We start from the raw sequence: 70,865 nt of genomic DNA, 5'->3' as shown, positions 1-70,865 counted from the left end.
CATACCATATCGCTCGTTGTATCAAACGTTATATCCAATCTTTCTTCCATCACAAAAAAAAAAGGATCATCTGCACCTTTCTGGTTCAATACTTCGCCGCATCTTACAGCTTCCATCTATGTTAACATGAGTTCTCCTCTCTTTTGCACTCTGTGGTGCTAAGCAAAACAGTCATCAATATCTTGTGCCTTTGCCACCTTAATCTTTCCCTAACGATTCGTTGTGAGGTGATTCATGGACCCATTCCTCATATGCACCTATTTTTCTTCCATCTTCAATCCTTTCTTCATGATGGCCATTTTATGCACTTGGATCCTTTTTCATCTCCTAAAATTCTAATCCATACATCCCACCACGTAGATCTAGGAATTTAATCTGAAGATCATGCATCTGAATTTTCAGGAATTTGGCCGGAGTCTGATAGTTTCAGTGATAAGGACATGGGTCCCCCACCTGCCAAATGGAAAGGGATCTGTCAAGGCTCAAACTTCACTTGCAACAAGTAATCCCTCTTTCTTCTCTGTCCATTGTTAAGAGGCAGAAAATATGACCCTAGGTGCAAGCATCTAACCACTTCATTACTTCTGAACGATTCCCTGCAACAGCAAGATCATTGGAGGAAGGTACTACAATAGTGAAGGTATCTACGCCAGCACGGACTTCAAATCCCCGAGAGACTCTGAGGGACATGGCACACACACTTCCTCCACTGCTGCAGGAGCACTGGTGCCCGACACTAGCTACTTTGGCCTGGCATTTGGCACTGCAAGAGGTGGAGTACCAAAAGCAAGGATTGCAATGTACAAAGTGTGCTGGAGCTTTGGATGTGCATCAGCTGACATCTTGGCTGCATTTGATGATGCCATTGCTGATGGAGTTGACATACTGTCCGTCTCCCTCGGAGGACCCCCTCGTCCTTTCTTCGATGATCCCATAGCCATCGGGTCGTTCCATGCGATGAAGAATGGCATCTTAACAGCCAATTCTGCAGGCAATTCTGGTCCTGACCCACGAACAGTGTCTAATGTCGCTCCTTGGACAATCACTGTTGCCGCGAGCTCCATCGACAGGAAATTTATAGCCAAAGTTGCCCTCGGCAATGGGCAGATCTTCATTGTGAGTACTGGATCCTATTTTATAGATTTAAAATCTAAAAGTTACTAGCTTATCTTGCTTAATATGATCCCAACATGTAGGGAAACTCCATTAATCGATTCGCGCTCGTGGGCACATATTCATTGATATATGGGGGAGGTGCTCCAAACATCTCAGCAGGTGCATCAGGTGATATCTCCAAGTATTGCTTTCCTGGTAGTCTGAATTCCTACAAAACAGAGCACAAGATAGTGCTTTGCGACAGCATTTCGGATGGTTCTGGTGTCTTGATGGCCCATGGTCTTGGAGTCATCATGAGCGACTCGGAGTACTCCGACTTGGCCTTCTCTTACCCATTACCTGCAACTGTGATCAGCGTAGAAGATGGTGCGCAAATATTGGCATACATCCAGTCCACTAGGTACGTAAGAGGATTGCAGCAAATCAATGATCTCATTTTCTCTGATGCTAATTAGCTGCTCCTGTTTTACTGAACACACGAGCTCAATCCCATGTCAGCAATCCTTTTGCAACAATCTTGAGGGGCGAGACAATTGAAGATGTCATGGCTCCAACTGTGGTCTCGTTCTCATCTAGAGGACCCAATACAGTCGTCCCCGACATGCTCAAGGTACCACCCGTTCCTTGCTTCATTTGAATTCATTCCTCCATCCCCATTAGTACTGTCATGAGATTCTGAATAAGTGGCAATATCGACAGCCCGATCTGACTGCACCTGGCGTAGATATTCTCGCTGCCTGGTCTCCGGTGGCGCCACCTTCGGTCTCCGAAGACGACCCACTGAGAGTGAAGTATAATGTGATCTCCGGCACGTCCATGTCTTGTCCTCACGTTAGCGGCGCTGCTGCCTACATCAAATCGGCACACCCCGGGTGGTCGCCTGCTGCCATCAAGTCTGCTCTCATGACAACTGGTAAAACAAACGGAATCAAGAAAATGGAGCTTTTCTTTGCGTTTCATAAGTTCAATTTCACCTGAAGATGACTAATATCATGGTTTGCAGCGACTGTCATGGATCCAAGGAAGAACGCAGATGCCGAGTTTGCCTACGGCGCAGGCCAGATCGACCCGAGACAGGCTCTGACTCCAGGATTGATCTTTGATGCATCCGAGAAAGATTACGTCGACTTCCTCTGCAAGCAGGGCTACAACACGAGCACTCTTAGGCTGGTCACCGGTGACTCGAGCACTTGCCCGAACACCACCACCATCGGGAATGCATGGGGCCTCAACTACCCATCCTTTGCGCTATCTGTGATTGATGGGCAGAGAATTCTAGGGGTCTTTCCTCGGACGGTGACCAACGTGGGAGCGCCGAACTCGACGTACTACGCCTCTTGGGCTGCGCCATATCCTTTGACGGTCAGCGTCACCCCTTCGGTCCTTTCCTTCTCTTCTGTTGGGGAGACGAAGTCCTTTACCGTTACGGTCCGTGGTGGAGCTATATCGCAGCAATTCATTTCTGGGTACATCGTATGGAGGGATGCGACGCATACCGTGAGGATGCCGCTCGTGGTGTACACAACGCTTCCTCCTGATGATGATGAACCGATGGCTGCTCGCGTGCGACGATCGTTTGACGGCTCCTCCAGGCACCACAATAATGGGATCCTTGGTGCCAATTAATTAATTGACAACATCCCTACTGTTACTTCTCTGCTTAATATCATCTGTGGTCAGTAATAAGATTGCCTGTGATAGTGCCACTGGCAACAGAGAGTGAATCTATTCTGCAATTGTTCAGTTGCATGGGAAAGAAGAATTACATGCATGTTCGATGCAATAAAACTTATATAATCTCTTTTCATTACGTCTTTTTTTTGGAAAAACAGCAGGGTTTTGCTGCTAAAGCATTTCATTGCATGATCAAATAATACGGATTAAAGGAGGGTTCAAGACCCTCGAATCCAAAATAATTTTGAGCAAGGCGCCTACACAACAAGTCATCATAAATGAAATTGATAGGGGAGAGAGAGGGAGAGAGAGAGAGAGAGAGATAAGACAAGATAGAGGAGAAGGATATCTAATGTACTTTTGAACTGAACTGCAATGCATCATCGAGAGTCATCGTCTCTCTTTAAGCACTCGTGCTGGGCTTGTAAAGAAAAAAAAAGGGAGGATACGTGCGTTCTCTTCTGATTAAAGACTTTTTACTATAAATGAGTAGATAACAGCACATTCACTCATTTTGGTGCAGTTGCTTAATTTAAATATTTTCTTATTCTTTGATAAAGGAAAGCAGCACGTAACCAAAAGCCTATAATTATAGAGAAAATATAATATCTATCTGCGGGGCCGCTAAACAAAGACGGAGTCACGGTACGGAGTTCGTGCAGAGATGCTATTATTGGCGATGGGTCTACATTCATCCCTGAATGCCGTCGGGTACTCTTCACTTCCCCGCCATTCTTGTAACCGTCACCTGTAATCCGCGCAGGTGTGTCCGCACCCCCTGGAGTGGACGAGAAAAAAAGGATTTCTCGGAGCAACCCGAAGGTCCCTCGAATGGCATGGAATAATAGCTTTGACGGAGGAAGTCACTTATTATAATAGTTGATGTCAGAGAATAAGTTCCTGGTTTGGTTGAATTCAATCAAAAGTATCACTTTCCAAATTGGGTTAGTGTTACATCCATCTATCAGCAGCAATCAGTGAAACGATTTCTGTATGAACAAAGTATCATTTCCCTTGTTAGCAGCGAATCTCTCTTTTGGAATCTCTCTTCTGTTTAGCGAATCGGGAATCGGAACTATTTAAAGGAATTCAAGTTGGAAACTTCGTGTTCGTGATCAGGACCCAGCACCAACACCAGCGATGGGGGCGGGCGACAATACCACCATAGCAGTTCTAGTAGCAGCAAAAAATAGTGGCATAACAAACATAAGTAGTAGAACATGAGTAGCAGAAGTTTACCCGGCGCAATAACCGGTGGCACTAGTAGCAGAAGCATAGGCTTTTTGGGTACCGGGCAGAGGCAAGGCATCGAATCCCTCATCAAGCCCATCCACATCCATAGCTCACTACCCACCAACATCGAAATAAAGGGATGAGTCGACTGGCGAATCAGCTGCAATAATTGGACTCGACCAGTGCAGGTGTAGGCTTACAAATTTGATCATGATCAAGTGCTTTTTGGATTGTCTCATGTCTTTTGATAAACTCCTCGCTCTTCCGGTAGTAGGAACTCGGACAAGTAGGCGATCCGAGGCGGATCAGAATGGACTCCTTGCTTTTCTGAAAGCGATGCAGAAAACAGAGGTTAGAGCCGAGATAGAGAGTTTAACCCTTTAGCTATGTAGTAAGCATTTCCGATCAAGGGCTATATCCCGCTTTAATTTCATGTCGGACCAAATGTCACAGCTCGGGACGGGACACGGACTAAGACCCGAAAATTAGAGCAAGCGATAGCCCGAACAGTCAGCCGAAAATCTCGTTTTGGATTGACCAGCCACAGGTCAGTAATAGCAAGGCCCCATATGTCAGGCATTTTGCACTCAAAAAAAGTTGTCAATTCGTCAGAGGGTGGTAAGAACATAAGGAGGAAGTAAGGTGAAAAGATTATACTTCTAAGAAGAGAGAATTTGTTGGGATTGTGGACTTTAGATCAAGGAGTAAATCGGAGTTTCAAATTCGAAAGGAAGATTGAGTTCGTAACCATTTTTTCCTTTAAACTTGTAAATACTTTCGAATAGCCGAACGAAACGAGGACTTTTCTTTGAAAACTGAAACGAACCATAAATGGAGGGTAAGTTTCTCCGACACAACTCCGATCGGAGAAACTTTTACTTGTAAGGACTCCCCCCGAGGGGGTTAAAAAGGTCTCTCCACCCCGTTCTCCGGAGCCCCCACTAACACCATCACTTCCCGTATCGCCGAGTCAGTATATGTCCCCCCCGAGCCCTACATTTCAGCACTCATGTTCCTCCTTGAGAGGGTGTTAAGGGATTGAGGACATCCCACTGCCGCCCGCATTTTGGGATTGCTGAAAGTCTGGTTCTAACGTAGGATTTTTCAACAGGAAATCTCTTCTTTGTTGGCTCTCTTTTGTTTTGGTAGCGGCGATCATTGTTAATTTTGATTGTTTAGCTATGTAGTAAGCATTTCCGATCAAGGGCCGAAAACCTCTAAATGGGGTATACACGTCTTTAGGAGAAAGGGGTGGTCCATTCGGGTACGTCGAAAGGAAAAGCCAATCTTTTGCAGGGGGAGCTCCTATAGAAAGTATAATCAACGGATGATTCGAGATTCCAACAACATGAAAAAAGACTAAGATGCGGAATAGAGATTGTAACAACTAAACAAGCACTGGTAGGACTGACCTTTGGCACTAGTTCTATTTAGAAGTACTTGGGATATATGTCAAAGGGAAAAAGGAAGGAAAGCCTTTTTTTTTTCTAGTCGCCCTTTGTTTGCTAAGCTAATGTTAAAGTATAACCTGTTGAAGCTCAAAGCTTGTCCCCCCGAGGGGGATGAGGCCACAGGCCGAAGGGGGGAAACGGACTATAAACTATAGGGATAGGGAAGGAAGTTTCTCCGACACAACTCCGATCGGAGAAACTTCGGAACAAACAACTCCCCTCGAGAGGGACGAGGCCGGAGGCCGAAGGGGGGTATAATACCATAACATTGAATCTATAGATTGAGGATATTTTGAAAAAAGGGGGGTACCCCCACCAAAAAACCCTCAATATTCTAATTAAAAACGAGCTTTAAGATAGGTTAAAGCTCGTTGACAGTTGTTCGAGCAAATCTTACTTGGCTCTAGTTTCATGCAATATTTCGTGGAGTTGTCTCAATTCATAATTTGTAGAGACAATGATCCATGGGAATACTTGATAAAACTACAGCTGGCAGAATATGCCTTAAATAAATGGAAAAACCAAAAAGCAAGAAATTCGATTTGCAAAATTTTTAGTAAAATTATTGATAGACCTCTCTAGGTTTGGATCATTTACAGTTAGATCCCAAAAGTTTAAAAGTGCCAACTAGCGACCAAAACTTCAAATTCATTATAATGTGGCCCAGCCGTCTGTCTCTGTTATAAAAGTCACAATGTGAGGATCATTTGATAACTAAACTTTTGTAAAGCTTCAGAACTGCCCTTCCCACTAATCTAGCAGAGGGCTCTTATTTTGGCATGAATTGAAAGATAGCGCTTTGAGCTCTGTATAGGTAGATGAATGATTAAGGATGGAGTACTTTGAGATCTATATCAACGAATAGATGGTAGAGGATGGAATGCTTTGAGATATGTATATGTATATGGATGATAGAGGATAGACTTTTTTGAGATCTGTGCAGGCGAACGAATGATAGAGGATGGAGCGCTTTGAAATCTGTGCATATGGATAGATGATGGAGTGCTTTGAGATATGTGCATTTGGATGGATGTAGAGGATGAAGCTCTTTAAAATCTGTGCAAATAGAGGATAGAGGGCTTTAAAATGTGCAATCAGATGGATGATAGAGGATGAAGTACTTTAAGATTTGTGTAGGAAAATGAATAACAAATGAAATGCTTCAAGATCTATCTAAGTGGATGAATGAGAGAGGATAAGATGCTTTGAGATCTATGCAAGCGGATGGATGATAGTGGTGCAGTGCTTTGAGATCTATGCAGTGGATGGATGACAAATGTTGTAGTGCTTTGAGATCTATACAGTTGGATGCATGAGAAAACGGAGCGCTTTAAAATCTGTGCAAGTGGATGAAATATAGAGGATGAAGTACTTTAAAATCGCGTGAAAGTCATAATCCGACCTCTCTGAATCAATAATATTTTGCTCTTTTTCTTAGTCTGTTAATGATATCAGGATCCAAATAGATGACTGGGCTACCTTGCAAAGAAAATATTGCTCTTTTTCTATAATTTTTTTTAATTTTTATCTATAGATTTTAATATTATTATCATTGTTATTTAGTGATGCATTCCTTGTCTTTCACATTCAAAAAAGAAGGATATATAATAGCTCAAGAAGAAAATTTGTTGCAATGGGTCTTTAACTATTTATATGGCTCGACTCATGGTTTCATAGTCAACTTCAAATCCAGCATCAATTGTTAAAAAAATTGAAAAATAGCAGACACTTTAAAGTTCTTTTTTTTTAAATAAATTCTAACTTATTGGTAGGATTAATAGTATTATTAACCTAAATATGCCCCGTAACTCATAGAGCCAATCCAGAATGCCACTGACAACCCAGTCCAGCCGCCGGTCAGAAACTTTAGGCTGGACGCCTTTCTGGTCGAGCTGTTCGTCGTGAGCCCCATGACGGAATGCTAGCGGAGAACGAAATCTAGGAGGAGGAGTTGAGCGTGCACGGAGGAAGCATAGGCTCATAATTTACTTATTTATTTATTTATTTATATAACGGTGATTCATATCCCTTGAATGGGGATGCAGCCAATATAATTAGAAAATAAAATACTATATAAATTCTCTGGGAATCACAGTGAATTCATGGCAGTCACGTGATATTCTCGCTCCCGGTTGCTATTTTGTTTTGGCCGTACGGTGAATTTAGAATGAGAGTGGACGTGGCGACTGGCAAGGGAGACATGTCATTAAAGTTGGACAAACGGGGTTGACCGTATATTACTCGGATAAAGCTAGCATATAATAACTTATAATCTGTACCAATATATATATATATATATATATATATATATATATATATATATATATATATATATATATATATAAAATAACTTATAATGAAAAGTAAGTAATAAGCTATAATAAATTGATTGTTTTGATATTATTATTTAAGCTTTTTCTGAAATGTAATATAATAATGTAAAAAATATAGTGAATAGAAAATTTTTTTGAGAGAACTAGTAAATAAAAAATTTCAATAGTCAAATTTCTATTACATTACATATTAAATAATAAATTTAAATAATTTTTAATTGTAATATAGACTAATTGATTGATAATATACTTGTGCCCACAATAAAAGAGATGTGATTACAATTTGAATAAAAGGAGTTGATGGTTAGAAAATTAGTTATAAAATTGATTAGCCTGATTTGTTACTTGGATAAGACTAGCATATAATAAATTATAATAGACATTATATAATATTTATTGTTTTGATATTATTATTATTTAAATTATTCTAGAAAAGTAATATAGCAATATAATATATTATTATAAATAAAAAAAATTTCATAGCCAAATTTTTGTTGTATATTAAGCATTGAATTTTAATGATTATGATATATAATATGCATGAATTGATCGATGATATATCTTTATTTGTGTCTTTTACATGATCCCATAAATAGATAAATATATATAAGGAGACATATGACTAGAGTTTGGACAAAGGGAGTCGCTAGTCAGCTGTCCTAATAGTATTACTTAGATAAAACTAGTATGTAATAAATTATAATAGAAAGCATGTAACAAAATATAATAAACATTTGTTTTGATATTATTATTATTATTGTTATTTCAACTACATTTGAAATGCAAAATATCAATATAATATATTATAATAAATAAAAAGTTTTAATGGAGAAATTTCTATTGCACGTTAAGTAACAAACTTTCACAATTGCCAAATTATGATATGCATGAATTAATCGATGATATACTTTTTATTTGTCTTTTTTTTATATGATATAACAAATAGATTAACACACAAAAGGAAGATTTATGAAATTTCTTATTCCACTGCCCTGTCCCCTTCTCTTTTTTTTTTTCTTTCGTATATGAAAAGTGGGTAATCCCTTATTGTAGTGTCCTATTAAGCAAAGCTAAAATGATCATAGGGAAATCAGTTGTCCATCTTTGATGATCATCATCAATACTTTTCCTATTCATCAAATAGCTAGTTATCTGATTGCCTTCATAAATAAAAAAAAGCTGATTACGAAATATTGCTCCATTTTATTCTATGCATGCCCTTCTTATTTATTGGCCTTGTCTTTATAAGTCCCAATCAAGTTATCATCCCATAATATCCAATGTACTTAACTTGTCTACTTCTCATTGTCAAGCAACGAACCTTCTGTTCCCCTCCTTTCCTTCTCCTTCCCCTGTAGGCATGTTCAATTTGGCAATTAGCTAGAGTGGACCTGTAGATACCTATTAAAGCTAATAAAAGAAATACAAATTAAATTATGTATAATCTAATTGATTATTTGTAATCATCCAAGTCAATAAAATGGGTCCAAATTTAATTTGGATATAGAGAGCCAAACAATTGGTTTTGCAATTAATATGAGAAAAAACCCAAAATGGATAGTTCAAAAATCCAAAAAAAAGGAGAGTTCATAAAAATAAGGGGGCACAAGAAAGACTTATAAAGAACTAGAGAGGGATGGGTTCGTGGATAGAGATCCTTGGTTATGGAGGCACGGTAGAGGAGGGTATTGGCAATATATATATATATATATATATATATATATATATATATATATATATATATATATATATATATATATATATATATATATATATATATATATATATATATATATATATATATATATATATATATATATATAAAGGGTATTCCAGCCAATGTTATTAATGATAATTTAATCTTTAGTCCCTGACCCCTCTTTTTGTACAGTAGTAACTTCGTATAGAATCAATGCCACATATACATACGAGGGACTATTTGTTAAATGGAACTTATTACAGGGGTTCTCACTATATCTTACTAGTAGCAACACTCTCCCGTCTGCACACAGGCTGCCAAGGTTCATCAAACAAGCAGATTTATAGTCTAATGACAAAATTCAATTGATCCGTTGAGAAAACTTCTATTTTCAGATTTTTTAAATGCACAGGGAAAAGCATGTTGCAAAAGCTTGGGGGAGGGAGGGGATGGTGTTCCTAACTTTAATTTCACAGAGCTGAAATACTAGCAATGACCAAATCAGGCTGCCAGTATTTTGGTATATAATTATCTATTTATTTTTTTATCCTATCAAACGATTGTTTAGATTTCATTGCTCTGACTGGAAATTGTTCATCCCGGAGCACCATTTCAAAGTTCATTTGAGTATGGATCATATGTTGCTTGCCCAAGCTCCTTGAATGTCGAATGATGTGGTCATTACTGATGAACTTTAGCCTGCACGCCTCAAAATCTTCTTTTCTTGTTTGATTGATGGATCAAAATGTCATCTATTAGAAATTTTGGAATAGTTTAGACTTGGTCTCCTATTTGAAATTGATTGTTACACTGCTGCTGAATTCGATGGAAAGCAACTTCGGATAGAAAAGAGCCCACTATGACCTGTGAAGAAAACAATTTCTGCCGAGATTTCCACTGGACTTGAGAAAAAGAATCATAGTTCTGAACTCAGAAAACCATACTCAAAATCCAGAAGCAACATTAACCTTTTAATTTTATTCTTTAAAATCATTAAGACAATGCTGTTTTTCCTATCCACATATCACATCATGTGAAATACAAACACAACTGTCGGGAGTAAGCTTCGTAACATTACTACAGAGGTTCTTTTATTCAGTGATGTGGTTGCAGCTGAACAATGATTCATCCAGATAGCTATGTGCTGTATTATGCAGCCACAACTAATGATTTTTCCTTAAAATTTAGGTTGAGATGGTCAGGCATATATTTATCAGCATAACTAGCAAATTTGAGAGACTTCCTTGAACTTGTATGCATTACCATTCTTGTTTGTGTTGCCTGCTGAATCTGTCAACTGTATGGCAAAGGATTACGACAAAGGATTACAACTGTATAACATCAACATCATTAGAGGCAGCAAGATAAATTTATCCCCCAAAACATTAAGGATTTGTCTGGATAATCCTATGCAATCCAGCAAGATTCACAGGACCACAGTCTGGGCCGAGCCTAATTCATAGAATTTACAATAATACCTTCGGAGTGGGCTATCCCAAATTCCATAGGGAGAAAAAAAGACCTCGGCAGGTGTTTGTTATCCCCCTGCAGGAATTGGCTGGGGGTGGTCTGGTTGACATAGGCTGGACCAGGCCACATATTCTGAAATACTGGAAATCCCGTTTCCACTCCTGCGGATCCAACAGAATTATCCAAACAATCCCTAAGTGGCTTTCAGAAAGTATCAATGTATTCACTTCTGATCCAGGATGTCAAGTCCAGGATCTCCTGCATTCAAGTTACTGGAGGCTACATTCTCGTCTGAATTAAATATGAAAAAATGCTTCAGGCTAAAGTAAACAAACCAGCTCCTTACCTGAGAAACTAATTGATGCACTGTTAAGCAAAAAGAACATCTGAACGTAAGACATACTTCACATTTCTGGCAACAGCCCGAGCTTCATGCAGCATGCACTTCGCCCCATGAATGTGAAGGAGAGCCATTCCCTCTACTGGAGCAACCTGCAATGCAGAACTACCACCATAAATTCCCTTGATGAATAAAAGCTATCAGAGAGCCTTGCTCATTTGACTTTTCTCATACAACGGACACTTTTGTAGTAAAAGAGCAAACAATAGGAAAAAAAGGAAAGAAACATATCCAGTTGCCTTCAAAAAAAATAAGGAATATCACAAGTTTCTAACGCAGTTCAAAAGCAAACAATACCTCTGCCACAACCCCTTGCCTCTGATCATAAAAGACAGTTTCCCCTCCAACTAGAGATTGCATGAATGATTCTTGGTTACCACCCACACTTTTTTTCACTTTGGAACCTTCACTGCCACTAAGGTATATTAACAAAGTATATTGTGTTTTACATCCGTCTCCAAGATCCACACTCTCATCAATATGTCGACCAAACCGCTGGCCCACCTTATATCTGCAAAATGTACAATTAGCCAGACAGATTATATCCGATAACTGGTAGGCAATTCCCAATTGAACACTAAACAGTGAATGTTCAAGGTTTGCCAGGGCCCCTTGGTTCATTGGCTCAATTTCCATTCTTGGTTTTACTTGATAGACAAGTTAATAAAGGCTTGGTTTCATCCGGATATTTATCTTACAAACCAAGGTAGACATGAATCCTGCTCCAGTCACTGTACAACTACAAGCACAACTTTTAATATCCTTTTCAGTATTCAAAAAAAAAATATATGAAAGAATGGAAATTTGAAACTGCTGAACCAATTTATTTGTAATTTGGATGTACATAAATTTGAAACTTTTACATAAACTAGTAAAAGTAGAAAAGAAAAAAATAAGATAAGATCTTCACCTGTAGAATCTAATATTTGGATTCAGACCTACAGCCACTTTTTCCTGAACTTTGATATCATCAAATACTTTTTTCAGGCCTGACTCCCATATGCATTCAGCAAGAACAGGGTCATTGACAGAAATGCGGTCATTGTCTCGGTAGGCTTCACCTTTGGCTGGACCCAAGCTCCCTTGGTGCATGAAGCCCACAGACTCTGCTGCTTCAATGAAGGACTTTGCTTCAGCAGCAGTGAAAAAATTTGGTATCTGAAAAATTATGCTCAAATAAAGAGAGAAAGAGAGAGAGAATGATGAATGGTTATTAATGCTATTTCCTTGGCATACAATACTTTCTTAAGGTAAATGTCTCACTAGCAAACAAAGTGATGATATATGATCCTTAAGACATTTCCATGATACCAAAAAGAACTGCAGATAATAGAATTAAGGTAAATTTTCCTTATGGGGCTTCTATAAAAATAAAACTGTAATGATTCATAATTGTCATCTTTTCCTTTACAGGTATCATAAGGAATGATTGTATTTTCAGTCAAGGCTAAGTTTTACCACAAGTGATTCATAATTGAATTTATGAATCATTATCCATGTATGGGATAGGTAACAAACTAACAGTGAGTCAAACAAACATGCACTGCACTGCATTTCTAGCAATTCACAAACAGTACTGCTGATCCTCAATATCAAACAAACTCATAATGATGCTTCCTTTCGCGCCACAGTAACAATCACTGTATGAGATAATCTATTTCCTTAGAGGTTTGACTGCTTTTGTCCAAACATAAGTAGCTAGCATTCTGATTGTATAGCACGAGTTTTGTGACTTGCAATTGGCCTCTTAAGTTTGTGATAATTGTTTGTCTGCAGCTAGACTTCAATTAGAAGTCAGGCCTGAACAGATTTAAATGATATGAACCAACTGTTTTCTTGCTAACACAAGAATTAAGCAGTCTTTTGAACTGATATTTTAGTCCTTTGATGACCTGTGAAACAGGTCAAGTAAAATCAGAACTGAGTCTTGAAATACTGAGATGGTCCACCCTAATGTAATCTATATAGACTGTTTGTCATTCAGGATTGGCCAGCATTGAACCTTTCAAAACCAGAATCCTCTTAACCTGCCAAGGTCTCATATCTTCTATGAAACATGAGCCTGGTTTGTGAACGTACCAACTCAGGAAAAGTCTGTGCTGGTAACATACAGTTAATTATCAGGTTTTAAAATATATGATTGGACACAATATATTGCTGGTCATGCAAAGACCATGTTACTCTCTTGACCATTGACAATTTGACAAGTGCTACAAGAACTACACTTAAACCCTACACAAATCTGGCACGAGAAAAGAGAATTAGTCACATGAACATCAAACAACCCTCTTGACCTCCCATGGTCTAATGTTGTCACATTGGCAAAAGCTATTGCAAGTGCTTGTCCCCAAAAGGAATATTGGTAGGTGAAGTACATATCATATGAGGACCCAATCAGCCTTAAACTTGCAGATGACCTCAGCTCTAAACTTAGTGGCTGGAAAAAGGATGGTTATTACAAGGTGGGTTACTTGTGCTTATGGTTGTGTCATATGTGAGTAGCACTTATTTTGCTTCATATATGCCTTGATAAGGGCTTGTTCAGTCAGTGAATAAGCCGAACTTGAGGTTCAGTTACTGATAAAGACCTACAAAAGTTTATTTGTTCAATATCAATACCAATCTAATGGGTGAAGTGTTTCCTCAACAATAAATGCTATATTCATATATTGAAATCTAAACATTAAGATTAGATCAGACTATACATACAAAAGACCTAGAGGACCATGTGCTCAAGGCAATCTTTAAACAAGTCAGTAGCACTTGTTTTGCTTCATATATGCCTTGATAAGGGCTTGTTCAGTCAGTGAATAAGCCGAGCTTGAGGTTCAGTTACTGATAAAGACCTACTAAAGTTTATTTGTTCAATATCAATACCAATCTAATGGATGAAGTGTTTCCTCAACAATAAATGCTATATTCATATATTGAAATCTAAACATTAAGATTAGATCAGAAGATACATACAAAAGACCTAGAGGACCATGTGCTCAAGGCAATCTTTAAACAAGTCATTCATGGACAGTTCAACCTCAGCTAAGAATTAATCAAGCCAAGAATGAGTCTAGCCAAGCTTATGCACGGGCTGGATTACTCAAGTTCATCTTTTTTACATCTCATGGCTTTGTTTGTTTTGGCAGAGGATCTCCCTATCGCAGCCCTCTTTGAGATTGGAAGAATCCGACGGGGAGCCATCATATGTTGGATTGGGAATTGAAGCTAAACCTACTGCCCTAACCTTACCAACCTTCACCGACCCAAATGGACTGAACTTTAGATCACGTGGAAGTGGTAATTTCTGGTGATTGCTTTACTGAAGTCCAAAAGTTGAGTCCATGAGGACCTTAAAATCACTTTTCTAATTCAGATCCTGGGGAGCCAAAGGGGCCATTTGGATGCAGTGTATCCTCGAAGTTGGCAAGTAAACTGAAGTTTAACAAACTATAGCCCTACATTTGGTATTTGTCTACAAGTTATTCATATGGAACTATAACTTTAGTCAGTAGTCACTTGTCTCACGTTTGCTGAATATTTGGGTTTCTATTAGTATTCAAGTTTAGTCACTCAAAATTATTTTATGGTTTACCTCCACATCTCAATACGAAGAGCACCAATGCATATCATTTTGTCTTTCATCTTATAAATTGACTTGATTTTGGCAAAGCATGTAGACTGTGATAGACACCAGTTTTAGGCTATCATATTTTTCCCCCATTAATTAACATTTGTGGGTATAACAACTATCAAAATCACCGAAAAGAAATAATAAGAATTGGAGGGCATGCTCTAGCAAATAGATAGGAGACAATAACAACTAAATTATCAACTCACTAATCATAACAGACTGCAGATAGACCAGAGTTGGGACAAGAAATGAAGGGGGGTCATGGAGCAGGTGATAAAAGTGGAATGAGAGGATAGGACAAGTAGATGACTGAATGAAAGGAGGAGGTTATGGGGAAAGTACAAGGAAGATGAAGATAGAGGGGAGGATGGTGTTGTTCGAGGAGAGAACCGAACTGTGAAAGGAAGGAGGGAGGAAAGAGACAGACTGATGGAGCGAGCAGTTTGAGGGAGAAGACAGCGAACGCCACAAGAAATGAAGGTGGGTTTCCAAAAAGTTCCATACTAGTTATGGAAGAATGAAAATAAGAAATCCATAGGGAGCTAGTGTGGCGAGAAAGCCAAATTAGTAATTCTAGGGCTGGTTCCACAATGCAAACAGAATAGGCATCGATATGCTAAGATTTCAAAGGTTGCAGATGACATGATTGATTGCAAGAAAGTTGACCTACAAAAAGCCAGACAAAATGTTGCATCAGGTAATTCCAGCATTCGTTTGGGGAATCGGATAAATTAAGGTGTCAGCAATTCAATGGTTTTAAATAATAGCACAAATATAGAGAGGTCAAGGGACTTATATAAGGAATGATTATTGAGTTCATGATCCTGGATATAGGACAAAGAGTCAGTAATATGAGGCCTTTTCTCACCTATAACGGGTATATTTTTGATATAGGATGAGCCAGAAATTGTTTGTGCTTCATTGAGGTTGTGATTGGAATGGATATTCCTTTGAGATCTAGTTAGCCAATTTGATCAATCATACATACTTTAGCTTAACTTGACTTCAGTGTTGCAATATTCAACTTACAAGAGATTTTCTTACAGTGACTTTTAACTTGAACAGGCTATTAGTGATTACACTAAAGTTTAACGATGCACGAGTCCAGTGGATCTTGTTCTTCTTCTAACATGACTAAACCATGTAATTTAAACGATTTGGATCATAAGTCATGCCTACAATCACATGATGCTAGAGCACATAGAGTTACCTAATTCATTAAATCAGAAGTGAATTATGAATTGATAAAATTCAAAGCGGTTTCTACAAGATTTACTGTATTAAGCAACTCATGAATCCCATATCACGATTTATTTAATTAACTCCTTTTAACACTCATAAAATATTTCTGTATTATTCACCTTGTATATATTGATAAATTCAAACCATTTTATCAAAAATGTTTAATAACGCATAATAAAGAATGACTCCAATCGTACTATAAATGAATCCAATTCATTCAGGAAGAGAAAACACCAAATTATGAATCCAATCCCAGAGTGGATGAACCAACAGACCAAGTAACTATGGGAGCACACAACATCGTAGAAGCATGCCTCAGCACTAGGAGGAAATATGAACACCCAGAAAAAGAACTCGAAGAAAATTTAATCATCTTCAGAAGAAATTATTCTCTCTACATTTCAAGTCTTTCTTTCGTTTTATGTCAAATACGTGTTTTGTTACCTAATGCTATCCGTAGGGGTTAAAAAGAATAACGCTTCAATGCTTCATTCTCCTTCATAAGATAATCTATTTAGCGCGCCGCCACCCCACCCCCAACACACACACACACAAACAAAAATATGAACAAAGAATTCATGCTCGAACAAGTATTTACATGGTCAAAAATCAGTCTTTACGAAAGGATCTGTAACCTGAGGCCTAAAAAAACCCTAAAAGAAAAGAAAAGACGAATTCTTTAATTAGAAGCACTAGACTACAGAGAGATCAAAAGAGATGGAAAAGAAAAGAAGGAATTCGGGGTCCTTAGGCATATACCGTAAAGAGGCTGTTGCCTTTGAGGCGATTGATTTGGAGATCCCTCTTGCTTTTGATCTGCGGCCACCTCCCTCCCGACTCCTTTCCTCCGGCCTTCTTCGTCTTCTTCTTCTTCTTCTTCCATTGCTGTTCGTCTCTCGCAGCTGCGGTTGGAGTCGCCATTCTCCGCCTCCCCTCCATCGAAATAGAGGGAAAGGGAGCCGATCGGACACGAAGGCCAGAGAAAACGAGGTGCCTCGTATGTACCGGTCTCTAATTTGGGCTAGGTAAATGGAGAAATTATTAGATGGACGAGGTCCAGTGGTCTGTTCCACTGAACCTGATCCATCTAATAATTTCTAAATTAAATGGGAACTTCTGGAATTCCACTTTTTCTTGCCAACGTCTCGAAATCATCTCAGGGAAGAGGACGTGAAATTAGGTTATTTGGTCCAACCGGATTATAAATATATGAGGATCTGATTTGATCTAGGTTTTGGGCTGTATCTTTCAAGTGAAAGGATTATCGTTCTTCTTTTGTGATATCAATTATTGGATTGCATCCTGTATAGCTCCGAAAGCACTTCGAACTTTTTTATCCATCCATTTGTGTAGGTCTCATCTATGGGCTTGCACGTCATCGTAGAGGTGGTGAGCTTTACAACCCAGTAAAAATCTCCACACACCCACATCAACACAATAATAATACTAGTTTGAAAACCATAAAACGTTACTGCACACATCATGAAATCACAAATCGTCTATCAATAGTGATTGAATAATCAATATAAATATGCACATCAAATACCAATATAAATCCAGCCATCAAGAGTGTTATACCATACGATATCTCAAAATCTTTATTAGTGTTTTTAATATTTTCTATCCCGTTTCTTATTAACTTGATTCGGATTAATTATTTTTCGAACTTTGGGCAAAATTCCAGTCACATTTCTAGCCCATGATGGGCAAACTAATAGTATCACACTTAGAGCCTATGATGGGCAAATCAATAGAATCACACTTAGAGCCTGTGATGGGCAAACCAATAGTATTACACTTAGAGCCTCTGACGAGGCAAGCCAATAGTATCACACTTAGAGCCTGTGACGAAACAAACTAATGATAACGAGACGACCCAAGTCCTTGTTCATTTAATCAAGTTCACATCCACATATCAATCTCTTTAATTTTCGCCTTTAGACTAACCACGGTAACACTTCCAGCCCGTGATAGGGCAATGAATAATAACAAAGTTAATCTAGAGCATTACATCCATAAATCCGATTATGCAGGTGTAGGTCATGCGCATACATGCATCCATCATGATACCAATCAAAAGCAAATACGATCAAAATACATTTTAATATAAAACTATTATTGCTTCTTACTTATTTGGATCATAGCACATCATACATATATAGGTGCAAAAATAGTTATATTATGCAAGTCGATGTACAAGAATTGTTACTTCTTTGCTGACAACTCAGACAGACTAATCATCTGTCCACACCGCGATCTACGATAGAGATGTGAAAAATCTTGCTTAACGTCCTCTCATCCAACAGATTGTTTTTCTACAGAACCAAATTAACATTAAAATTTACATGGGTATCTGACAACCTAGAACCCTCTATTGACCTAGGACTATCCAGCAGTCCTCAAAACAATGATCTCTCCGGATCCAACTAGAGAGAGGAAACCAATAGGAAGAGAGAAACTAGAGAGAGAAACAATTCAGGTAGAGAGAGAAAGTTCCGTAAAGAAAGAAACAAACAAAAAGAGAAACCAAGAGAGAGAGAGAGGAGAGAGGAGAGAGGATAGAGAAGAAGAGAGAGAAATCTTTTTTCTCCTCTCTTCGCGATCGGCTGCCTCCTTCTTCCGTACCCCTCATAGGTCCAAGGGGCGGTGGCCTAGCTCCCACTTGATGGAGACCACAACCTAAGCCAAATCGGCGGCCAGCAGCAGCAAAACAAGAGGGACGAGGACTAGGGGTACCCTATTTCGGCTGCAACACCGACGATTACCGGTTCCTATCACGGTTAGTAAGGCCGAAAAAGAAGTAGAGAAGAAAGAGGAGCAGGAGGAGCCTTACCTCGGTTCGGCGAAGTTTCCAGTGAGGAATCAAGGGAAGAACTCGAAAAAGCAACTGGGAGTTGGCGGCAATTTCTGGCGATTCATGGGGTAGAAATCCGAGGAGAAGGGAAGATTTATAGGCAAGATCTCCGAGTCCTCTTCTCCTCCAAAATTGGGGAGGAAGAAGACTCCCAGTCAGGGTCTTCTTCCCTGATTCCCCCACGAGCCGAGCATGGGTTGCTTTGGGCCTGGCCTGCTCAAGCTGGCCCACAAGCCCAAGGGTTGGTGCGTGAGGTCGGGCTGGGCGGTCCCAGAATTCTTTTTTTGGGTATTACAAAAGACGACGTTAGTCCATCATCACGCAGCTCCAGTGAAACCATTGTTCACTTATCACCGTTGGTATTTGTCTCAGCATATACGACATATAATAATAATTTATGATTAAAGAATGTTTATTTTAATACTATAATAACAGTGTTATAACATAGTATAGTAGATGCTAGTGCAAAAATTAAGTGTATTACTGTCAGGATCCAAAATCATGGCCAAAATCTTGAGATATTTCTATTTTGCTGTTTTTTACCATACTTTTCATATCATGCATCGAGTGTTGGGAATTGTATCCTAAAAGTCAATCGTCAGCATATTGATGATTGAATTTTGTAAATAAATTGACAAATTAATAAAGTGTTATTTGGAATTATTCATCATTTTATTGAACATCTTCAAATGAATTCTTATATGATGAAATCCTTAGGACTTATTTTATGATAAAGGAGGATTTATCTTCAAGTCCTTAAACCTGTTCGCGACCAAATGATATACTGTTAGTAGGACGACAGCATTATCGAGATTAGATCGTTGTGAGACATATACGTTGGTTGTCCTCTTAACCAAGGAGCGTGGAGACACTGATATGTCACACAGGTGAAGTGTAGGAGTACATTTCACTGAACGTGACCAATTCCGGAACACTCTACTATCGAAATATGTTTCGAGTGGATATGGGTATAAGTATTCCTCGGACCTGAGATCACCATAGTGATTAGCAAGCAACTCTCTGTACTTTGGTACCGGATTAGCAGAATTTCTAATTCTGGGATGGAAGGTTACTGATTGCAGTCAAGTACTTGCGAAATCAGTGAGTGAGTCAAGATGGAATTGACCCCTCCTAGAAACAGAAGATAATGCTTTGTGTTCAATTTAGCAAAACCTTGGCCAGGATAATCCTTGTGAGGAGTCACAGAATTTCTAAAGTTGAATCACATCATGGATGCACTGATTATAGAGTTGACAGAACTCTGAGGTAATCTTGGCATTAGGAGTCAAAGGGATGAATTATACAGTAACTATAGTACAGGGTTCCAGAATATTTGCTTCGTATATATTCGGCCTATCCGGTGTCGGGTACCATTGCTAGATGGTCACATCGATTAGTGCAGAAAGTTGTTCCTGTACTACCGGCCTAGGTTCAAACCTATGAGGTCACACGCATAGAAGTTTCCTGATTTATCAAGATAGTTGATGGATGGTTGAGAATCATTCAGGGATAATTTGGTCAATTCGATTGGCAAATTATCTTATAAAATAATTAAAGTAATTATTGAAGAATTAATTAGTAATTAGATTACTAATAAACTCAATTTGATTGAGTAATTGGACTGAAGATGAGCCAAATTGAATTGGATTCAACTCTGGGCTCAATCAGGATTTTTGACCTGATTGGATTAGGTCTGAATCAAGAGGACATAGGTTGACCAAATTAAATTAGATTAAATTTATGCTCAATTAGGGATTGACCTAATTGGATTAGGTTCAACCCAAGATAATTGGACAATTCTAATTGTTAGGATTTAATTAAATTAAATGGGTATGATCTGAAACTATTCGGATCTTGAAATCCACATGTCACATATCCATGCATGGCGCCATGAATTGATTTTTAATATGATTGAAAAATTAATTTAATTTATTTAATGGTGCCATGGGACATGTGGCACACATCAGGGACCTCCTTCATCATCAGGTCGGGCGAAATGGAGAGATAAATTCATGAAAAGAATTGGATAAGATCAAATTCTCTCTTTTCACGGTATATGTAATCCGTATCTTTATCTCACTTCTAATTAAGTTTGAATTTCGAATTTAAACACCACAAAATCACCTCATGACCCTCTAATCTGATGGTGGGCATGGAAATTTCGAAATTGAAAGAAGGAAGTGGCAACATGATGAATGGTTTAGATTAGATCAAGCTTCATCATGTGTTGGCGCATGAAACAAGCATTTGAATTTTGAATTCGAAACCCCATAAAATCCTCCCAAAATATTGGAAGGTTGGTGTGTGAAGAGGGGTGGAGGGCGACATTAAAAGGACCTCCATCAGCTTGTGGCCGAAATTAAGAGAAAAAGAAAAAAAAAGGAAGGAAGGAAGGAAAAAGAAAAGAGAGGAACCCTAGTTCATGCATGGAAAAATTCTGCATGCAATCTAGCTAACTTCTTCCTCCTCTAAGTCCATCACGCCATTAGTGTTAAGGGTCCCTGATAAGAGCCTTTAGATCAGATCTAAGTCCTCTTCAATCCCTATAAACCATTCCTCCAAATTCTTCCAAGAAGGCAGATCAAAGGTTGATAGTGTCAGGAAGATCAAATTTCAGCTTCAAGAAATTCTGCGCAAGCTAGCACTTCTATGGGATTGGATCTCTCCAGGAACTTCGCGTGGATTACTCATGGAGGCCAGATGATTGTGTGGCTGCGAAGCTCGAGCATTTGATCCATTATATTCTGATTTTGCAAAGGTATAAATCTGATACTAGTAATTTAGATAAGATCTAATCCCTGAGGGTTAAACCTCTTCAGGGGCTCTTCACAGAGTAATCTTCCGAACGTATTCAATGGGTATTCAAAGATTAGTTGGATCATAGATTAGTCAAGTTTAGAATTTAATAATCTCATTTCAGATCTGATATTAATCATGCAAATGATTTAGCATAATTGTTTAAACGATTCCAGCATATCGATCATGTGTTTTGTAGTGATGTTTTGAAATCTGATTTCTTATGCTAGAATTAAAATGTTTAATTCAATATTTTTCACTAGGATTTTAAATTAAAAAGAACTACGTGTGGCTTGATCCCCCTTGTGAAGGGGTACGTAGGTAACCCGAACAGGTGCAGTCACAGAAAAAATTTAAAATTTCAGCATGCTATCACTGCTAGAACCGATTGATCTCTTTCATCGAGATGGATGATATCTCTGGTTTTAAAAGACTTGCCTACAATTACAATTATGGTTGCAAGTGCTTGGTTCGAGAGCCTATATTAGCTGCTTGTTTAAATGCAAATGAGTCAGAGAGGCGGAGTTGCCTAGTGCTCTCCATGATGTTTTATTTTTTGATTTTTTTTTGATTGTATTCGTACACGTTATGTATGATACCACCGTTTTAGGCAAGAAAAAAAAGTGCGAATGAGTCTCTCTGACTTTTTTTTGCATGCTGACCGTACCGAAAATGCCAGGAAACATTTTGTGTTAATGCTTATTCCCCCTTCACGAGAATTTAATGATTCCTTGCTTTACCATATCTAGATCAATGGCTGAATTTATCAAATAGTTTGTTTGGTATGCCGACATGACTTATCCTTCATCCCATGATAGATTTCTTGCATTCTAGCTTTCTATTGAAATATTTTCTTGTACTTCATAACGACAATCAATACTTTAGCTACAGTGAAAAAGACTTTTGTGGCCTCACTTTGTTAAAATTGGAAGAGTCAAAACTCCAAGCAACAAGTATTTTTGACGCTCAAGCAGATTGGGGTCGAGCTGTATCTTTTGCATGAAAGAATGATTAAACCTTTTTTGCAACATCAACCGTTGGATCATGAATTTGTAGATTTTAAAGCTTTCCAAACTCTTTCTTTCGTCTACCTATGCAGATCTTGTCGCGGCTATTGCACGATCTAACAATGCATGTAGCGAAAAAAAGGTGAATCATTCATACAACCAGACCCCAAGTAGATTTGGGCTAATTTTATTTAGTATGCGGTGTACAAGTCTACACCAATGTCATTTTTATTAAACATTTTTACTTTTTGATTACAGTGAAAACTGATGGATTATGTCACCTATATCAATGGCAGTGGATTGTAAAAATAAATAATTATCCTATCTAAGATGAAAAATTTCGCTCATTTGAAATTGATGATGTAATAACCCAAGACCTTACTCAAAATGGCTAGTTGGAAGGTATTATTTGGATTCCTTGATTATGTATAAGTACCTAAGATCTATCCAATAAATAACTGATGTAGGACTAAACACACACTCACACGGATCCTTACATACTTCCTCCGTTCCAACCTTGACGTCCTCGTCAGGCTAAGGGTTCCAACCCATTCAAATTCATTCACAAATACTATGAATCGGCTTATGGTCAATTACAATGGATCTGTACTGCAGTATCCCTTAGTTATATAGGTTATGGACCGGATCCGCTTTGATACTATTTGTAATAATGCAGGATTTCACCCAAAATAGCTAACCAGAAGGTATTGTTTGGGTTTCTTGATCTTGTATAAGTACCCAAGATCTACCCAACAAATAACTGATGTGAGACTAAACACACGCCCGCACGGATCCTCACAGATGATCCATTGCTTAAATTATTTTTCTATTTGCATATTTCATCACTACAGGAAATATGGGTTTTAACGACGCTTTTTTGCCGACGCTTGTTCCAAGCGTCGGTAATTTCCCAACGTCGTAGAGTTGGGATAAGATTGCCACCAAGGTGGTAGCCTAGTGGTACTGGGCAGCAATTCTAACCACAAGGTTCCAAGTTCGAATCGCTGCGGCGACGATTAAATTGTGGACCGGAGCTTACTATTTTGGCCACTGCTTGGACTTGTGGTGTAGGACCGCTCTTGAACCGCTAGTAGCCGGGATGGTGCCGGGTGTGACGTACTCACACGTGGGACTCGAGCCAGAGCTCAGAGGAGTAGCTGAGCCGGGCCCACGGGTGGGGAGGGTATGAGTAAAACCGGTCGGGGTGCCCAACACACGGCCATTTTTGCCCGCATCGAACATTCTCCTGGCGGGGCGGGGGCCCAGTGGGGGCTGCTACGCGGGGATGGGCTTGTCCCTTCCTCCCCCTACCCCTTTTCATTAGCAAAAAAAAAAAAAACCAAATCTCTTTGAGGAGTTGACTAAAATGGCTGCAGGAAGAGCCATCCACCAGCTACGCAGGGAGGAGAAGAAAAAGGGTAGAGAGACAGGGAGGGAGAGGGGTGGAGAGGCATTCAGGCAGTTCCGTGTCTCTCTCGCGCGTGCTCTCTTCCCAGTCCCCATACTCTCTTTTCTTTCGAAGCCCACAAAGTAGAGTAACCCTCGTCTCCTCGGTTTCGACGCCCGACTCCGTTCGATTCCGGCAGCTCCTCCGCTGTCTCGGGGATCCGATCCTCCGTCGTAGCTCGGTACTTAGCTCTCTACACCTCGTTTCCGATCTTGTTCCTTTTTTGTTGTTTCTGATTTTCCCCTTCTATACGAATGCTTATGGAAAGTGATCCGCTGGATTACATGATTGTTGATGGATTTGATCGGACTTTAGGGCTTTGTTCCGAATGCTTTGTCTTCGCCGATCGGAATTGGTTTCTGGTTAAATGCCATCGATTTCTATGATCTTGATCGATATGGTTTTTGATGAATGCGGCATGCGCGGTCTAGATTTGTTTCTTGTCTGGTTGAGTTTGCTCTCAACTCACATTCTTCGTTTATTCTCCTTTATGGAATGCTAGGTTTTGGATTTCTTGTGTTCGTGCCCCAGTAGAGTTTGGTTGGGATCTAATGGACCAGGTTAGAAGTAATGTGCTTTCCCTTCTTCTGGTAGTAGAATGTGATGTTTTGAGTGATAATGTGAGGATTTTGGTCGCAGTACGAGAAGGTGGAGAAGATTGGGGAAGGGACCTACGGAGTGGTGTACAAGGCTCGGGACCGTCTGACCAATGAGATGATAGCTCTGAAAAAGATTCGCCTGGAGCAAGAAGATGAGGGAGTTCCCAGCACAGCCATAAGAGAGATCTTCCTCCACCCAAGTACTTAATCTTCATTACGCAAATAGATGAAACTTGTTCTCTGAGCAGTAGGCGAAGAACAAAAATTACTGATGGCCTTTTCAGTTATTATATTCCTCTGGTTGAAGGGAGTTCCATTTTCTAGTTTTGGTGGTGGTTTCTAGTCAAGTTGCATTAATTTTATTGTTTCCATTCTTTGTGCATTTAACTATCTATCATTTACATGCAGGCCCTGTTTTTGCTTCCATCTTATGTGTGTAAGCAAGATCAAGAAAGTGTTGGATCTGCTGGTGTGAAATCACTAAGAGCATTGGCATTCCTTGGAGCAGGTGTTTCTGGTATATTGAGCCTGGCTACTTTGGCATCTGCTGATGAAGCTGAGCATGGCCTACCATGTCCAATCTATCCTTGGCCTCACAAAGGCATTCTTAGTTCCTATGACCACGCATCGTAAGTGGAGTACCATCTCTATATTTACTAATTTTTTTTCTCATTTCTGTAAGATTCTTATATTCGCTATACTGATTTAATTATATATTACATGAATTTGAATGAATTTATGCTTTGAGATCTGCTGCATCAACTTTGAAGAGATCTCTTGTTATCATTTAATGGCTAACCTGAGTAGCTTAGTAGCTTGGCTGCAAAAAAAGGTTGTCTGTTTTAGATAACTAACATTTTGTTCATCTACACAACGAAATAAGCAAAGCTGTATACTAGTTTTAATGTGGATGTACAATGATTGAAATACTAATTATAATGAACTTGAGCAGAATTCGGTGCGGTCACCAAGTTTACCAACAAGTTTGTGCTTCTTGCCATTCAATGTCTCTGATTTCATATCGAGATCTTGTTGGTGTAGCATACACTGAAGAGGAGACAAAGGCTATGGCAGCTGAGGTTGAGGTGGTTGATGGGCCAAATGATGAAGGTGAAATGTTCACACGTCCTGGTAAATTAAGCGATCGTTTCCCTCAGCCATATCCAAATGAACAAGCAGCAAGATTTGCCAATGGAGGAGCATATCCTCCAGACTTGAGCATTATCACCAAGGTAGTATCACTGAAAATTTGGACTCAGATTTGCATCAATGTCTGTCTGGTTCTTTTACTAATGTTGTCCTGCATATTCCTCCAGGCACGACACAATGGCCAAAACTATGTTTTTGCCCTACTCACAGGATATCGTGATCCTCCTGCAGGTGTTTTGGTAATGTTTTTTCTCTGCTCTTTAAGAATTTATTGCGACATTTTTTCCATGTCCATCACAGTTCTTGTCTCACTTAATTTGTTTGGATGATAATTTTTGGCATATCTGATAAATTAAATGGAGCTATGGCTGAACAAAAATTTACATATTATCAATTATGATGTATAAGTTAATGTATCCCATTTTTACAAATATCTAAGGTTTCTCTTCTTCTTTTTTTTTATAGATTCCTGATACTTCAAATGCTCGCAGAGATGATGATGATGGAGCTGAATCCCGTCCCTGATATTTTGTAGATTGTTTTTTATGAAGTTTGATATGTAAAAGTACATTGTAATTCATAACTTTTTATGTAAATTTATATTTCGAATGATCTAAATGTTTGTGTCAATATCAATGTAATTTGAATGTTTGGTTCATATTGTATAATGTGTGTTTTATGATTCATGTAAATTTATGGAGTTTGAAATCTAGTGGAATTTACTAGAATTGATTGGGATATGTCACTTAAGATTGATTTTGGTGCAGGAGATTGAGCAAAGGTGTGGAATATTTGGTTGAAGCCTCAGCAGCAGAGGCTGAGGCAATTAGTGCTACTCTGTTTTTTTTTAAAAAAAACAGGTGGCTAACGCCGACGCTTATGAGCGTCGGCTTTGAGTCTTTTAGCGACACTTTTAAGCATCGCTAAAAAGCGTCGTTCAAAACTGACCTTTTAGCGACGCTTATAAGCATCGGCTTTGAGTCTTTTAGCGACGCTTTTATTAGCATTGGGAAAGCCCTGTTTTTGCCGACGATAAGAAAAAGCGTCGGCAAAAACCGGACCCACGCCTACCTGCCCGACGTCTGACCCACGTTTTGTGGTGCGTGGGCTGGAAATTCGCCGATGCTTAAAAGCGTCGGTAGAGACCAAAAAAAACCGCCGGGAGATATCCTTTCTTTTGTAGTGGATGCTGTGCTTCTACTCAAAAAAAATATATATATTGATGCTGTACCGGTCAATTTTTGACAATAAACTATTGTAATTTTCTCATCAACTCTTAGGTTGTGATAATTCATCGAACACACATATCCAGACATCAATATTCAGTCCCCAATCTATTTTGATTTAGAACTTTGCCCGCATGATGAAAAGTAAACTGTCAATGTTGCCACACCATTACTTGCTAAAAGCATAACCATTCCGCTGTTCCATATCTCCTACTAAAGTCTAGCATATGCAATGATTTTGTTAGGTAGAGCCAGTGGTGATCATATCGCAGAAATTTGCAGAGATGCAGGGGCCTGGAAGGCTTCGTGAGCAAACTCCTCCGAAATTTCGGTGAATAGATCCGTCTATTGCCATGTCACTGCAACCGGACTCCTAACTGAGAACTCACCACACACCCAAACCAACTCTCCGAAAGAAGAGTTACTCCCACTCAGCCCAAGAAAACTCACCTTGTAACTTAGCTTCTGTCCCGTCTCCACAAAGGCCAACTCCTTCGGATCCACATTTATGGTGACTCCTTTCGGCTCACGCACTTTCACCGTGTATCTGCATCTTGCCTGCCCCACATTGGTCACGGTCCTTGGCTGCGTCACGGTAGAGTATGGGCTTCCACTTTCAAATAGTACCGAGAAAGAAGGGTAATTCAGGTCCCTGATATTGCGAAGTATTCTGTTCTTCGGGCACCTATAATTTTTCCGGGTCAATGTTGCCAGCTGCGGGGAAGTGTAGTTCAAGCTACAGAGGTAATCCAAGTAGTCCTTCGGACTAATATCATAGACCAAGCCCGGGTTCGAGGCTCTCTCGGGGTTGACGTGCCCTGACCCAAACACAAATGGAGTTGCCGGCAGTCCCGAGCTAACGTCCACAATGTAGCCATTCTTGCTGTTGAGAGTGTAAGCAGTGGTCATCAATGCCGATTTTATCGCAGCTGGAGACCAATCCTGATGGACCGCCTTAAGGAGTGCTGCGAGTCCGGAGACATGTGGACAAGACATGGAGGTGCCGGAGATTATATTGAAATTAGCCCTACGTGTATCACTCTCAACAAGGGAAGGACTCACAATAGGTGGCCATGCTGCTAGTATATTAATGCCCGGTGCAGTTACGTCAGGCTTCATGATGTCTGGGCCCACCAAGCTTGGTCCTCTTGACGAGAATGCAGTCATCATTGGTGCCGGCTGCCCGTATGACGTTCCGAGAAATGTGATCATGGCCATGGGCCTCTTCGAAGAAGTAATGTAGGCTTTAATTACTTTTGCGGCATGTGCCCCTAGTGACGAAGCAGGCAAAACGTGGAGATCAGCAAGTAGCTCTTCCCCTTGGTCTTGAGAGTTCACCAGCAGCATTCCGGCACCTCCGGCAAGCTTAACTTGCTCCCCCATCTGGGTCCGCCCAAGAAGACCCTGTTCACAGACGACAATCTTTCCTTTAACAAGCTTTGGTGAGAGGGAGCCCGGTCCACAATATCGTGCACTTCGTCCTCCGGCGGTCTTGTCATAGACGATGGGCAGCAGTTTTGTGGGCGACCCTGAGTAAAGAGACGCACCTTTGAACGTGCGGCCATCACCAAGCTTTACTGCAGTTGGAAAGCTTCGATCCAAGTAGCTTGCAGCGACTGTTATGACCCATGGTGCAGTATTGGTCACGGTGGCTTCCTGAGGGCCCCAGTTTCCGGCGGAGCATGACACGAATACGCCCTTCTGGATAGCTCCAAAGGCGGCAATGGCTATGCTGTCATTATAGAAAGGCCGATATCCACCTCCAAGTGAGAGGGACAGGATATCCACACCATCCGCCACCGCCCGATCCACCGCAGCCAGTATATCGGAATTCGCACAGAGTGAGTTCCAGCACGCCTTGTAGGCAGCAATTCTTGCGGTGTACCTCATTCCCTAAGCTGAGCCTTTAGCATTGCTGAAGAGACTAGCACCGGCAACAATGTCGCCGCCTGCAGTTGATGCAGTGTGAGTGCCATGCCCTTCGGAGTCTCTCGCCGACCGGAACTCTCTAGTCTCATTTATCGTTCCACCTGAAGCCTCGTAGCCTTTCCAGAAGGCGCGAGCGCCAATCAGCTTGTTGTTGCAGTTGTTGGAGGAAAACTTGGTGCCCGCTTCGCAAGCGCCTCTCCAGCGGGTGGGCCTGCCGGAGATGTGGGCATCGCCGAAGCTAACATGCTCGGGCCAGACTCCGGTGTCGACCACACCGATAATGATATCGGAAGCTAAGTTGGGCGATGTCCACAGGCCTTTGCCGGGCATAAGGCCTAAGAATTGTGAGGAGTATGTGGTGTGGAGTTGGATCGACGTGTCGTCGGGATAGGCAGAGAGAAAACCATCGAGCTGCTGCAGAGATTTTGCTTGCTTGGGTGAAAGCTTGGCGGCGAAGCCCGAGAGAGCAGTGTCATAGACGTAGAGTAGCTGGGGTGGTGCTGCTACCTCTCGTTCTTGTTCTGAAGAAGAGAGTTGGAGTAGGGATTCGAGCACAGCTTCAGGCCATCTCTTGCTTCCACCAAGGGAGCGATCGAGAGCTGCGGCCTTGGTAGCGTCCATGTGGACTATGTAGGTCTGGGTGTCCGAGGAGTGCTGTCGGCCCGCCGCTGGTGCAAAAGGGAGCAGCACAAGCAGGACAGATATCCGAGACATCACTTTAGCTGCATAGATGCATGACCAGTACTCTTATTAATGAGGTACTCAAGAGACATTTAGGGCTAATAATTAATATGGCCTAACTAGTAAAGGGGTTCATGGATGGTGGCATGCGTCAATTACGTCTACCAGCGGCCGTCAAAAACTGATGTTTAGTTGCGGAAAGACTACTTTGCAATTTAGCATGGAAATATCAAATATCTAGGCACAAATTAGTGTTGCTGAGCCAGTTGATTTATACGTGACTAACGCAAGCATCATACTCCTCTTCCATATCATTTATATCGAATAGGCAAAAATAGATGAACCCACTATAACAATGGGAAGGGTTGCATCTTTAGCGTGGAAAAAAGATTTACCTTCCTTCCCACAAATCCACCATTGAATCACCCACTGGTCGCTTTGAGATTTATGCAGGTAGATAAATAATGGTGTTCGAAGTGCTTTAAGAGTTGCACTATGGGTGATCCAATGATAGATTCATGTAAAGAAAGGAGTATCCTTCTTTCACTCGAAAGATGTAGCCCGTGCCTTAATAACAACTAGAGCATATGGATGCTTAAAAGTATATAGATTGTTGCATCAACCGTGGCTTGATAGGCAAGCTTGGCAGGAGCTTGAAGCTCATCATGTGCTCATTGCTGGCCCGTCAAATTGAGGTCTTGATCTGATCGGAAAGGAGGAAGATTTTCTTCAACTCACTTAACTCGAGTCTCTTAAAAGAAAAACTAGAAGAAGATAGAAAAATTTCGAAAGTATGACTTTGAGTCTCCTTTTCTTTCATTGATCTTTTAAAAAAAAATGAGGTACGTAGCCTCTATTTATAATGTGAGGTTTGTCATTACATAATTTGGGTCAGATTTCTCTTCTTAATCTTAGTAGAACTCTTTTTTTAAAATAGACATTTCTAGTAGAAAAAATTGAAAATCTCGATGAGGTAAACATCAACTTCTACATTAACTTCATCTTCTGTTGCTCCATCTAATTCTTCTTGAATAGGGAGCTACGCTATGTCAAAGTCTTGCCTGAAAGGAAAACTTTCGGTTTGATCAGTCCGTTTAGGGGCCTAAATGATGAAATTTTGGCCCGATTCAACTCAAGTTAGAATAAAGTTATAGATCTTGAAAAGATACCCAATTCTAAAAAAAGATCATCTCAATTGGGCATCATATGACCAAATTATGACATCCTAAAGTTTGGCCTGCAACTCGGCTTTCCAATATGGCGGGTCTCGCTCCTAAACACCGTCCAGCCCTGCTCGTAGTAGCTAAAGTATTTTACATCGAGTCTAGTGATCCTTCTAAATACTCGAAGTGGTTAAAGTATTCCACATCGAGTTTGGTAATTTTTTTGGATACTCGTAGTGGCCAAAGCAACCCACATCAAGTTTGGTGATCCTTCTGAATACTCATAGTGGCCAAAATGGTTTACATCGAATCCAATGGTCCTCCTAGATCAACTTTTCTTGTTTAGGAGATTTAGCACTTGCTAAATCAAAATTGAAAATAGAAAAATGCTTACTTTCCCGCCTCACGGTTGAACCACTTAGTTTTGCCCGAATATAAAGTTACTTGGGCTCGTGTTGAAGGTGTCGCCAATCGAGACACGATCTCAATGAGTTGGGCTATCTTTTTCTCAAGTTGTGTGAGATGTTTCATTATCTCATCATCCGTCAAGGTAGAAGTAGCAGTTATACTCGCCTTTATCCTTTAACGTACTTCAAGTATGAATAATCCTTCACTGCTTGTACCACTCACGCATTTGGACCATGAATAGAGGATTCTCGAATCTCTCAAAAGAAAAACTATAAGAAAATAGAGGATTCTCGAAAGTAGGACTTTAACTCCCCCTTTCTTTCATTGGTCTTTAAAAAAAAGGTACATAGCCTCTATTTATAATGGAAGATCTGCCCTAACATAATGTGGGTCGGATTTCTCTTTCTAATTATAGTAGGACTTTTTTTTTCTAAAATAGATAAATCCGGAGGTCAAGCTAGCAACTAGGTCCATTGGATCAATCGTGAGAGATTAAGGTTTTTAGCAGAAAATACTAAAAATCTCAATAAGGTAGATCTCAACTTCTATATCAACTCTATCTGCTGTCATTTCACCTAATTCTTCTTGAATAGAGAGCTACGTTCGGTCAAAGTCTTATCCAAAAAGAAAATTTTCAATTTGACTAGCTCGTTTCGAAGCCTAAACAATGAAATTTCGAATCGATTCAACCTCCTAGGCCTAAAGTTGTATATCTCAAAAAGATACCCAATTTCAACAAAATGATCATCTTAGTTGGGCATCGTATGACCAAATTATGGCCTCCTAAACTTTGGCTTACGGCTTGGATTCTCGATGTGGCAATTTCGCTCTTAAGCCCTGTGAGCCCTGCTTGTAGTGGCTAAAGTATTCCATATCGAGTATAATGATCTTCTTAAATACTCGTAGTAGTCAGAGTATTACATATGGAGTTTGGTGATCCCCTTGGATACTCGTAGTAGCCAAAGTGATCCACATCAAGTTTGGTGATCCTCCTGAATACTCATAGTGGCCAAAGTGATTAATATCAAGTCCAGTGATTCTCTTGAATCAGATCTTTTCTTATTTAGAGAATTTAGCTCCTGTTAAATTAGAACTGAAGATGAAAAATTTTTTGCTTCCTCACCTCCTTACTGAACCATGTGGTTTTATCCGAAGATAGGAGTTGTTGGTACTCATGTTGAACGCATCGCCAATCGAGACACAATCTATGTGAGTTAAGCCATCTTCTCCTCTAGTTGTGTGAGATGTTTTATTATCTCATCATCCATTGAGATAGAACTAGTAGCTATACTTGCCTTTGTCCTTCACCGTACTTCAAGCATGGATAGCCCTTCTTCAGACTGCTTATATACTCGCGCATCTGGACCATGAATAGAGGCCCCCACAGATATAGAGGATCGGAGCTCTGATACCAACTTGATCTAATATGATCAAGTTAGAATTCCACTAGGTAAAAGCATGGCTCTGATACCAACTTGATCCAATCGAAAAGAAGGAAGATTTTCTTCAACTTGTTGAACTCGAATCTCTCAATAGAAAAACTAGAAGAAGATGGAGGATTCTCAAAAGTAGAGATTTAAGTCCTCTTTTCTTTCATTGATCTTTAAAAAAAAGAGGTACATAGCTTCTATTTATAATGTGAGGTCTGTCCTAATATAATTTGGATCAGATTCCTCTTCCTAATCATTGTGGGACTCTTTCTTCTAAAATATTGTTTCTAATAAAAAAACTAAAAATTTCGAGGATGTAGATCTCAACTTATCCATTAACTCTGTCTTCTGTCACTCCACCTAATTCTTCTTGATTAGAAAGCTACGCTTCTTCAATGTATTATTTAAAAAGAAAATTTTTGATTTGACTAGCCCGTTTTGGAGCCTAAATGTTGGAATTTCGGCTTGATTTTAGGAGGTTGGCCCAAAGTTGTAGATCTCGAAAAGATACCCAATTCCAAAAAAAAAAGATCATCTCAATCGGGCATCATATGACTAAATTATGGCCCCTTAAAGTTTGGTCTGTGACTCGGCTTTCCAATGTGGCAGATTTTACTCCTGAACCTTGTCTAGTCTTGCTCGTAGTGGCCAAAGTATTCCACATTGAGTCTAGTGATCCTCTTAAATAGTCGTTATGGTCAGAATGTTCTATATCGAGTTTGGTGATCCCCATGGATACTCGTAGTGGCCAAAGTGAACTACATCGAGTTTGATGATCCTCCTGAATATTCGTAGTAGCCAAAGTGATCCACATCGAGTTCAGTGATCCTCCTGAATCAGGTCTATATGTTAGAAATTTGAAAATCATATGCATCGTTGTGCTGCCTCTGGTTATTCACCTAAGGTCTAATAGATATGCTTGATGTGACATCATATGGGTAGATGCATGGAATTAAGGATGATAATGGTGGTAGATGTGAAATTTATACAGATGTAGTACTACTTGGTTATATATATATATATATATATATATATACTTCCTAACTTCCCCAGGAAGGTCAGCTTGAACATGACCCTGGACATTTATTAGGAAGATTATCAGTCAACTTTTTTTGGGAGAAATCAAATCTGAAGTAGCACAATCTTAGTTATATGTAAATTTTGGACTAACGAGATTTGTGATTTACAGAAAGAGATTATTTTCCTTCCAGCCTAATGCCCCAGCAGAGAATATAATCACTTCCCATTTTGAAATAAAGAATAGAAATGCAAGCAACATAGCGATATGCTAGTATTTAGTTTGAATTGAAAGTGATTACTTGCCAAGCATGTGAACTCTAGCTAGGGTTTGTGTTTTCACAAAAGCTTATTTGAGAAGACAAAGCAAATTTAAAAGAAATTGCATGCTCAAGCTTCCAAGTTCCAAGTGTCTAAATTATGTATATAAACCAGCAGAGTACTATATGTTATGGTTAATGTGTTGTCAAATTAAATTCTATTTAATACTTACCATAGTTATTTTTGTTAACTAGAGTCAAAGTATGATTAGAATGAGTGGCTAAGATTGCAAGACTTGGAGAGCAAGTTATGTTTGGAAATGTAAAAGAACTTGAAGAGACATGAACGTGCCGTAGAAAAAATAGAGAAAAGAAACAACCGAAAAGAGTGGTTGCATCTCTTCCCCCATTTGTTCTCCTATTTTGCTGAATATACTCCAGATTTTTCAGCAACTACTTGATCCTTTATTGTGCTAATTAGTTTGAGTTTAATTCTGCCTTTACTATTTTATAATTGCTGGTATGTCCAGCCAACAGATTTGGTATCAGAGCTTGGTTGAAAGAGGTGTTTAAGGCAGAAATTTGAAGAAGAAAAAGAAGATTTTGGAGGAGAAAAATGGCCAGCACAAGTAGCGTAAATTGGAGCAGCATGTAGGTTCCTATTTTCTCAAGTGAGAACTATGATTTCTAGAGTATAAAGATGAGAAGCTTATTTGTCTCCATAGATTTGTAGAAGATAGTAGAATCTGGTAATGAAATCCCAAACCATATGACCAAAGAAAATCAGCTGTTCAAGGGTATCCAAGCTTGGAAAGATGGTCAATATCAAAGGTTGATACTAAATTAACATTTAGTCCTTCAAAAATGGATCACATCCCAAACTCCATCTTCTAAAAGATTACATGCTCTCGAGAAACTTGTAAAGTCTCTTACTCTCTTAATGGTCTGACAGGGATGTAAACTGTAGGCATAGGTCACTATAATATTTTAACGAGTTAAAAAAAGAGGCTATATACATTTAAAATAATAAAATTAAAGTTATGCATACCTGCAGTAGAGATCATGGGAGGCATTTTACAAGTAGAGCGTCTTGGCATCCCGAAGAGCAAGGAGGGCTTTAAATAGAAGGGACGCAGGACCCTAAAGGAAATATGGAATTTCCAGGTCACACTGTGCTTGTGCTGTGCCACTAAAATGATCCTTTGGTACGTACGCAACCACAACCAAGTCTGTGTCCACCGAAGGTGATCAGGTAAGAAAAACACCAGCCATCTTGGAACCACATCAAACACACCCACACCCATCTCCAAATGGATGCGAGCAATCACAGGATAGAAAAGACCTCCCACTGGTGACTGGAGATTATTCATGGGCACCGTTCGACGCAAGCAAAGTGGGGGAATCGTGAGAGCCCCTCATGTTGCCGTCGTGAGAAGGGATATATGATTGGGGACCAAACGCGATGACGACGGTTGCGGCAGGCCCTCGGCGGCCAGCGGAGGCACCATCACGACGATGCACTGGAGTGGGTGTAAGGGCCAGCGGATGCACTGGTGACTGGAGATTATTCATGGGCACCGTTCGACGCAAGCAAAGTGGGGGAATCGTGAGAGCCCCTCATGTTGCCGTCGTGAGAAGGGATATATGACTGGGGACCAAACGCGATGACGACGGTTGCGGCAGGCCCTCGGCGGCCAGCGGAGGCACCATCACGACGATGCACTAGCCCGACCCATGAGAGGGGGAGGGAGACTCCCGAGCGGGTCTTCTCCCTCCTCTGTTTCCATCTATTCCTCCTCCCCAAATCCACCGAAAGGAAGAGGGGAGGGGGGGGGGGGGGGGGGGGGGGGGGCAATCCGTGAGAGTCCGTGAGAGGAGATCGAAGTATTCACCGCCGATCTCGCCGGAGGAACTCGCCGGAGGTAAGTTAAGCACCCTCTAGCCGCCGGACTGATGGGAAAAGATAAAACTCTGTTCGGCCTTCTCCTCTTCCATTCCGGCCAGCCGTGGCGCACCGCCGGCACCGCCGAGGCCATCAGTCATGGGGCGGTGCCGACCATGGACCGCCGCCGTCAAGTTTTCCCTCCAATCGGGAGGAAGGAAGGAAGAGAGAGAGAGAGAGAAAGAGAGAGAGAGAACCACCCACTACCATCTTCTTTGTTCTTCTCCCTCTCTAGTTGCTCTCTCTTATTGTTATGTTTTCTCTCTAGTTTAATACAGGGAGATCATGGACTGTTAGTTAGTCCTGAGGTGCTAAATACTGATGGACCCTTAAGAGGATTCATAGAGAGTTTTGGATTTTCATATATCGTGGATAATTTTTAAGGATGACTTGATTCTGTAGGAGAATAATCTGTTGGACGAGAAGACGATAAGCGGGGTCCTGCACATTCCGGTTTATAAATCACCGTGAGGGCGGATAATTAGTTTGTCTGAGTTTTCAACAAAGTGTAAGAATTCTTGTACGGCAACCTGCATGTATAAATACTTTTGTACCACATATGTATGATATGTTATGATCTAGACAAAGCAAAAATAGTTTTATATTAAATTATATTTTGATCATATTGGCTTGTGATTGGTATTATGATGGATATATGTATGCGTATAACCTATACCTGCATAATTGGATTTATGGATGTGGTGGGATGGACTAACTATGTTATATTGATTGCCTTGTCACGGGCCGAAAATGTGACCGTGGTTAGTCTAGGTCGAAAATAAAATGAAAAAAGGAATTGATGTGTCTGTATGAATTGATTAAATGAATAGGGACTTTGGGCTTATCTCGTTATTATGGATTGCCCCATCATAGGCTGGAAATGTGATACTATCGATTGCCCCGTCACAGGCTGGAAATGTGATACTATCGATTGCCCCATCACAGACTGGAAATGTGATACTATCGGTTGCTCCGTTACGGGCCGAAAACGTGACCGAGATGTAGCCCAAAGTCGGAAAAATAATTGATCCGAATCAAGTTAATATAGAATGGAAAGAAAAAGTATTGAAAATAGTAATGAAGATTTATGAGCTATCATATGCTATATCATTTCGGTATGGTTGGACTTTTATTGACGTTTGACGTACATACTTATATTGATTATTTGAGCCTTTTGGAAGCCGTTTATGATTTCATGAAATGTGCATCGATTTGTCGTGGTTTTTCAAATTCATATTACTATTGTTTTGGTATGGACGTGTAGGGGTTCTTATTGGGCTGTAAAGCTCACACCCTTCTTTTTTCTATTTTCAGAGTTGCAGGATGCATAGACATGGATGGGTTGGGCGCAGAGCGCGAGTATCAAAGTCATTAGCTTATTAGTTAGTTTATCTTTCTTTGATGTCGATGAGTATTTGAAAATCTTGTATTTGAACCAAATTGATTATTTGGATATGCTGGATTTGTCTATTTGAATTAATTAATTAGTTGTGGATTTATTGGATTTTTGTTTATCTTAGGCCTTGCATGATCTTTAGGGCACTACTCTAGGACTCATGCAGCCAGTCGCGTATCAGACCTGGGTGCTGGGTTCTGGGCATGACAGTGGGTTTCGCTGGATGGTTTATCACACACTGTGAAACGTTATCTCCATTGTGCTTTTGATGATATCAATGGAAGAGCACCTGCGATGCTAGCAGTGCCTATTGCCATGATTTCATGATAATGGGGTCCAGTGTTTGAGATGAAATCAAATCTGCTTTCTAAGCTACATGTTGATGACCGGGTTGCATAACTGACTCGACCGAGAATTACCATGTAAGAATGCTTAGAGTAATTGAAAATAACTCCGTTACCACTCCGAGAGAGAGGGAGAGAGGATTATTCTTTCGATATCAAGCAAACACATCTTCGATCTGGGGATGCCAGTTACAGAAATCCTGAATAAAAAAATTTGATAAAAAAGCAACACAAAGAACACTATGGCCAAAAAGGCAAGAACGAGAACATTTTGCATTATTATTAGTGGGGCGGAGGGATCTTGAGTGTGTTTGGCGGAGAAAGTAATGTCTCTCTTTCATAACAAATCTTGTAGTGCTCTAGGCAGCTCTCTCTCATCAATCCAGAAAACTCTCCCAAAATGGTTTGCCACGTTCGAAGCCATCCCAAAAAAGCAATATCTCAAGTAGAATCTTTGTCTAAAAATGATTTCAAAATTTTTATTAAATATCTCAAGATCACCCTCAAGAGATTCTAACCTTCCAATAAGTATTTTTTGACCCTCCAAAAGTAATACCAAACGAGGCTACTATCATTTCCTGATACTAAAAATGTTTTCTTAATTTGGTTGTTCAAAAAATAATAAAATTCTACAGCACTTTAGAAAAATACTTCCCAAGCAACAAATAACTTTTAATTGAAAACCTTACTAGCAAAAGCTGGACTACTTAAAGCTCTACAAATAAAAGATCTACTACCTATAGCAATGCTAAATGAGGTCTAAGCTTGTCTATATATTAATTCATATTGCCAGGACGCATACCAGGCAAAACTGGACCATTAAGCAACTTGAGATGCCCGGCATGGGCACAACATGGACAACCAGCAACAAGTCCATCTTCTAGCAGAGCAAAACCTCATCCAACCACAAATATTGATCAAAATTCACCAACAATCACACATAAAGGTGCTAATCAGATCGATGGCTATCATTTAGATTACATTACTCTTTTTTATTATAGAAGGAAAACCTTTTCTAGGCCTGCTTCATTGGAGTCAATAGATTGTCAATTCTTTTACTGCTGCTACCAATTGTTCTCAATTGATGACAACTCACAATGTGCTTATCTCAAACTCACAACAAATTTCCTTTTGCATGGTCTTTGCCACTAGAGTTCACTTTGAATACCTTCTTCATATTCACCTTGGAGAATTTCAATTTCTCTGGTGCGATCCCTCTAGCATGTCCACCTTCATAGTCTATGCTGAGCTCACATTTGTTATAGAGTACACTATCACCTTGTTGCAGGCTTGAGTTACTTTTGTCGAAGGATAGTTCAGCTCTGCTTCACCAGTCTTCTTGTCCATTTCATCATCTCTATAACCCAATCCGCATCGGTAACTTTTGTAGTCTTCGACATCCTAGTCATATACCAAACCAGGATTGGTGGCCTTTGATGGATTTACATGTCTAGCACCCACGGCAAATTAAGAAGCAAGCGAGCTGGAAATTCTCATCTTTTATTAGCTTTCCGCTATGACCATGGTATCTGATGTCATCAAGATCGCTATGATCGCTATATATGGGAGTGTCTGGATGCATACTCTTCACAAGGGCTGCAACACCACTAAGGTGAGGAGCCCACATGGAAGGAAGTCCCAGATAACGCATCAAAGGTATGGTCACCATTGTTATATGGCAGTGATCTATAAGGAAGATAGATGTCAGGCTTTAAAATGCGAACACTCTGAATGCTGGAACCCCAGTGACGTTCGTGGCAGTGGCATTTTTGGTTGAATTGACGTACAGCAAGATCTTCGATTTATCAGCATAGCTAACTTCTAATGCTCGAAGGTTATGGGCGTTGGCAGTGGTGGTCTCATCATCTAGGGGACCGAACATAGCTAAGCTAGCCCTGGCATTCTGAAGCCTGATATCTTGAGACTGGGTCTTGACATCATGATTGCCTGGCCTGTCCAGATGGGATCTGAAGGCAATGTACAAAGACCTTCAACTTATATCTGGTACCTCCATGGCAAACCCTCACTTGATAGGCATTGTATATATAGCACTCACTAAGAGTGCCCATCTGGCCTGATTGGTCTCTGACCGCAATCAAGTCTGCTATCATCAAAACTTCTCATGTTGTGGGCAGTGATCGATGGGAATTCTGGTCTGGATGCGCAACATGAATATGCGGGCTTCTTTGCAATGGGTGCTGCTCATGCGAGCACATGAAAGGCTGCTAATCCAGGGCTACTTTATGACCTAGATGTCGATGATTATATAGTGTATCCCTATGGAGTGTTAGGGGATGCTGCAGCTGAGGTTGTTCACCATAATGTCAACTATTCTAAGGTGGGGAGAACTTTTGAAGCTGAGCCAAACTACCCATCCACATTATTCGTTCCTAGGTCTACTATGAACCGAACAATGACTAATGTTGGAGGAGCAAATGAGAGTTACAAGACGATGGTGGAAGCACTGGAGGAGGCAGCAATTACTGTTACTCGACAGACCTTGTAGTTTTGACGCATGAATGGCGAAAAGACCTATACTAAGATGAATGACAAAAAGACTGATATACTATTGAGTGTGAAGGGAATTCGTGGTGTGACTGGGATCATCATGTCGTGAGGAGCAATCACAATTTCCTTTCGATATCAAGCACAACAATTCTCTTCTTGTTTTTCAGCGCCGCAATCATTGTCAAAGGTTTTAAGTTCTAACGAGACGAGGGACGTCTTGACTATCCCATCTTGTTTTTGTGATCAAACATGACCAGAAGATGGGTGGAACTCCAAAACCTATTTACCCGGGGAAAGAAGAATAAAGGGGAAAGAAAGAAAAGGAAGAAAGAAGAAGGAAATGAAAAAACAAAGGCACAAAAGAAAGAAAAAAAAAAAAGAGGAAACAAAGGACATAAAAAATAGTAAAAAAAAAAAGAGGAAGAAAGAAGACATGAAATTAAAAAAGAAAAAAAAAAGAATGGAATGAATGTAAGGATCCTGCGGGCATGTATTTAGTTCCACATTGGTTATCCGTCGGAAAGATCTTGGGTACTATATACACTAAGGAACCCGAAACATACCTTCAGGCTAGCTATTTTAGGTGATATTCTAGGTTGTAACAAATAGTATCAAAGTGGACCCGGCCCATGGCCCATATGGACTAAGAAACACTGCAACAAGGGCTCATTATGAGTGACTACAGGCCAATCGTGATGCTTAGATTTGAATGGATTTGGATTCTTAATCTGACAAGGACGTCAGGGCTTAAACTGGAGGAGTGGGCGTGTGTTCGGTCCCACATCGGTTATTCTTCAGAGAGATCTTGGATACTTATACAGAACTAAGAAATATAAAAAATCTATTCTAGCTAGCTATTTTGGGTGATGTCCTAAGTTGTGACAAGGGAGAAGAAAAGAAAAGAAGGAAAAAAGAAAAGAAAAGAAGAAAGGAAGAAGAAAAAAAAACAAAAAAATAAAAAAAAAAAGAAAGGAAAAAGGGATTTATAGAGAAATTAGAACACCCTTGTCCCATAGGATTCAAAATGTTGCAAGGTAGTCTAGGTCAAACTCGGCCATCTATCGTATTATCAAATGTAAGAAATGAAGCGCTTATTTTTCTTTATCATACTTAATGTCAATAGCTAGGTTGGATTAGAGTGTTCTAGATTGTGAGTGACAAACCCGTGGCGCAAAAGAGGGTTGCATTGACTAACTGCCCCTTTATGTGATCCCGAAATATCTCCTTTAATTAGATGCACAAGAAGCCACTAGATTATCTATCTTTCTAGTATTTTAGTTAGAGATATCCTCATATCAATTCTAGAAATAATTAAATAAAAAAGCTTTTTTTCTTTTAATATTTTTTGGCCTTGGAGTGCAAGGCATGTCCACCTACTTGCCATACAAAATATTTAGGGGATAGACATATTTTACAACTAGTAAGGAATCAATGTCCACTAATAAAGGCCCGATGTTGTTAAATAGGCAAACAAGAAAATTCCAACCGCCGTGCAACATGGTCGCCATAAAGGACTTAGAATGCCCTGCTCATCCAACTATGCTAGGTTCCATTTTCATCTTGATATTTAGCATTTCAAATTCAAGAGTTTGTTTATCTTGTCTTGGAAGCTAGCTTATTTGCGCAAGATGGATTACTTATTTGTGTTCACTATAATAGCTATATTTTTCAATGACAATCTAATCTTTATGTTGGCAATTGGACTTTCCTAATTTTTTAGTGGAAAGATAATGATTGAACTTCTCACAACCAGAAAAAGTTGAACCGAGCCGAACCGGCCGGTTCTGCTCGAACCAAGCCGAACCGGCCGGTTCTGCTCGAACCAAGCCGACCCGATCTCCGACCAGGTTGGTTTGGTAGTAGAAAATAAGGGGCTAGAATTTGATTGGCTCTGGCCGGAACTGAATGATTCCGTCCGGTTCAACTCGGTTCGAACCGGTACCGATCGGTACGGATTTCGGTACTGGTTCGACGAACCTTACTCACAATATAATTTTTTGAAATCCATCTCAATTTTTTTCAGCATGGCCTACGCTGCTGGGCGTAGAAACATTTAGAAACTCTTGAATGAAAATTGAAAAAAAAAAATGTATCTCCAGTTTTTTCAAAAATGTAAGATCTTTGGCGCAAGAAAAATGGGTGATCTATATCATTTTGACTGAATTCCGCCTACCTCTTTTTTTTAACAATACCGAGCCGGGTTCTGGATCTCCAATTCAAGCTCACTGTGAAGCTTTTCTTCGCAGGTGTTACGCATACTGAGACGCTCTTGGGCATGTCCGCCTTGACTCTGTACGTTGAGTTTGCCTTCCCAACACGTCACGCGGCGTTTAACTGAAACGCTGCGATCTGAATGCACCATTATCGATGGATGGTTCAACTCTCCTTCGATCTTCTTGACATTTCTGCAGACAACACTGCGTCTAGCGATCACTTCCACTTGCCTGGCTGCGTATCCCAGCCCGCAAAGTTAAGCTATGCAATCCTTCCCGTCCAGGTCGCACACTAAACCTGGATCGACTGCTTTCGAGGGGTTCAAACATGGCCAGCGCCCACTGCAAGAAAGCTAGCCTTTTGGAGTTGTTCATCCTTCATTGGCTTCCCATCATCGTCCAAGTTGTCGGAAGTTGTGATGATCTCTGATTTGATTGCTGCAGGTGACCAAGCTGGATGTGTACTCTTGATAAGTGCTGCAACGCTGCTAAGATGGCGGTTGACATGGAGGTCCCGGACACGAGATTATAGGTCATTTCATTTCGATTTCTGGAAGTCGGTCCTACTTGAAATGGCCATGTCGCAAGAACGTTCACGCCCGGGCGAAGAGAGAAGAAAGCGATGGTAGGAGCTGGAGAAGTTCCGATTATTGTGCCCTTGAAAACAATGGAGGCGAATTGAAGTATGATTTGATCTTCGATCCATCGACATAATTAACATGCGATGCTTGGGAGATTGTGAGCTTCAGCAAGGGTGGTATACCCGTCAGTAACCCCAGTATTTGGTCTTATCATTGCTGCGCCATCCGCCATCTTAACCCCAGTGCCCATGTTGATCCTGGAACCTCCAGTAAGGTCACAGACCACTACCTTCCCCTTGATTGAGGTGGCATTGGAGAAGGAGCTGCAGCTTGGCCCAAAAGCATCTTGGGGGTCCACGAGAGGCAGCATGGTTGATGGGAAGGCTGATTCGCCATTAAATTCCCGTCCATCCCCAAGCTTCAGAATCGCCCTCGTGTCCACAGATGGTGCTCGCTCCTACTGTAATGATCCAAGGAGCATCATTGTTAAGCGAACCAGATGAGACCATATCAAATGGAAAATGACAAGGGTGCATGGAGAGGTTTGGACATCTTTGATTTAGAGTTTAGAATTTAAAATTTAGAATTTAGAATTTAAAATTTAGAGTTTAGGGTCGAGGATTGCTATGAGACAGAGGGCGCATCAAAAAAAAAAGGAATATCACAAGTTTCTAACGCAGTTCAAAAGCAAACAATACCTCTGCCACAACCCCTTGCCTCTGATCATAAAAGACAGTTTCCCCTCCAACTAGAGATTGCATGAATGATTCTTGGTTACCACCCACACTTTTTTTCACTTTGGAACCTTCACTGCCACTAAGATATATTAATAAGTATATTGTGTTTTACATCCCTCTCCAAGATCCACACTCTCATCAATATGTCGACCAAACCGCTGGCCCACCTTATATCCGCAAAATGTACAATTAGCCTGACTGATTATATCTGATAACTGATAGGCAATTCCAAATTGAACACTAAATGGTGAATGTTCAAGGTTTGCCAGGGCCACTTGGTTCATTGGCTCAATTTCCATTCTTGGTTATACATGATAGACGAGTTAATAAAGGCTTGGTTTCATCAGGATATTTATCTTACAAACCAAATTAGACATGAATCCTGCTCCAGTCACTGTACAACTACAAGCACAGCTTTTAATATCCTTTTCAGTATTCAAACAAAAAATATGAAAGAAAGGAAATTTGAAACTGCTGAACCAATTTATTTGTAATTTGGATGTACATAAATTTGAAACTTTGACATAAACTAGTAAAAGTAGAAAAGAAAAAAATAAGATAGGATCTTCACCTGTAGAATCTAATATTTGGATTCAGACCTACAGCCACTTTTTCCTGAACTTTGATATCATCAAATACTTTTTTCAGGCCTGACTCCCATATGCATTCAGCAAGAACAGGGTCATTGACAGAAATGCGTTCATTGTCTCGGTAGGCTTCACCTTTGGCTGGACCCAAGCTCCCTTGGTGCACGAATCCCACAGACTCTGCTGCTTCAATGAAGGACTTTGCTTCAGCAGCAGTGAAAAAATTTGGTATCTGAAAAATTATGCTCAAATAGAGAGAGAAAGAGAGAGAGAATGATGAATGTTTATTAATGCTATTTCTTTGGCATACAATACTTTCTTAAGGTAAATGTCTCACTAGCAAACAAAGTGATGATATATGATCCTTAAGACATTTCCATGGTACCAAAAAGAACTGCAGATAATAGAATTAAGGTAAATTTTCCTTCTGGGGCTTCTATAAAAAAAAAAAAAAAAAAACTGTAACGATTCATAATTGTCATCTTTTCCTTTACAGGTATCATGAGGAATGATTGCATTTTCAGTCAAGGCTAAGTTTTACCACCAGTGATTCATAAATTTCAATTATTAATCATTATCCATGTATGGGATAGGTAACAAACTAACAGTGAGTCAAACAAACATGCACTGCACTGCATTTCTAGCAATTCACGAACAGTACTATTGATCCTCAATATCAAACTAACTCATAATGATGCTTCCTTTCGCGCCACAGTCACAATCACTGCATAAGATAATAATTTCCTCAAAGGTTTGACTACTTTTGTCCAAACATAAGTAGCTAGCATTCTGACTGGATAGCACCAGTTTTGTGATTTGCAATTGGCCTCTTAAGTTTGTGATAATTGTTTGTCTGCAGCTAGACATCAATTAAAAGACAGGCCTGAACAGGTTTAAATGATATGAATCAACTGTTTTCTCGCAAACACAAGTATTAAGCAGTCTTTTAAACTGATATTTTAGCTCTGCGACGACCTGTGAAACAGGTCAAGTAAAACCAGAACTGAGTCTTGAAATACTGAGATGGTCCACCCTAATGTAATCTATATAGTCTGTTTGTCATTCAGGACTGGCCAGCATTGAACCTTTCAAAACCAAAATCCTCTTAACCTGCCAAGGTCTCATATCTTCTATGAAACATGAGCCTGGTTCGTGAATGTATCAACTCAGGAAAAGTCTGTGCTGGTAACATACAATTTATTATCAGGTTTTAAAATATAAGATTGGACACAATATATTGCTGGTCATGCAAGGACCATGTTACTCTCTTGACCATTGTCAATTTGACAAGTGCTACAAGAACTACACTTAAACCCTGCACAAATCTAGCACGAGAAAAGAGAATTAGTCACATGAACATCAAACAACCCTCTTGACCTGCAATAGTCTAACGTTGTCACATTGGCAAAAGCTATTGCATGTGCTTGTCCCCAAGAGGAATATTGGTAGGTGAAGTACATATCATATGAGGACCCAATCAGCCTTAAACTTGAATGATGACCTCAGCTCTAAGCTGATTGGCTGGAAAAAGGATGGATATTACAAGGTGGGTTACTTGTGCTTATGGTTGTGTCATATGTGAGTAGCACTTGTTTTGCTTCATATATGCCTTGATGAGGGCTTGTTCAGTCAGTGAATAAGCCGAGCTTGAGGTTCAGTTACTGATAAATACCTACCAAAGTTTATTTGTTCAATATCAATACCAATCTAATGGATGAAGTGTTTCCTAAACAATAAATGCTATATTCATATATTGAAATCTAATGATTAAGATTAGATCAGACTATACAGACAAAAGACCTAGAGGACCATGTGCTCAAGGCAATAATCTTTAAACAAGTCATTCATGGACAGTTGAACTTCAGCTAAGAATTAATCAAGCCAAGAGTGAGTCTAGCCAAGCTTATGCACGGGCTGGATTACTCAAGTTCATCTTTTTTACATCTCATGGCTTTGTTTGTTTTGGCAGGGGATCTCCCTGTCGCAGCCCTCTTTGAGATTGGAAGAATCCGACGGGGACCCATCATACGTTGGATTGGGAATTGAAGCTAAACCTACTGCCCTAACCTTACCAACCTTCACTGACCCAAATAGACTGAACTTTAGATCACGTGGAAGTGGTAATTTCTGGTGATGTTTTACTGAAGTCCAAAAGTAGAGTCCATGAGGACCTTATAATCACTTTTCTAATTCAGATCCTGGGGAGCCAAAGGGGCCATTTGGATGCAGTGTGTCCTTGAAGTTGGCAAGTGAACTATATTTTAACAAACGATAGCCCTACATTTGGTATTTGTCTACAAGTTATTCATATGGAACTATAACTTTAGTCAGTAGTCACTTGCCTCATGTTTGCTGAATATTTGGGTTTCTATTAGTGTTCAGGTTTAGTCACTCAAAATTATTTTATGGTTTACCTCCACATCTCAATACGAAGAGCACCAATGTTTATCATTTTATCTTTCATCTTATAAATTGACTTGATTTTGGCAAAGCATGTAGACTGTGATACACACCAGTTTTAGGCTATCACATTTTTCTCCCATTAATTAACATTTGTGGGTATAACAACTATCAGAATCACCAAAAAGAAACAATAAGAATTGGAGGGCATGCTCTAGCAAATAGATAGGAGACAATAACAACTAAATTATCAACTCACTAATCATAATAGACTGCAGATAGACCAGAGTTGGGACAGGATATGAGAGGATAGGACAAGTAGATGATCGAATGAATGGAGGAGGTTATGGGGAAAGTAGAAGGAAGATGAAGATAGAGGGGAGGATCGTGTTGTTCCAAGAGAGAACCGAACTGTGAAAGGAAGGAGGGAGGAAAGAGACAGACTGATGGAGCGAGCAGTTTGAGAGAGAAGACAGCGAATGTCACAAGAAATGAAGGTGGGTGGTGGAGTGGGTGAAAGTAAGGAGGCCTCCACAGTACTTTCATTCACACAAACTTGTTTTTCCCTTCACAGAGCCAAAATTAAAGTAGGGAAGTGAGCAGGTTTTGGGATAATACTTGCATAGCTTAGACTACACTTATCCACATGTAAACACCAGGGAGTGCTGAGTATCTATTGAACAATGGTTTAGTCTTCAATTACCTGCATCTAAATGACCCCAAAGTCAGACAGTTCTACTTAATGGTGGCAACTAAGCAGGCCCAAACATTTCTTAGCTGTCCTGAAAAAACATGACCCAGCTCAAAGGAAAAAAAAGGTACAGATCAAGGTTTTCCAAAAAGTTCCATACTTGTTATGGAAGAATGAAAATAAGAAATCCATAGGGAGCTAGTGCGCGAGAAAGCCAAACTAGTAATTCTAGGACTGGTTCCACAATGCAAATAGAATAGGCATCGATATGCTAAGATTTCAAAGGTTGCAGATGACATGATTGATTGCAAGAAAGTTGATCTACAAAAAGCCAGACAAAATGTTGCATCAGGTAATTCCAGCATTAGTTTGGGGAATCAGATAAATTAAGGTGTCAGCAATTCAATGGTTTTACATAATAGCACAAATATAGAGAGGTCAAGGGACTTATATAAGGAGTGATTATTGAGTTCATGATCCTGGATATAGGACAAAGAGTCAGTAATATGAGGCATTTTCTCACCTATAAACGATATATTTTTGATATAGGATGAGCCAGAAATTGTTTGTGTTTCATTGAGGTTGTGATTGGAATGGATATTCCTTTGAGATCTAGTTAGCCAATTTGATCAATCATACATACTTTAGCTTAACTTGACTCCAGTGTCGCAATAGTCAACTTACAAGAGATTTTCCTACAGGGACTTTTAACTTGAACAGGCTATTAGTGATTACACTAAAGTTTAACGATACACGAGTCCAGTGGACCATGTTCTTCTTCTAACATGACTAAACCATGTAATTTAAACGATTTGGATCATAAGTCAAGCCTACAATCACATGATGCTAGAGCACATAGAGTTACCTAATTCATTAAATCCGAAGTGAATTATGAATTGCTAAAGTTCGAAGTGGTTTCTACAAGATTTAGTGTACTAAGCAACTCAGGAATCCCATATGACGATTTACTTAATTAACTCCTTTTAACACTCATAAAATATTTCTATATTACTCACCTTGTATGTATTGATAAATTCAAACCCATTTTATCAAAAAATGTTTAATAAAGCATAATAAAGAACGACTCCAATCGTACTATAAATGAATCCAATTCATTCAGGAAGAGAAAACTCCAAATTATGAATCCAATCCCAGAGCGGATGAACGAACAAACCAAGTAACTATGGGAGCACACAACATCGTAGAAGCATGCCTCAGCACTAGGAGGAAATATGAACACCCTGAAAAAGAACTCGAAGAAAATTTAGTCATCTTCAGAAGAAATTATTCTCTCTACATATCAAGTCTTTCTTTCGTTTTATGTCAAATACGTGTTTTGTTACCTAATGCTATCCGTAGGGGTTAAAAAGAATGACGCTTCAATGCTTCATGCTCCTTCATAAGATAATCTATTTAGCGCGCCGCCACACACACACACACACAAAAAAAAAATATGAACAAAGAATTCATGCTCGAACAAGTAATTGCATGGTCAACAATCAGTCTTTACGAAAGGATCTGTAACCTGAGGCCTAAAAAAACCTAAAAGAAAAGAAAAGACGAATTCTTTAATTAGAAGCACTAGACTACAGAGAGATCAAAAGAGATGCAAAAGAAAAGAAGGAATTCGGGGTCCTTGGGCATATACCGTAAAGATGCTGCTGCCTTTGAGGCGATTGATTTGGAGATCCCTCTTGCTTTTGATCTGCGGCCACCTCCCTCCCGCCGTCTTCGTCTTCTTCTTCTTTTTCTTCCATTGCTGTTCGTCTCTTCCAGCTGCGGCTGGAGTCGCCATTCTCCGCCTCTCCTCCATCGAAGTTGAGGGAAAGGGAGCCAATCGGACACGAAGGCCAGTGAAAAAGAGGCGTCTCGTATGTATCGGTCTCTAATTTGGGCTAGGTAAATGGAGAAATTATTAGTGGTCCGCTGAACCTGATCCATCTAATAATTTCTAAATTAAATTGCAACTTCTGGACCTACACTTTTTCTTGGCAACTGTCTCGAAATCATCTCAGGGAAGAGGACATGAAATTAGGTTATTTGGTCCAACTGGATTATAATTATATGAGGATCTGATTTGATCTAAGTTTTGGGTTGTATCTTTCAAGTGAAAGGATTATCTTTCTTCTTTTGTGATGTCAATCATTGGATTGCATCCTGTATAGCTTCCAAAGCACTTCAAACTTTTTTATCCATCCATCTGTATAGGTCTCATCCATAGACTTGTAAGTCATCGTAGAGATGGTGTTCTTTACAACCCAGTAAAAATCTCCACACATTCACATCAACACAATATTAATATAAGTTTGAAAACCACAAACCATTACTGCAGACATCATGAAGTCACAAATTGACTATTAATAGTGCTCGAATAATCATTATAAATATGCACATCAAATATCAATATAAATCCAACCACTCAAGAGTGTTATACCATACGATATCTTAAAATTTTATTAGTGTTTTTAATGTTTTCCATTCCTTTCTTATTAAGTTGATCCATATCAATTATTTTTCGAATTTTGGGCTACATCCCGATCACGTTTTGAGCCTGTGACGGATAAACTAATAATGTCACACTAAGTGCCTGTGACGAGCAAACTAATATTGTCACACTTAGAGCATTTGACAGGCAAAACAATAGTATCACACTTAAAGCTTGTGACGGGATAAACCAATAGTGTCACACTTAGAGCCTGTGACGGAACAAACCAATGATAACGAGACGATCCAAGTCCTTGTTCATTTAATCAAGTTCACATCTACACATTAATCTCTTTAATTTTCGCCTTTAGACTAACCATGGTCGCGCTTCTAACCCATGACGGGGCAACAAATAATAATAAAGTTAGTCTAGAGCATCACATCCATAAATTCAATTATATAGGTATAGGTTATGCACATATATGCATCCATCATGATATCAATCACAAGCAAATACGATCAAAATACAATTTAATATAAAACTATTCTTACTTCTTACTTATTTGGATCATAGCACATCATATATATATAGGTGCAAAAATATTTATATTATGCAAGTCGGTGTACAAGATTCTTACTTCTTTGGTGACAACCTAGACAGAATAATTATCTGCCCACACCATGATCTACAACAAGGGGGCGCAGAACCTTGCTCAACGGTCAACGTCCTCTCGTCCAATAGATAGTTTTCCTACAGAACCAAATCAACATTAAAAATTACATGGGGCATCTGACAACCTAGAACTCTCTATTAACCTAGGACTATCCAGCAGTCTTCAAAACAATGATCTCCTCATATCCAACTAGAAAGAGTAAACCAATAGGAAGAGAGAGAAACTAGAGAGAGAAATAATCCAGGTAGAGAGAGAAAGTCCCATAAAGAGAGAAACAAACAAAAAGAGAAACCAAGAGAGAGGATAGAGAAAGAGAGAGGAGAGAGAAACCCTCTCTCTCCTCTCTTCACGATTGACTGCCTCCTTCTCCCTTCCCCCTCACAGGTCCAAAGGGCGGCGGCCATGGCGGCCCAGCCCCCACTTGACGGCGACCACAGCCCCGACCAAAACGGTGACCTGCAACAACAAAACAAGAGGGACGAGGACCGAAATAGAGTACCCCCTGTTTTGGCTGCAACACCAACGATTACCGATTCCTATCACGACAAATAAGGCCGAAAAAAAATAGAGAAGAAAGAGAAGGAGCAGGAGGAGCCTTACCTCGGTTCGGCAAAGTTTCTAATGAGGTTTTCGGTGAGGAATCAAGAAAAGAACTAGAAAAGGCAACTCAAAGTTGGCGGCGATTCATGGGGTGGAAATCTAAGGAGGAGAAGGGAAGATTTATAGGCAAGATCTTTGAGTCCTCTTCTCCGCTAGAATTGGGGAGAAAGAAGACTCCCAGCCAAGCTCTTCTTCCCCGATTCCTCGACGGGCCGAGCACGGGTTGCTTTGGGCCTAGCCTACTTAGGTCGGCCCACAAGCCCAAGGGTTGGTCCGCGAGGTCGGGCTGGGCCTGGCCATTCCAGGCCGGCCCACAAGCCCTTTTTTTTTCTTTTTCTTTTTCTAGGGTATTACAAAAGACAGCTTTAGTCCATCATCATGCAGCTCCAGTGAACCCATTGTTCACTCGTCACTGTTGGTATTTGTCTCAGCATATACGGCATATAATAATAATTTATGATTAAAGAATGTTTGTTTTAATACAGTAATAACAGTGTTATAACATAGTATAGCAGATACTAGTGCAAAAATTAAGTGTATTACTGTCAGGATCCAAAATCATGGCCAAAATCTTGAGATATTCCTATTTTGCTGATTTTTACCATACTTTCCATATCATGCATAGAGATGGATGACATCTCCAGTTTTAAAAGACTTGCCTACAATTACAATTATGGTTGCAAGTGCCTGGTTCGAGAGCCTATATTAGCTGCTTGTTTAAGTGCGAATGAGTTTCTCTGACTTTTTTTGCATGCTGACCGTACTGGAAATGCTAGGAAACATTTTGCGTTAGTGCTTATTCCTCCTTCACGAGAATTTTGTGAAATCGATAACTCGATGGCAGACAGAGCAGCAGCCTTCCATTCCCGTGCAGACGCCGGTATGCTTAACAATAAGTGAATTGAGATACCTTTAATGATCCCTTGCTTTACCATATCTAGATCAATGGCTAAATTTATCAAATAGTTTGTTTGGTATGCCGACATGACTTATCCTTCTTTCCATGATAGATATCTTGCACTCTAGCTTTCTATTGAAATATTTTCTTGTAATTTATAGTGAGAATCAATACTTTAGCTACAGTGAAAAAGACTTTTGTGGCCTCACTGTTAAAATTGGAAAGCTATTTTTGTGGAAAGTCCAAGCAAAAAGTATTTTTGACACTCAAGCAGATCGGGGTCGAGTTGAATCTTTTGCACGAAAGAACGATTAAACTTTTTTTTGCAACATCAACCGTTGGATCATGAATCGACAGGTTTCAAAGCATCCCAAATTCTTTCTTTTGTCTACCTATGCAGATCCTATAGGAGCTATTGGGCGATCTAACAGTGCACGTAGCAAAAAAAAAGATGAATCATTTTTTCGCATACAACCAGACCCTAAGCAGATTTGGGCTAATTTTATTTAGTATGTGGTGCACAAGTCTACACCAATGTTATTTTTATTAAAAATATTTTACTTTTCGGTTACAGTGAAAGCTGATGGATTCTGTCGCCTATATCAATAGTAGTGGATTGTAAAAATAAATAGTCATCCTATCTAAGATAAAAATTTTACTCATTTGAAATTGATGATGTAACAACCCAGGACCTCGCCTAAAATGGCTAGCCAGAAGATATTATTTGGATTTTTTGATCCTGTATAAGTACCCAAAGTCTACCCAACGAATAACCGATGTGGGACTAAATACACGCCCACACGGGTCCTCGCATACTCCTTCCATTCATGCCTTGATGTCTTCGTCAGGCTAAGGGTTGAAATCCATCCAAATCTATTCACAAACACCACGATCGGCTCGTAGTCAGCCCCAATGGATATATGTTGTAATGTCCTCCAGTTTACATAGGTTATGAGTCGGATCTGCTCTGATACCATTTATAACAATCCAGAACCTCGCCCAAAATGGCTATTCATAAGGTATTATTTAGATTTCTTGATCCTGCATAAGTACTCAAGTTTTATCCAACGAATAACCGATGTGGGATTAAATATACGCTCGCATGGTCGTAATAGATGTTCTATTGCTTAAGTTATTTTTCCGTTTGCATATTTGATGATGTGCTTCTACTCAAAAAAAAATATATTGATGTTGTACTGGCCAATTTTTGACAATAAACTATTGTAATTTTCTCATCAACTCCTAGCTTGTGATAATTCATCGAACACATATCCAGACATCAATAATCAGTCCCCAATCTTTTGTGATTTGGAACTTTGCCCGCATGATGAAAAGTAAAATGTCAATGTTGCACCACACCATTACTTGCTAAAAGTGTAAGCATTCCTCTGTTCCGTATCTCCTACTAAAATCTAGCATATGCAATGATTTTGTTACGTAAAGCCAGTGGTGATATCGCAGAAATTTGCAGAGATGCAGGGGCCTGGAAGGCTTCGTGAGCAAACTCCTCCGAAATTTCGGTAAATAGATCCGTCTATTGCCATGTCACCGCAACCGGACTCCTAACTGAGAACTCACCACACACCCAAACTAACTCTCCGAAACAAGAGTCACTTCCACTCAGCCCAAGAAAACTCACCTTGTAACTAAGCTTCTGTCCCATCTCCACAAAGGCCAACTCCTTCGGATCCACATTTACGGTGACTCCTTTCGGCTCACGCACTTTCACCGTGTATCTGCATCTTGCCTGCCCCACATTGGTCACGGTCCTTGTTTGCGTCACGGTAGAGTTTGGGCTTCCACTTTCAAATAGTACCGAGAAAGAAGGGTAATTCAGGTCCCTGATATTGCGAAGTATTCTGTTCTTCGGGCACCTATAATTTTTCCGGGCCAATGTTGCCAGCTGTGGGGAAGTGTAGTTCAAGCTACAGAGGTAATCCAAGTAGTCCTTCGGACTAATATCATAGACCAAGCCCGGGTTCGAAGCTCTCTCGGGGTTGACGTGCCCTGACCCAAACACAAATGGAGTTGCCGGCAATCCCGAGCTAACGTCCACAATGTAGCCATTCTTGCTGTTGAGAGTGTAAGCAGTGGTCATCAATGCCGATTTTATCGCAGCTGGAGACCAGTCCTGATGGACCGCCTTAAGGAGTGCTGCGAGTCCGGAGACGTGTGGGCAAGACATGGAGGTGCCGGAGATTATATTGAAATTAGCCCTACGTGTATCACTCTCAATATGGGAAGGACTCACAATAGGTGGCCATGCTGCTAGTATACCCATGCCTGGTGCGGTTACGTCAGGCTTTATGATGTCCGGGCCGACCAAGCTTGGTCCTCTTGACGAGAATGCAGTCATCATTGGTGCCGGCTGCCCGTATGACGTTCCGAGAAATGTGATCATGGCCATGGGCCTCTTCGAAGAAGTAATGTAGGTTTTAATTGCTTTTGCGGCAGCTGCCCCTAGTGACGAAGCAGGCAAAACGTGGAGATCAGCAAATAGCTCTTCCCCTTGTTCTTGAGAGCTCACCAGCAGCATTCCGGCGCCTCCGGCGAGCTTAACTTGCTCCCCCTTCTGGGTCCGCCCAACAAGGCCCCGTTCACAGACGACAATCTTTCCTTTAACAAGCTTTGGTGAGAGGGAGCCCGGTCCACAATATCGTGCACTTCGTCCTCCGGCGGTCTTGTCATAGGCGATGGGCAGCAGTTTTGTGGGCGACCCTGAGTAAAGAGACGCACCTTTGAACGTGCGGCCATCACCAAGCTTTACTGCAGTTGGAAAGCTTCGATCCAAGTAGTTTGCAGCGACCGTTATGACCCATGGTGCAGTGTTGGTCACGGTGGCTTCATAAGGGCCCGAGTTTCCGGCGGAGCATGACACGAATACGCCCTTCTGGATAGCTCCAAAGGCGGCAATGGCTATGCTATCAGAATAGAAAGGCCGATATCCACCTCCAAGTGAGAGGGACAGGACATCCACACCATCCGCCACAGCCCGATCCACCGCAGCCAGTACATCGGAATCGGCACAGCCTGAGTTCCAGCAAGCCTTGTAGGCAGCAATTCTTGCGGTGTACCTCATTCCCTTTGCTGAGCCTTTAGCATTGCCGAAGAGACTAGCACCGGCAACAATGTCGCCGCCTGCAGTTGATGCAGTGTGAGTGCCATGCCCTTCGGAGTCTCTCGCCGACCGGAACTCTCTAGTCTCATTTATCGGTCCAGCTAAAGCCTCGTAGCCTTTCCAGAAGGCGCGAGCACCAATCAGCCTGTTGTTGCAGTTGTTGGAGGAAAACTTGGTGCCCGCTTCGCAAGCGCCTCTCCAGCGGGTGGGCCTGCCGGAGATGTGGGCGTCGCTGAAGCTAACATGCTCGGGCCAGACTCCGGTGTCGACCACACCGATAATGATATCGGAAGCTAAGTTGGGCGATGTCCACAGGCCTTTGCCGGGCATTAGGCCTAGGAATTGTGGGGAGTATGTGGTGTGGAGTTGGATCAACGTGTCGTCGGGATAGGCAGAGAGAAAACCATCGAGCTGCTGCAGAGATTTTGCTTGCTTGGGTGAAAGCTTGGCGGCGAAGCCCGAGAGAGCAGTGTCATAGACGTAAAGTAGCTGGGGTGGTGGAGCTAGCTCTCGTTCTTGTTCTGAAGAGGAGAGTAGGAGTAGGGATTCGAGCACAGCTTCAGGCCATCTCCTGGTTCCACCAAGGGAGCGATCGAGAGCTGCGGCCTTGGTAGCGTCCATGTGGACTATGTAGGTCTGGGTGTCCGAGGAGTGCTGCCGGCCTGCCGCTGGTGCAAAAGGGAGCAGCACAAGCAGAACAGATATCCGAGACATCACTCTAGCTGCATAGATGCATGACAAGTACTCTTATTAATGAGGTACTCAAGGGACATTTGGTGCTAATAATTAATAATATGGCCTAACTAGTTGAGAGGTTCATGGATGGTGGCATGCGTCAATTACGTCCACCAGTAGCCGTCAAAAACTAAGGTTTAGTTGGGGAAAGACTACTTTGCAATTTAGCATGGAAATATCAAATATCTACGTGGGCACAAATTAGTGTTGCTGAGCCAGTTGATTTAAACGTGACTAACGCAAGCATCGTACTCCCCTTCCATATCATTTATATCTCACAGGCAAAAATAGATGAACCCACTACAACAACAGAAAGGGTCACATCTTTCGTGCAAAAAAACAGATTTACCTTCCTTCCCCCTGGTCCACCGTCGGTCACTTTGAGATCTATGCAGGTTAATAAATGATGAAGTTTGAAATGCTTTAAGAGCTGCACTATAGGTGATCCAATAATGGATTTATATGAAGGAAGGAAGGTGAATCCTTCTTTCACGCAGAAGACGTAGCCCATATCCTGATAACAACTAGAGCAGCTGCATACTTAGAAGTATACAACTTGTTGCATTGGCCATGGCTTGATAGGCAAGCTTGGTGGGAGCTTGTAGCTCACCATGTGCTCATCGCTGGCCTGTCAAATTGAAGTCTTGATTTGATTAGGAAGAAGAAAGATTTTTTTTAACTTACTCAACTCGAATCTTTTAAAAGAAAAATTAGAAGAAGATAGAAAAATATCGAAAATAGGACTTTAAGTCTCATTTTCTTTTATTGATCTTTAAAAAAAAAAAAATGAAGTACATAGCCTCTATTTATAATGTGAGGTTTGTCCTAACATAATTTAGGTTGGATTTCTCTTCCTAATCTTAATTAGACGCTTTTTTAAAAATAGACATTTTTAATAAAAAAACTAAAAATCTTGATGAGGTAAATCTCAACTTCTACATCAACTCTATCTTCTATCACTCTACCTAATTTTCCTCGGATAGAGAGCTACGCTCAGTCAAAGTCTTATCCGAAAAGAAAATTTTCGATTTGACCAGCCCATTTCGGAGCCTAAATGATGGAATTTTGGTCCAATTAAACTCAAGATGGCCCAAAGTTGTAGATCTCGAAAAGGTAGCTAATTTCAAAAAAAAAGAAGATCATCTCAATTGGGCATCATACGACCAAATTATGACATTCAAAAGTTTGGCCTGCGACTCGACTTTCCGATATGGCGGGTCTCACTCTTGAACCTTGTCTGGTCCTGCTGGTAGTGGCCAAAGTGTTCCACATCGAGTCTAGTGATCCTCGTAGTGGTCAGAGTATTTTACATCGAGTTTGGTGATCCCCTTGGATACTCATATTAGTCAAAGTGATCTACGTCAAGTTTGGTGATCCTCCTAAATACTCATAGTGGCCAAAGTAGTTCACATCGAGTCTAGTGATTTTCTGGAATCACAGCTTTTCTTGTTTAGAGAATTTAGCTCCTGCTAAATTGAAACTGAAGATGGAAAAATGCTTGCTTTCCTACCTCGCGACTGAACCGCTTAGTTTTGACCGGAAATAGAGTTGCTGGTGCTTGTGTTGAAGGTGCCGCCAATCGAGACATAATCTTGGTGGGTTAGGCTATCTGATCTCCTCTAGTTGTGTGAGACGTTTCATTATCTCAACATTCGTCGAGATAGAAATAGCAGCCATACTCAACTTTGTCCTTCAACATAGTTCAAGCACAGATAGCCCTTCTCTTGACTACTTGTACTGCTCATGCATCTAGATCATGAAGAGAGGCCCCTACAAATATAGAGGACTAAAGCTCTGATACCAATTTGATCTAATCTGATCAAGTTAGAATTCTACCAGGTAAGATTATGGCTCTGATACTAACTTAATCCAATTAAAAAGAAGAAAGATTTTCTTCAACTTGCTGAACTCAAATCTCTCAATAGAAAACTAGAATAAGATGAAGGATTCTCGAAAGTAGAGCTTTAAGTTCTCTTTTCTTTCATTGATCTTAAAAAAAAAAGAGGTATATAGCATCTATTTATAATGTGAGGTCCACCCTAATATAATTTGAGTTAGATTCCTTTTTCTAATCATAGTGGAACTCTTTTTCCTAAAATAGACATTTTTAGTAAAAAATATTAAAAATCTTGAGGATATAAATCTCAACTTTTATATCAATTCTTCCTTCTGTCGCTCCACCTGATTTTTCTCAAATAGAGAGCTACGCTCGTTCAAAGTCTTATCCGAAAAGAAAATTTTTGGTTTGATTAGCTCGTTTTGGAGCTTAAATGATAGAATTTTGGCATGATTCTAAAAGGTTGGCCCAAAGTTGTAGATATCAAAAAGATACCCAATTTCAAAAAAAAAAAAAAAGATCATCTCAATCGAAAATCGTATGATCAAATTATGGCCTCCTAAAGTTTAGTCTATAACTCGTCTTCTCAATATGGCAGATCTTACTCGCGAACCCTGTCTAGCCCTACTCGTAGTAGCCAAAATATTCCACATTGAGCCTAGTGATTCTCTTAAATACTCGTAGTAGTCAAAATATTCCACATCGAGCTTAGCGATCCCCGTAGATACTCGTAGTGGCCAAAGTAGATCACATCGAGTTTGGTAATCCTTGTGAATACTTGTAGTAGTCAAAGTGGTCTACATCAAGTCTAGTGATATTTCTGAATTAGATATATATGTTAGAAATCAGAAAATCATATGCATCGTTGTGTTGCCTCTGGTTATTCACCTAAGGTCTAATAGATATGCTTGATGGGACATCATATGGGTAGATGAATGGAATTAAGGATGATAATGGTGGTAGATGCGAAATTTATACAGAAGTAGTACTACTTGGTTATATATATACATATATACACTTCCTAACTTCCACAGGAAGGTCAGCCTGAACATGACCCTGGAAATTTATTGGGAAGATTATCAGAACTTTTTTGTGAGAAATCAAGTCTGAAGTAGCACTATCCTAGTTATATGTAAATTATGGACTAACGAGATTTATGATGTACAGAAAGAGATTATTTTGCTCCCAACCTAATGCCCCAACAGAGAATATAATCACTTCCCATTTTGAAATAAAGCATAAAAATGCAAGCAATATAGCGATATGCTAGTATTTAGTTTGATTTGAAAGTGATTACTTACTAAGCAGGTGAACTCTAGCTAGGGATTGTGTTTTCACAAAAGCTTATTTGAGAAGACGAAGCAAATTTAAAAGAAATTGCATGCTAAAGCTTCCAAGTGTCTGAATTATGTATATAAACCAGCAGAGTACTATATGACCGAAGCAAATCAGCTGTTCAAGGGTATCCAAGCTTGGAAAGATGGTCAATATCAAAGTTTGATACTAAATTAGCATTTAGTCCTTCAAAATGGATCGCGTCTCAAACTCCATCTTCTAAAAGATTACATGCTCTTGAGAAACTTGTAAAATCTCTTACTCTCTTAATGGTCTAACAGGGATGGAAACTGTAAGCATAGGTCACTATAATATTTTTACGAGTTAAAAAAACAGAGGCTATATATACATTTAAAATAATAAAATTAAAGTTATGCATACCTGCAGTAGAGATCATGGGAGGCATTTTACAAGTAGAGCGTCTTGGCATCCCGAAGTGCAAGGAGAGCTTTAAATAGAAGGGACGCAGGACTCGAATGGGAATATGAAATTTCCAGGTCACACTGTGCTTGTGGCTGTGCCACTAAAATGATCCTTTGGTACGCTCCCGGCCACAACCAAGTCCGTCTCCACCGAAGGTGATCAGATAAGAAAAACACTGGCCATCTTGGAAAAGCAGAAATCACCGACACCCATCTCCAAATGGATGGGATCAATCACAGGATAGAAAAGATCTCCCGCTGGTGACTGGAGATTATTCTTGGGCTCCGTTCGACGCAAGCAAAGTGGTGGAATCGTGAGAGCCCCTCATGTTGCTGTCGTGGGAAGGGAAATGATTGTGGACCAAACGCGATGACGACGGTCGTGGCAGGCCCTCCGCGACCAGTGGTGGCACCATCACGACGATGCACTGTAGTGGGCTTCGCTGGATGGTCGCTCACACACTGTGAAATGTTATCTCCGTTGTGCTTTTGATGATATCAATGGAAGAGCACATGCGATACTAGCAGTGCCTATTGCCATGATTTCATGATAATGGGGTCCAGTGTTTGAGATGAAATCAAACATCTGCTTTCTAAGCTACATGTTGATGACTGGGTTGCATAACTGACTCGACCGGGAATTAGCATGTAATAAGAATATCTTGGAGTAATTGAAAGTAACTCCGTTACCACTCAGAGAGAGAGAGAGAGAGAGAGAGAGAGAGAGAGAGAGAGAGAGAGAGAAGATTATTCTTTGGATATCAAGCAAACACGCCTTCGATGTGGGGATGCCAGTTACAGAAATCCTGAAAAAAGTTTTTTTTTTTTGAAAAAAAAGCAACAAAAAGAACACTATGGCCAAAAAGGCAAGAACAAGATTGCATTATTAGTGGGGCGGAGGAATCTTGAGTGCGTTTGGCAGAGAAAGTAATGTCTCTCCTTCTTTCTTTTATTTATTTATTTATTTATTTATTTTTTGCTATAATGGATGACTCTTGCACTTTTAGTATAAATATATTTAAAAAAGTCAAAATATAACCAAATTTTGAAGTGCTCTAAGCAGCTCTCTCCCATCAATCCAAAGCACTCTCCCAGAGTAGTTTGCCACATTCGAGGCCATCCAGAAAAAGCGATATCTCTCGGTATTTGTAAAAGAGTAGGCAAAATAAACAGTAGTTATGTCCTAAGAATATATAATAGCATGCAGCAGATTGGTAAATTGCATCTAATAACTTGCGAACAAGCAAATCTCAGACGATGTTGAATCAATTACAGAAGAATGGTTTGATACAAAACTAGAAGATTTTGAAAAAATAAAGAAAATAGAGAGATCGATAAAAGAGAATTGTGCATAAAATAAAGCTTGCTTGGTTGTAAATACAGTTAAGGTCAGAGCTTCGAGATTTAATCCTGTAATAAAAGCATAATATAAAAGTGATACTTAGACCAAAAAGGACTTCGCACTAAGCTACAAAATTCCTAGCGTAGAATAATTTGGAATGCAGAAGGATGAGGATCCTTGATGACTGATATAGAAAAAGAAAACAATTCAAATTTGGAATGTAGAAGGGTGAGAACAAAACTGCAACTGGTTATTTTTGCTTCTCGTTCTTCTACAACCATCTACTCTTTGCTACAATCTTTCCTTCATTAGATGGTCCAAACGTATTGAATATTGATAACCAATCTAGCATTATTGTAGATAGTAGAGTTTTTATCAATAGAGCTTTGGGTGTGGTAAATAGGCGTGAAGTTTTTAATCAAAAGCTATTTACTATTTGGTTACTATATTTCTAAACCACTATGGAACTTTAACATCCATTTAGTAGCCAAATAGAGAAAGAGCTTTTAGTATCAAGAAATGGTAATGAAGGATGATACATGGTGCTTTAATTTATCTAAATGTTTGTACTATCAAATACTGTTATTATGATTCTTCATTTATTTATTTTTTTTATATTGAACCTAAATAATATAATAAATAATATTTTTTAAGACTTCTTATAAATATATAGCAATATATATTCTATATTATTATTATATTGTAGTAAAATTATCATAATATAATAATATAATTATATAATATATCATAATATTATTATTTAAAATATAATAGAATATAATTTTATAATAATATTATATTATAGTATATTTTGTTATAAGATTGTATTTTTAATTTTTTTTTAAAAAAATTGCTGTTGTGACTCAAACTTGGGTCATTCATCTAGAAAAAATAGCTTCTCAATCATATCAATAAGAGTCTGCCTAAAGGTGATTTCAATTTTTTTCTTAAATATCTCAAAATCACCCAAAAGAGACTCGAACCTTCCAATAATTATTTTTTTGCCCTCCAAAAGCAATGTCAAACGAGGCTACTATCATTTCCTGATACTAGAAATATTTTTTAAATTTGGTTGCTAAAAAAATATTAAAGTTCTACAACACTTTAGAAAAATGCTTTCCAAGTAGCAAATAACTTTAATTGAAAACCTTACTAGCAAAAGCTCGACTACTCAAAGCTCTACAAATAAAAGATCTACTACCTATAGCAATACTAAATGAAGTCTAAGCTTGTCTATAGACTAATTCATACTTTAGGTCGAATACCGGTGCCAGGATGCATGTCAGGCAAAACTGGACCATTAAGCAACTAATTGAGATGCTCGGCATGGGCACAACATGGACAACCAGCAACAAGTCCATCTTCTAGCACAACAAAACCTCATACAACCACAAATATTGATCAAAATTCACTAACAAACACACATAAAGGTGCTAAACAGATTGATGGCTATCATTTAGATTACATTACTCTTTTTTATTATAGAAGGAAAACCTTTTCTAGGCTTGCTTCATTGGAGTCAATAGATTGTCAATTCTTTTACTGCTGCTTCCAATTGTTCTCAATTGATGACAACTCACAATGTGCTTATCTCAAACTCACAACAAATTTCCTTTTGCATGGTCTTTGCCACTAGAATTCACTTTGAATACCTTCTTCATATTCACCTTGGAGAATTTCAATTTCTCTTGTGCGATCCCTCTAGCATGTCCACCTTCATAGTGTATGCTGAGCTCACATTTGTTATAGAGTACACTATCACCTTGTTGCAGGCTTGAGTTACTTTTGTCGAAGGATAGTTCAGCTCTGCTTCACCAGTCTTCTTGTCCATTTCATCATCTCTATAACCCAATCCGCATCGGTAACTTTTGTAGTCTTCGACATCCTAGTCATATACCAAACCTGGATTGGTGGCCTTTGATGGATTTACATGTCTAGCACCCACGGCAAATTAAGAAGCAAGCGAGCTGGAAATTCTCATCTTTTATTAGCTTTCCGCTATGACCATGGTATCTGATGTCATCAAGATCGCTATGATCGCTATATATGGGAGTGTCTGGATGCATATTCTTCACAAGTGCTGCAACACCACTAACGCTATATATGGGAGCCCACATGGAAGTCCCAGATAACGCTATGGTCACCATTGTTATATGGCAGTGATCTATAAGGAAGATAAGTGTCAGGCTGTAAAATGCGAACACTCTGAATGCTGGAACCCCAGTGACGTTCGTAGCAGTGGCATTTTTGGTGGAATTGACGTACGACAAGATCTTCGATTTATCAGCATAGCTAACTTCTAATGCTGGAAGGTAATGGGCGTTGGCAGTGGTGGTCTCATCATCTAGGGGACCGAACATAGCTAAGCTAGCCCTGGCATTCTGAAGCCTGATATCTTGAGACTGGGTCTTGACATCTTGATTGCCTGGCCTGTCCAGATGGGATCTGAAGTCAATGTACAACATTATATCTGGTACCTCCATGGCAAACCCTCACTTGATAGGCATTGTAGCACTCACTAAGAGTGCCCATCCTGATTCGTCACTGACCGCAATGAAGTCTGCTAGCATCAAAACTTCCGATGTTGTGGGCAATGATCGATGGGAATTCTGGTCTGGATGCGCAACATGAAAATGCGGGCTGCAAGGCACATGAAAGGCTACTAATCCAGGGCTACTTTATGACCTAGGATGGCGGAACCACTGGAGGAGGCAACAATTACTGTTACTCAACAGACCTTGTAGTTTTGACGCATGCATGGCAAAAAGACCTATACTAAGATGAATGACAAAAAGACTGATCATATACTATTGAGTGTGAGTGGTGAGAACCATGGTGCAGAAGGGAATTCGTGGTGTGACTGGGATCATCATGTCGTGAGGAGCCCTAAGAAAAGAAGACGTCTTATCCAGATTGCACAAAAGCGGGAGCAATCACAATTTCCTTTTCGATATCAAGCACAACAATTCTCTTTTTGTTTTTCATCGGCACAATAATTGTGAAGGGTTTAAGTTCTGACGAGATGAGGACGTCTTGACTATCCCATCTTGTTTTTGTGAGAAAACATGACCTGAAGATGGGTGGAACTTCAAAACCTATCCACGCAGAGAAAGAAGAAGAGAGAAGAAAGAAAGAAAAGAAAGAAAGAAGAAGAAAATGAAAAAACAAAGGCACAAAAGAAGAAGAAAAAAAAGAAACAAACGAAAGAAAAAATAGTAAAAAAGGAAGAAAGAAGATATGAAAAAAAAAACAAGAAAGAATAGAACAGATGTAAGGATCCATGCAGGTGTGTATTTAGTCCCACATTGATTATTCGTCGGAAAGATCTTGGGTACTATATATGCTAAGGAACCTAAAAATACCTTTCAACTAGCTATTTTGGGTGAGATTCTGGATTGTGACAAATTTTATCAAAGTGAATCCGGCCCATGGCCCATATAGACTAAGGAACACTGCAGCACGGGCTCATTAAAAGTAACTACAGGCCGATCGTGGTGCTGATAATTAGATTTGAATGGATTTGGACTCTTAACCTGACGATGACGTTAGGGCTTAAACTAGGGGAGTGAGCGTGTGTTCAGTCTCACATCGGTTATTCGTCGGAAAGATCTTGGATACTTATATAGGATTAAGGAATTTAAAAAATATCTTCTAGCTAGCTATTTTGGGTGATGTCCTAGATTGTGATAAGGGAGAAGAAAAGAAAAGAAGGAAAAAAGAAAAGAATGGAAGAAAGGAAGAAGAAAAGAATGAAGAAAGAAAGAAGAAAAGAATGAAGAAAGGAAGAAGAAAAAGGAAAAAAAAGAAATTAAAAAAAAAAGAAAGGAAAAAGGAATTTATGGAGAAATTAGGGCACCCTTGTCCTATAGGATTTAAAATGCTGCAAGATAGTCTAGGTCAAACTCGGTCATACTTATTTTTCTTTATCGTACTTAATGTCAATAGCTAGGTTGGATTAGAGTGCTCTAGACTGTGAGTGACAAACCCATGGCACAAAAGAAGGTTACATTGACTAACTGCCCCTTTATTTGATCCCGAAATATCTCCTCAATTAGATGCACAAGAAGCCACTAGATTATCCTTCTAGCATTTTAGTTAGAGATATCCTCATATCAAAATCTAGAAATAATTAAATAAAAAAGCTTCTTTTCTTTTAATATTTTTGGCCTAGGAGTGCAAGGCATGTCTACATACTTGCTATACAAAATATTTAGGGGATAGACAAATTTTATAACTAGTAAAGAATCAATGTCTGCTAATGAAGGCTCAATGTTGTTAAATCGGCAGACAAGAAAATTCATACCGCTATGCAACATCGTCGCCATAATGGACTAGAACTCTATGCATGGCAATAAAGGAGTTAGAATGCCCTGCTCATCAAGCTATGCTAGGTTTCATTTTCATCTTGATATTTAGCATTTCAAATTCAAGAGTTTATCCTGTCTTGGAAGCTAGCTTATTTGCACAAGATGGATTACTTATTTGTGTTCGCTATAATAGCTATATCTTCTGATGATAATCTAACCTTTTATGTTGGCAATTGGAGTTCCCTAATTTTTAAGTGGAAAGATAAGGATTGGACTTCTCACAACCAAAGAAAGTTGAACCGAGCTGAACCTGCCAGTTCAGCCCGAACCGAGCCGAACCTGCCAGTTCGGCAGTTGATAACGGTTCCAGCTTCTAGGGGGCTAGAACCTGATTGGCTTTGGCTAAAATCGGATGATTTCGTCCGATTTTACTTGATTCGAACTGGTACCGACCCATACCGGATGCCAACCGGTTTAGGTCTCAGTACCGGTTTGGCGAATCTTGCTCACAACATAATTTTTTGAAATCCATCGCAAATTCCTTCAGCATGGCCTACACTGTTGGGCGTGGAAATACTTAGGAACTTTTGAATGGAAATTGAAAAGAAATGTAGCTTCACTTCCTTTAAAAATGTAAGATCTTTGGCGCAACAAGAATAGGTGATATATATCATTTTGACTTGATTCCGCTTACCTCTTTTTTTAACAATACCGAGCCGGGTTCTGGACCTCCAATTCAAGCAAGCTTTTCTTCGCAGGTGTCACACATAGTGAGACACTCTTGGGCATGTCCGCCTTGACCCTGTACGCTGAGTTTGCCTTCCCAACATTTGTCACGGGGCATTTAACTGAAACGCTGCTATCTGAATGCACCATTATCGATGGATAGTTCAACTCTCCATTGATCTTCTGGACATTTCTGCAGACGACACTGCGTCTAGTGATCACTTCCACTTGCCTGGCTGCGTATCCCAGCCCGCAAAGATAAGCTATGCAATCCTTCACGTCCAGGTCGCACGCTAAACCTGGATCGACTGCTTTCGAGGGGTTCACAAGGCCAGCGCCCACTGCAAGAAAGCTAGCCTTTTGGAGTTGTTCATCCTTCATTGGCTTCCCATCATCGTCCAAGTTGTCGGAAGTTATGATGATCTTTGATTTGATTGCTGCAGGTGACCAAGCTGGATGTGTACTCTTGGTAAGTGCTGCAACACTGCTAAGATGGCGGTGGACATGGAGGTCCGGGACAAGAGATTATAGGTCATTTCATTTTGATTTCTGGAAGTCGGTCCTACTTGAAATGGCCATATCGCAAGAACGTTCACGCCCGGGCGAAGAGAGAAGAAAGTGATGGTAGGAGCTGGAGAAGTTCCGATTATTGTGTTAAAAGTTAATGAGATTGAAAATTAAAGCATCGTGACTGTTCAGAAAGTAGTGTACCAGTTCATGAAGCATTGCACCTTTACATGAAGGGATGCACCTATGATTGAAGCATTGCAACTCTACATGAAGGGATGCACCTATTCATGTCTGCATATTTCTATGAATACTCACATTTGTAATCGTTTTAGCAGTGAAATTAATTATCCATTTCTCAAGTCTCTGTTTTCATAGGAGTGGAACTCTTAAGAAAGTTCATATTCATTCCAACAAAGTGGTACCAGAGCACGGGTTTTCATCTACAATGGAGAAGCTGTCGACGTCAAACTCATTAAATGCTCTCTATCCAATTTTTAATGGAGAAAACTATGAGTTCTGGCGTATTAAGATGAGAACTCTTTTGTTGGCAGAGGGTGTGTGGAATGCCGTGGAGGTTAAATTCCAAGAACCAGAACAAGTAGTGCAACTCACGGAAGAAGCGAAGAAGCAAATAGACAAGAGTAAAATGGTAGATGCTCGGGCATTGGCTCGTATTCAAGCTGGAATTTCTCCCACAATTTTTCCTCGAATTATGTATGCATCTACGGCAAAGGAAGCCTAGGATCGTCTTTGCCTTGCATACCAAGGAGATGAGAGACAATCTGCACTAAGATTACAAAATTTGCGCAGAGAGTTTGAAATGCTACAGATGAAAGAAACAGAATCTATGTCCGAATTCTTTTCTCGGGCATTTGAGCTCATAAATCAAATTAAGGCCGCAGGAGATAATATTACTGAACAACATATTGTGGAGAAGATTCTAGTAAGTCTTCCTCCAAATTATGATGATTCAGTAATCTTGATCGAAGAGACTAAAGACCTATCAACTCTCACAGTCCAACAACTCATGTACTCTTTGCATATGCATGAGCAAAGAAAACTTAGAAGAGAAAGCAGATCAGCAGAAAGTGTGTTCTCGTCAAGAATACAAAACAAAGGGAAGAAGCCAGAATCTTCATGGAAAAAGAACTCTGCAAAACAAGATAGAAGTGTTCCGGCATCAGAAGGTAAGCAGTTGACTTGTAAAATTTATAGAAGAAGCAATCATAAAACTGAGGATTGTTGGTACAAGGGTAAAACCCAGTGTCGGTTTTGCCAAAAATTTGGTCACATAGAATGTGACTGTAGGAAAAAAAGAGGAGAAGGACAACAGGCCAAGATGACAGAAGCAGAAGAAGAAAACTTTCTCTTTGTTGCCGCCATGACAGCCAAAGTAGAAACTACAGGACAATGGCAATTAGACAATGCCTGTAGCAATCATATGAGTAGTAAAAGAAGTCTGTTTGTGGAGCTAGACGAATCCATCAAGCCAAAAATACAAATTGGAGATGGGACTTTCTTAACAGCAAATGGGAAAGGCACAATCAAGATTCAAACCAAGCAAGGAAGCAGGCATATCCGAAAAGTCTTATATGTTCCTAATTTGGCAGCAGACTTGCTTAGTGTGGGACAACTCATGCAAGATGGATATTCTCTTTCTTTTGCCCAAGATAAGTGCTTGATATATGACAAGCATCAAAGATTGCTAGTTTCTGTTTAAATGACAGAAAAGAGATGTTTTCCTTTCCAAGTTACAATAAACAACTCTGGATTAGTAGCAATTGAAAATGAATCCGAGCTATGGCATAGAAGATTTGGCCATCTAAATTACAAATCTTTAAAGCTTTTGAAGGAGAAAAATTTTGTGCAAGGACTTCCTTATATTGATGATCTGAAGGAAGTTTGTGAGAGCTGTGTTATGGGCAAGCATTCAAGAGCATCTTTTCCTGACAAAGCAAAATGGCGTGCAAAAGCCCCTCTTCAATTGGTGCATACTAACATTTGTGGCAAGATGTCAGTCCCTTCCCTTGGAGATCATTTCTATTTCTTAACCTTCATTGACGATTTTTCCCGAAAATGCTGGGTTTATTTACTTAAGGAGAAGTCAAAAGCTTTCCAAAAGTTTATGATCTTTAAAGCAGCAGTTGAAGCAGAAATTGGACACAAAATTCAGACTTTAAGATCAGATCGAGGAGGTGAGTTTACATCAACAGATTTTAATGAATTCTGTCAAAAAAAAGGCATAAGGAGGCAACTGACAACTGCTTATTCACCGCAGCAGGACGGTATAGCAGAGAGAAGAAATAGAACCATTGTTGAAATGGCTTCCTCCATGCTTAATCAAGCTAAATTACCAAAGCCTTACTGGGGGGAGGCTATCAACACCGCAGTTTACATTCTAAATCAATGTCCAGCGAAGGCTGTATATGACAAAACACCTTTGGAGGCTTGGAGCAATCAGAAACCAAGTGTGGAGCACTTAAAGGTATTCGGATGTGTTGCTTTTGTGCAGGTTCCAAAAGAGAAGAGAACCAAGTTAGATCGATCCAAAAAGTAAGCAGATGATATTTGTTGGTTATTCAGTTGAGTCTAAGGCCTATCGTCTGATTGATCCTGAAAACAAAAAGGTTGTGGTAAGTCGAGATGTGATCTTTGACGAAGATCACTTCTAGAGTAATGACACAGCAAGGCCATCAATAGAGTATATGCCACAAATTTTTGAAGAGCAGGAGGGCGATGATATTTATACAAGGTCACCTACTGGAACTCCTGTAGGAATCCCTGTTAGAGCAGACTTATCAGCGGGTTCTCCTAGCTCATCTACAAGGGACTCAAGCTCAAAATCTCCTCCTAGAAAGTTCAGATCACTACATGAAATTTATGAGCAATGTCAAATGATGTTGATTGAACCTGCCACATTTGAAGAAGCCGTGAAGGAGCAATTTTTGGCAGTAGGCCATGGAAGAAGAGATCAATATGATCAACAAAAATCAAACTTGGATTTTGGTTGATAAACCAAAAGATCGAGCAGTGATCCATGTCAAATGGATTTATAAGCTTAAATTAAATCCAGATGGCACTATTTAGAGACATAAAGCCAGATTGGTTGCTCGGAGTTTTACACAAAAGGCTGGAGTTGATTACAATGACACTTTTGCTTCAGTTGTTCGTTAGGAAACAGTGAGACTTGTATTGGCTTCAGCAGTTCAAAGAAATTGGCAAGTTCACCAAATGGATGTGAAATCAGCCTTTTTGAATGGAGAGATCAAAGAAGAGGTCTACATACAACAACCCCCCGGATTTGAAGTTCCTAGAGAAGAGAAGAAAGTCTATAAATTAAGTAAGGCATTGTACGGTCTAAAACAGGCTCTACGAGCCTGGTATTCTGAGTTGGACAGTTACTTCATCAAGAACAAGTTTAGAAGAAGTGAGAATGAACCAACTTTAAAGAGGAAGGTAATTCTATCATATTGGTTGCTATTTATGTTGATGACCTTATTATTACAGGCAACAATGAATAGAAAATTGGAAGATTCAAGGAAGAGATGAACACAAAATATGAGATGACTGATCTTGGACATCTCAAATATTTTCTTGGCATGGAGATAGATCAGACAACTCCAGGAATTTTTCTGTCACAAACCAATTATGCAAGAAAACTTCTCAATAAGTTTTACATGCATGATTGTAAACCAGTGGACATTCCTTTACCAATTGGAAAGAAACTGAATAAATCAGATGGATCTCTACTTGTAGATGCCACACAGTATAGAAGACTTATTGGGAGCCTTCTCTACTTGACTGCAACAAGGCCAGACTTGATGTTTGTTACTAGCTTACTGTCTCGATATATGCAGAATCCAAGGAATATACATTTTGGAGCAGCTAAACAAGTTCTACGTTACTTAAAAGGGACCTTCGAGTTTGCAATTTTCTACAACAACAAGGAGCAGTCTTCTCTCTCCGGTTTTACAGATAGTGATTGGGGGGAAAGCATTGATGATTCAAAAAGCACATCAGGATACTTGTTCATGCTAAGTTCGGGAGCCTATTCATGGCTTTCAAAGAAGCAAAGTGTTGTTGCTCAATCCTCTGCAGAAGCTGAATATATAGCGGCAGCAAAAGCTGCATCACAAACTATACGGATGAGGAGAATGCTTTCTGACATTGGGTTACCACAAATTGAAGCTAGTATTCTTCATTGTGATAATCGATCAGCAATAGCCATTACTGAGAATCCAGTTCATCATGAGCGCACCAAGCATATCAAACTCAAATATCATTTTATTCGTGATGCTGTACAGAAAGGCGAAGTAAAGCTAAAGTACT

At 39.9% G+C, this 70,865-nt stretch overlaps 5 protein-coding genes and 1 pseudogene across 23 annotated transcripts in view; 2 read left to right on the top strand and 4 right to left on the bottom strand.

Moving 5' to 3' along the window:
* LOC120104675 (cucumisin-like) overlaps positions 1–2,867 on the top strand; it is a 6,473-nt gene extending 3,606 nt beyond the window's left edge. The window contains exons 6-11 of the mRNA XM_039116198.1: positions 403–502; positions 606–1,116; positions 1,197–1,516; positions 1,615–1,726; positions 1,816–2,029; positions 2,120–2,867. Coding sequence (XP_038972126.1) covers positions 403–502; positions 606–1,116; positions 1,197–1,516; positions 1,615–1,726; positions 1,816–2,029; positions 2,120–2,742 — 1,880 coding nt within the window. The 3' untranslated portion in view covers positions 2,743–2,867. The remainder of the gene's footprint in view (positions 1–402; positions 503–605; positions 1,117–1,196; positions 1,517–1,614; positions 1,727–1,815; positions 2,030–2,119) is intronic.
* Positions 2,868–10,456: 7,589 nt separating this feature from the next.
* Positions 10,457–17,418, bottom strand: LOC103717237. Of its 6 annotated transcripts, none has more exons than XM_008805553.4 (5): positions 17,003–17,418; positions 12,287–12,485; positions 11,674–11,887; positions 11,323–11,468; positions 10,457–11,234 (listed from the first exon to the last, which is right to left on the bottom strand). In XM_008805553.4, exons 1-4 carry the CDS (start codon positions 17,124–17,126, stop codon positions 11,346–11,348), a joined length of 660 nt encoding a protein of 219 aa, XP_008803775.2. In that variant the 5' UTR covers positions 17,127–17,418; the 3' UTR covers positions 10,457–11,234; positions 11,323–11,345. The 6 variants fall into 6 exon arrangements, with proteins under 6 accessions (XP_008803775.2, XP_008803773.2, XP_008803770.2 ...); XM_008805551.4 differs by having other exon boundaries at positions 10,457–11,137; positions 12,287–12,534; positions 17,003–17,407; XM_008805548.4 differs by having other exon boundaries at positions 12,287–12,534; positions 17,003–17,406.
* Positions 17,419–24,248: 6,830 nt separating this feature from the next.
* Positions 24,249–26,820, top strand: LOC103699919 (cytochrome c1-1, heme protein, mitochondrial-like). 4 transcript variants are annotated; one of them, XM_039122615.1, is made up of 6 exons: positions 24,249–24,528; positions 24,850–24,907; positions 24,987–25,575; positions 25,899–26,178; positions 26,263–26,334; positions 26,561–26,820. In XM_039122615.1, exons 3-6 carry the CDS (start codon positions 25,349–25,351, stop codon positions 26,618–26,620), a joined length of 639 nt encoding a protein of 212 aa, XP_038978543.1. In that variant the 5' UTR covers positions 24,249–24,528; positions 24,850–24,907; positions 24,987–25,348; the 3' UTR covers positions 26,621–26,820. The 4 variants fall into 4 exon arrangements, 3 of the variants coding, with proteins under 3 accessions (XP_038978543.1, XP_038978547.1, XP_038978544.1); XM_039122619.1 differs by having other exon boundaries at positions 26,587–26,787; XR_005510037.1 differs by lacking the exons at positions 26,263–26,334; positions 26,561–26,820 and having other exon boundaries at positions 24,987–25,146; positions 25,355–25,575; positions 25,899–25,987.
* A 612-nt stretch (positions 26,821–27,432) lies between these two features.
* LOC103717249 lies at positions 27,433–32,063 on the bottom strand (annotated as a pseudogene).
* A 10,329-nt stretch (positions 32,064–42,392) lies between these two features.
* LOC103699885 lies at positions 42,393–49,798 on the bottom strand. 10 transcript variants are annotated; one of them, XM_039122594.1, is made up of 4 exons: positions 49,589–49,798; positions 49,257–49,503; positions 44,502–44,721; positions 42,393–43,653 (listed from the first exon to the last, which is right to left on the bottom strand). In XM_039122594.1, the coding sequence occupies exons 1-4, from the start codon at positions 49,616–49,618 to the stop codon at positions 43,614–43,616; spliced, it is 537 nt and encodes a 178-aa protein (XP_038978522.1). In that variant the 5' UTR covers positions 49,619–49,798; the 3' UTR covers positions 42,393–43,613. The 10 variants fall into 10 exon arrangements, with proteins under 10 accessions (XP_038978522.1, XP_038978528.1, XP_026657787.1 ...); XM_039122600.1 differs by having other exon boundaries at positions 44,502–44,700; XM_026801986.1 differs by lacking the exon at positions 42,393–43,653 and adding an exon at positions 43,996–44,104 and having other exon boundaries at positions 44,502–44,749.
* Positions 49,799–53,480: 3,682 nt separating this feature from the next.
* LOC103700189 (subtilisin-like protease SBT1.1) lies at positions 53,481–59,886 on the bottom strand. Of its 2 annotated transcripts, XM_026801982.2 has the most exons (3): positions 59,611–59,886; positions 56,407–56,685; positions 53,481–56,044 (listed from the first exon to the last, which is right to left on the bottom strand). In XM_026801982.2, exon 3 carries the CDS (start codon positions 56,034–56,036, stop codon positions 53,739–53,741), a length of 2,298 nt encoding a protein of 765 aa, XP_026657783.2. In that variant the 5' UTR covers positions 56,037–56,044; positions 56,407–56,685; positions 59,611–59,886; the 3' UTR covers positions 53,481–53,738. The 2 variants fall into 2 exon arrangements, with proteins under 2 accessions (XP_026657783.2, XP_008780373.4); XM_008782151.4 differs by lacking the exon at positions 56,407–56,685.
* Between the last annotated feature and the right edge of the window lie 10,979 nt (positions 59,887–70,865).

This window comes from Phoenix dactylifera, chromosome 2 (genome assembly GCF_009389715.1).
Source record: "Phoenix dactylifera cultivar Barhee BC4 chromosome 2, palm_55x_up_171113_PBpolish2nd_filt_p, whole genome shotgun sequence".
In the NCBI taxonomy this organism is placed as follows: Eukaryota; Viridiplantae; Streptophyta; class Magnoliopsida; order Arecales; family Arecaceae; genus Phoenix; species Phoenix dactylifera.
This window is presented reverse-complemented; position numbering and strand designations above follow the sequence as displayed.

Bases quoted from the DNA above. Each gene is read 5' to 3' on its own strand.
- LOC103699885 (XM_017840979.2), bottom strand. From the start codon at position 49,618: ATGATTTCGAGACAGTTGCCAAGAAAAAGT. The intron at 44,722-49,256 runs GTATATGCCCAA...CTGCTGCTGAAG, and splicing joins AAGGCAGCAGCATCTTTACG to CAAAGTCCTTCATTGAAGCA. The intron at 44,105-44,501 runs GTGAAGATCCTA...TACATTTTGCGG, and splicing joins CCAAATATTAGATTCTACAG to ATATAAGGTGGGCCAGCGGT.
- LOC103700189 (XM_008782151.4), bottom strand. From the start codon at position 59,659: ATGCCAAGACGCTCTACTTGTAAAATGCCTCCCATGATCTCTACTGCA. The intron at 56,045-59,610 runs GTATGCATAACT...GCATCTATGCAG, and splicing joins TCCCATGATCTCTACTGCAG to CTAGAGTGATGTCTCGGATA.
- LOC103717237 (XM_008805551.4), bottom strand. From the start codon at position 17,182: ATGGAGGGGAGGCGGAGAATGGCGACTCCAACCGCAGCTGCGAGAGAC. The intron at 12,535-17,002 runs GTATATGCCTAA...ATAATTTTTCAG, and splicing joins AAGGCAACAGCCTCTTTACG to ATACCAAATTTTTTCACTGC. The intron at 11,469-11,673 runs GTATTGTTTGCT...TCTGCATTGCAG, and splicing joins GGCAAGGGGTTGTGGCAGAG to GTTGCTCCAGTAGAGGGAAT.
- LOC103699919 (XM_039122615.1), top strand. From the start codon at position 25,349: ATGCAGGCCCTGTTTTTGCTTCCATCTTATGTGTGTAAGCAAGATCAA. The intron at 25,576-25,898 runs GTAAGTGGAGTA...GAACTTGAGCAG, and splicing joins AGTTCCTATGACCACGCATC to AATTCGGTGCGGTCACCAAG. The intron at 26,335-26,560 runs GTAATGTTTTTT...TTTTTTTTATAG, and splicing joins ATCCTCCTGCAGGTGTTTTG to ATTCCTGATACTTCAAATGC.